This window comes from Garra rufa, chromosome 13 (assembly GCF_049309525.1).
Source record: "Garra rufa chromosome 13, GarRuf1.0, whole genome shotgun sequence".
NCBI lineage: Eukaryota > Metazoa > Chordata > Actinopteri > Cypriniformes > Cyprinidae > Garra > Garra rufa.
In genome coordinates this window covers 14,364,173-14,436,261 of record NC_133373.1, presented here as the reverse complement: position 1 = coordinate 14,436,261, position 72,089 = coordinate 14,364,173, and the positions used below count along the sequence as shown (strand labels likewise).

Below are 72,089 nucleotides of genomic sequence, written 5' to 3'. Positions count from 1 at the left end.
CAGTTTAGCAGCAAACTTTGTGAAAACTAATATTTGTGTCATTCTCTAAACTTTTGGCCACGACTGTACTTGGTTGTTTCTCACATCCGTAATAAACAGATCATATCACAAAACCTGCCTTGAGGGTAAACTGTGCAAACACATGCACAGACACAAAACCTAGCATTTACCGAGAGAAAGAGAGAGAGAGAGAGAGAGAGAGAGAGAGAGAGAGAGAGAGAGAGAGAGAGAGAAAGAAAGATGACAATCAGTAAACCAATGAACTAATACGTGGTTTAAACAACCAAAGACTTGCATTTGGAAGGACGATACAAAGCAAGAGCACATCTTTAAAATCAATTAAAAAGTTAAGGAAATATACCTGGAAAGCAAGCATGAAACTTTAGAGATGGATTCTGCCTGATATCATTTCAGAACTTGTCTCAACACATACTTTATAACTACAGTAGTGTTTCGCCCACACAGAATCACCTGCAGAAAGCTACAGATTTCCACAGAGTTTAAACCTGTCATTTACAAATCTCTTCACGTCATTGAACTTATTAATTATTAAAGGTGACATATGTGACCCTGAGCCACAAAACCAGTCTTAAGTAGCACAGGTATATTTGTAGCAATAGCCAAAAATACATTGTATTGGTCAAAATGATCGATTTTTCTTTTATGCCAAATATAATTAGGATATTAATTAAAGATCATCAGATTTTCAAACAGTTGTATCTTGGCCAAATCATACATCAATGGAAAGCTTATTTATTCAGCTTTCAGATTCAGATTCTACTGGACCCTTATGACTGGTTTTGTGGCTATAAGTGCTATAATCGGGTCCACGGTGCATCTACCAACCCAGAGAACATAAAAAAAGAACACAGTAATTTTTTTGGTAAGCCTTTTTCTGCAAGCTTGTGAAGAAAGAAGCCGCTCAGACTTTGCATTAACTTGTTTGTATTTGACAGTTTAAGTGCAAAAAGACATGAAAGAGAACTAGTTTAGCACTCACTTGCTGCGTGACAGCTGCTTTCTGTGCACATGCTTCGGATCAGAAGTTTAAATTAATTTGGTCTAAAACGCATGATTTCAACATGATCGACATGCTAATCAAAACCAAACACATGTTTTTGGCAGAGGATCTGAGTATGAGCTGTAAAGGTACAGCTTGATTCTAAAAAGGGGGCGGGGAACAGCAGCTCATTTGCATGGAAACAGCGTGTTTCTGCTTCCACTCAAAATAGGCATTTTCCAAATTATATAATAAATGATGTGTGAGGTATTTTCAGCTAAAACTTTACAGACAGATTCTGGAGACACCTGAGACTTCAATTTTCCCAGAGTGGACTCCTGTTCCTACGTCCAGTCTAGAGAGGGCTCCTGTTTCCAAATCCAGCCAGGAGAGGCTTAGCTGTTAAATACAGAGCCACCCTCTCCTGCCTCCTTCTCCGCTGTCGTCTCTCAGCTCCTATGCTCACCCTCAGCCCACCGTGCGGTAGGCTCACCGTGGGTCTGCCAGTCTCCTCTGGACTCTCCGTCCCTCCGGCTCCACCTGGGTCCTCTGTTGCTCTGACTCCACCATGCCCTGTTGAAGCCACGCCTCCGCATCTAAAAGCAGCCTCTATTTAGAATGAAAAAAACTAGATAAACCTGAAAGGATAGAAGTATTGGAGATGAATTTTATTTACCAATAAGGTAGGAAATGTGCATAGTTTTAAAGTGCCACCTGCCACAGTTTCCCTTGTTGAGTTTTTACATAAAGTCTAGGCCTGTTAGTATTTTATGAGTTCTTGGTTGTTATATGCCCTTAGCTAAAAGAAGGCCAAACTGAAATATCTTGGTTCCCACAGAGACCATGGGTTTGGCATGTCTAAGTGAAGCAGCTGTGTTTACTTACAAAAGTTTACTCTGGAACTATGCTGTCTTTTGAACAGACTTTAGCATCAACAATCTCTGCTGTCTCTACAGTGGCTGGACTGGACTTCCTTCTGAACACACGGATGCTAAAGTGAGCATTGCATAATGTTTACAGCCAAGCATTTCTAGTAATGTTAAAATTAATGTAAACAGTCTGCAACAAGATGTGAATTAAAATTTTTCTAGAACTTTGGGTCTTAATGACTTAATGACTTTGGGTCTTAATGACTTGTAATATGAATGTCACATTTAAACTGACTGAGACATGTATTTTGATTTAATTTTATTGTTTTACTCTTGTCCAAGATCCAGACTTTCAATCTTAAATATAAAATTTGACATTAAAATATGTTATATTCAACTATAATGATCTAAACAAAAACTGAAATAAACATTAAGCATTTAAGTATGTATAAATAGATTCCCCTTAGAGCTTAATGCTTTGATGTTCCAAACAACCTCAGTATTACTGGATGCACATTGTGGTCATAAACTTAATTTAAAACATGAATTCTTTGTTTCTTCTTTCTTTGAAACAGATGTTGTCATTTACATGTGAAGGAGATAAATTAAGACAGATGATTTGACTGCTGGGAAATTGTATCCCTTTGTTTAGTGAAAAGTGAGAAACAAATCTCAAAAGCTTCTTTCAAGGAGGATGCAAATTATGGTTTGTGTTAGCAGGCTCACCACTGTAAACATGCTCCTTTATTCACATTTAACCTAATATAAACAGTACACAGCATTTCCAGTGAACACTCCAGTCTCTCATTTCAAATAGGCAATTAAACACAAGGAAGCTGGTTATTAGCAAGATAACCCAAATAATAAACAAAACTTTATGCATCACATGGTTCACTGGAACGGAAGTGTGAAATCTGGAACACGTCAATGGACACCAGGCCAATGTGTGCTCAGAATACTGCCTAATGCATTTTCCTTTATGGCTTCATCAGCAAAGCCACAAAGTGTGATTTGCTGAGGCATTGCAGACTGTCAGACTGTCTAAACAAAACAGAGCCATGCATTCTTTGTGCCTTCCATTACTGGCACTTCAGGGCACGATAACATGCACAATATCACAATCACTTTACTGACAATAAATATTTAACATTAGAGACTTACAAATTTTGTTGTTGCACTAAGCTTAGCTGCTAGCAGTTTAAGTTTTCATCATTTATTCATGAAATACATTATTGCAAAATGGACCCTATTTACTTAAAGCACATTCCTAGTATCATTGAGTGTGATTTGTTTGTGTGCTCTATTCCAAATAAAAGAAGTGGTTTGTTCTCAACTCTCAACAATGCTGCTCTTCCTCTTAAAAAACAACTTTGCAGCTAATGTCAAATGTCATATCTTAAATATTTTTTCAACCCTTCACTCTATTCCCATCTGGCTCTGTTCCGGTATGGATTGGTTAAAATTAATACCCACTCTAAAAACTTTAACTTGGAATTACATTTGAATCAAGATGTAGATAAGTTGTGATTGGCATTTTGTGTTGAATTTAAACTAGGCTTTTTAGTAATTTGTGGCCTATTGCACAGCAACTGTTAACATTTTAACATATTAAAATGGAATCAGTAGTATGATCATCTGAATTTTACTAAATGTTGGCGAGAATCCTCAAGCTCATTGGTTACTGCACTGTAAATATGCTAGCGTAGTGTTGTTTGTAGATGTGAGAAGTGAGAACTAGACAATGGAACACAATACTTATTGTGCTTTTGCAATGGAGACAATAGGAGAATCATTACATGTGCAAAGAACCTGACAGAAAGACCAGCAAAGACAAAAAAATGAGTATAAACATTCATACAGCATACACCATAATGGAGAAAATCCTGAGTAGTTATGCTAAATTAGCTTATTATTTGGTTGGACAGGTAAGATAATTTTTATTGCGTAAACTCACTAGTATGAGTGTTTATGTCCATAGATGGCAGTGCAGCATCTAACACCATTGTGTTTTCAGTACTTCTGACGTATTCAAGTCAGCTTGGAAAGATATTTACTAATATGAACACCACCACAATGCTGTAATTACAAGTGAAAAACTATTTTCATCTGAAATTCCATATTTCTCAACTGTGTAGTCAAAAAAAAAAAAAAAAAAGCAAACACAAAAGGCTTTGTAAACAGAGTATCTCACAATACTCATAAAAGAATAGTCAAATAAACCCAAGAACACAATCATATGCCTAGTCCTAGTCCATATCCCCTCCTAGACTCTCATCTGGTCCACTGTTCCACAGCTGGGACAAAATCCACATTGTTCCCCTTCCAGCTAATTTTTAACGATAGGTCCGATCCTCCTTTCCAACACTCTGCCATACTGTAAGCTTTCCCAGGCAGACTGGAGAGTGTGATTCCTCTAAAATTGAAATGCCCTCCACTCTTTTCAAAAAAGGTAACCACCAGACCTGTCTGCCAATCACCAGGTGCTGTCCCAAAGTACCATGTGATGTTAAATTGGTGTGTCAACAAAGACAGCCTGGCATCCAGGGCCTTCAGAATCCCAAGGTAAATATCATCTTTAGATGGTGCCTTGCCATTTTAGAGCTTTTTAACTACCTTAGTACTTCTGCTAGAGAAATGGGCCATGATTCCTCTGAGTCCTCCAAACTTGGCTTCTGTTGGCCACATTCTCTGGGCCTGGGCTGCGGTTGTAGAAAACTAATGGCTCTTTTTCACTGCAAGGTACGGCTTGGCTCCCTTTGGCTCTGTTTGATTTTCCACTGCATTTTAGTAGCACTTCAAAATGGGTGGGATTATTGATTATCATTGTAGTTGTGCCACCGCCTCGTCTGCAGGCCACAATATACAGCCATGTCTATTCTTGTTCTTTCAGTCACTATCCAAAGCTCATGACCATAGGTGAGGGTTGAAAACATAGATTAAATAGTATAGAGAACTTTGCCCTCAGGCTCAGCTTTCTCTTCACCACAATGGTCCATTAGAATGACTGCTGCCACAACTATTTGATGATCCGTCGTGTGCTTAGACCTACCCACATTCATAAACAAAACCCTGAGATACTTGAACTCATCCACTTAGGGAAGCAGCTCACTCTCTGTTGAAGTAGGCAATCAACACATTCCTGACTGATTTGGAGGTGCATACCCTCATTGCCACCGCTTCACACTCAGCCGCACTGAAGGTCACAACCTGATTGAGACAATCAGTACAACATCATCTGCAAAGAGCAGAGATGCCACCCTAAGTGCCCCAAACTGGGCATCCTGTGGACCCCACCTGGACCAGGAGATCCCATCCATGAATATCCTAAACAGGATCTGTGACAAAGGAAGGCATCCCGAAGAGAACACTAAAATGCTTGTATCCCTAGTCTTCTTTCAGTCACTACCATTGCTCATGACCATAGGTAAGCGTTGGCTTCTGCCGCAATGATCTGCCTATCAATCCTGTGCTTAGACCAACATAGACTCACTGGAAATACATGCCTCTATATACATTTCTGCAAACCTGATAAACGTACCAATATGTACGAATCACTGCAGTTTCCAGTTGAAATTAACACTAGAGGCAGTAAAACCTTTATTCATTTTCACACAAAGTATAATTTACACAGTTTTGATCAATTTTGTTTTTGAGTTTTGATTAATAAAGCCTAATTGTCACACAGTTACTACTTCAGAATACTATGTTATGGCTTAAAACAATTTTAACATCCTGCATGTTTTTAAAAAATTTTAAACTTTTAAATGTTGTTACATATACGGCTTCATATGCATGAGTTTTCTAATGCAGTAAGTTTGCTCGGTAGCTCACGTGATATGGATTGCACTTGCACCCTTACTCATAAACAAAACCCTGAGATACTTGAACTCCTCCACTTAGGAAAGCAGCTCACTCCCTTTTGAAGCAGGCAATCAACCTTTTTCTGACTGAGAAGCATGGCTTTGAATTTGGAGGTGCTTACCCTCATTCCCACCATTTCACACTCGACCGCAGTGCAGGTCAAAGCCCATCAAGACAATATCATGTGTAAACAGCAGAAACGCTACCATAATCCCCCAAACTTGACACCCTCTGCCCCCCACCTGCACCTTGAGATCCTGTCCATAAATATCATAAACAGGATCGGAGACAAGGGATAACTCTGGCTGAGTCCAGAGCTTACTGGGAAAAAGGTCGACTTACTGCCGAAAATGTGAATGCAGCTTTCATCCTGGTTGCCCCCGACAAGACATCCCAGTAAACACAATCACATGCCTTTTCCAAGTCCACAAAACACGTGTAACCTGGATAAGCAAACTCCCGTGCCTCTTCCAAAACTCTCATCAGGGTAGAAAGCTGGTCCATGTTCCAAAAGATCCATCCAATCACTTTCATTTACAGTATCTGGGCCTGGGTTGTGGTTGCAGTTGACTAAGTAAGGCCACCTATACATCCTTTCTCCAGCTCCTCCTGAAGGATCCCAAGGCATTCCCAGGCCAGCTGAGATATATATTTCCCCAAAAGCATCCTGACATCTCTTCCCAGTTAAACATGTTCCGGGCATGTTTAACTGGGAATGTCCGGGCATGTTTAACTGGGCATCCTGATCCGATGCCTGAACCACCTCAACTGGCTCTCTCAGGGTGAATCTCATTCTTACCTGGTGGCTTGCCATTTCAGAGATTTTTAACTACTTCAGTGCCTTCTGCTAGGGAAATTGGCCATGGTTCCTCAGAGTCCTTTAACATTACTTCTGTTGTCAGGGCATATTGTCTGGGTTAGAAAGATCCTCAAAGTGCAGAAATCCCCTTTCTCGACTTACCATGGCTAGGACCTAGCCGTCTGAGGGAGCTTTTTAATTACCTTAGTGACTTCTGCTAGGGAAATGGGCCATGGTTCCTCAGAGTCCTCTGAAACTTGCTCCTGTTGTCAATACATATTCTCTGGCTTAAGAAGATCCTCAAAGTGCATCAATTCCCTGTCCCGACTTATCAGGAGCAAGTAATCTGATGGTAGATTTGCTACTACATTTTTACAAGTAAGTACTTATTCAAAAGAAGTACCTGCTCAGAAAGTATGGCATTTTGGACACAGCCATAAGGTGTATCCTAATTTGTGTACTTTCATGTTTTTTTTAAGAAAACTTCAACTTCAAATTCCCAGATGATGCACTTAAATGAAAATAAGTGGAAACTTTGGAAACTGTCGCAGCATTATTTATGTCCAATACAAAATATGTCAGTATTGTACAATTACGATAAAATATATAACAAATATATTTACAGTACTCTCACAAACTGAACAAAAAGACATTCTGATATAACTTCTTTATTCATCATTCTGTGGAGTAAAAAAAAAAAAAAAAATTATGCATGTTTACAAAAGGAATGCAATCATATGCGTCATGGTACTCTCGTGAATGTGAGTCAAAGACTGACACGGAATTTGTGTGCTGAAGATGAACAAAGGTTTGGAAGGACATGAGGCCGAGTAATTCATAACATAATTTATTTTTGGGTGAACTATTCCTTAAAATGCGTCTCACATAACTAAATACAGGTTTCAGGAAGACAAGAACACACCATTAATGTACATAAAGAGCAGCAATGCTACCTAAAGAACCACTGAATGCACTTTTAATCTGCTCACATATCCAATGAAGGTACAAATCAACAATGACAGCATTTCTAAACACTGTCTCCTTGCCCACAAACACCTATCGTCTTTCTTACTTTTGCCAAAAGAGAAAAATTAACATAAACCCTGTCATTTTCCCCACATGTGACTACTATTAATCTTCATCAAGAATTCCAGTAATAAATATTTTCATCTCAATGTGGATTCTTATGAAACAAAGTGCTGTCAGTGATTTAAAATAATAGAGCATATTTATAAACACTTGAATACCTGTGACAGATCTTAAACGTGGATTCCCAACACAGGTCATGTGTTTCTCACCCATTTATCGTCATCATCTCTGAGGCCTGTGTTTCACTTTTACGCACACTTTGTGCGTCATACCAACGACCTGTCATAACAAACAGCATCTTACTTTCTTGGTAAACCTTAACCTACCAAACGATTTCAGATCTGATAATGTTGTCTGGATGAAAAATCTGAGACAACATGTGATGTTTCTTTCACCATTCTATTTGAGACAACTCTTATCTATAAAAATGCCAGATGTCTTTTCTCTTTGTCAGTTGTATAATGTTCCCAGGCTCCTTTGCATGAGCAAGATAATTAATGATAATGAGGTCAGACATTTTTTAGCTTTTAGCCCTTATAAACTAACTAAATCCAAGTGTAGTTTATGAGCGCATGTGCATACTTACATTGCTTACATATGGAAAGTGGAGAGGATGTGAAACTGTGTTAGGATTGGCTGTAGTGACATTTTGTGGTGAACTGAACTCAAGTGCTTCCCACTGTCTTTGTTTCCAGGATCTGACGTCAAGACAAGATGCTGAGAGAGCAAAGATTTGAGTCCTGGAGATTTACTGATATTGTTTGTTCTAACAGACCATGGATTAAACGATAGAGAGTAAGTCTCCCTCTTGGCTGTGGTCTTATTCTTGCAAATAAAATAATGCCCCTTTAATTGTATTTTTCATTTATGGTAGTCCACCGAATTGACACTAAATCCGTTGTTCACCACAGAATGTGCTTTCAAACCTCTCTGGAAACACAGAGCTCTATTCATACTAAATCACAGATGGGGCTGTGATACGAAGAAACGACTTTCTGCTGCCTTTTAATGGAATAGTTTTACAGCTATGAAAATTCTGTCATTATTTATTGTTGTGCTATTATCTATCTGTCTGTCTGTCTATTTATCATCTATAATCTTCAAAAAAACACAAAGAATTGAAATAACATGAGGATGAGGAAATAAGATGATAATTTGGCTTTCTGTAAAGTGTTGTTCCTCCCTTCCTTGTGTGGGAAAGGTGTCTGGTCAAACGTTCACCAAGAGGAAGTGACAAAAATGCAGAATCTGGGTTTTAAGCTCACATTGTGAACAATTTTCAGTTACACTGTTTACCACATTTTTTCCATCATTTTTTTTTTGTTTTTTTAAATTTTCAATAAAACTTCTATGTTTAGGCAACTGTATCCATAAACTCTTAATTTACCCTGTGCCTGTTTAAAAGCTTACTTTCATTTATACTAAAAAGTTAAATATATCCACATTATCCAGATTATGAGTTCTTTCAAAGTAACTCAAATGTATTAATAAGAAATGAAAGCGAAAGAGAGAGAGAGAGAAAAAAAATATATATATATATTACTCTTTATTTCTTTATCTCTCTTTCACTTTCATTTGTTATTAAATGAATGGTTGTACTGCCACTATGTGGTTGAGCTTCCTTAGTTGTACAAGGCCTTTTTTAGTGTTTTATAGGGAGGACGGAGTCAGTTCAGCATGGAGGAGGTTCATTAGAGTGAAACCAGCTCTTCAAATTATTGTTTTGTTTTTTTTTGGTATGAATGCATGATTACACATTTGCAAAAATACACTAACATACACTAATACATCCTAAAATGTAACTTATAAAACACACACACACACACACACACACACACACACACACACACACACACACACACACACACACACACACACACACACACACACACATATATATATACCTGAGTAAAAATATATTTATTAGTTTAAATAAGTTTTTTTAACCATATTTACTATCACTTTACTATCACAAGTAATTTAACTCGAGTGCCAATCTGTGTATGTCATAAATCTTAAAAAAAAAATAAAAATAATTCAGAACAGTTTGTAAACAAACAAGATTAGATCTTTTCAATGAAATAATTTAAAGCAGTTGTTTTTACCCAACTCAAGGTGATTTTTAGTGGATTCATAAAGTCAAACTACTTCATTTTGTAAAGTGTTTTGAGATTTCTATAAAATAGATGTCACTTTTTGTTATGTAATGCAAACATCTGTAAATGTGATTGTGGCTTAAGTGTTCACTCTTTATAGCCACTGTTTGTAAATATGTATTTCAAAGCCGGTTTGTCATTTGTCATGACTACAAAGGAAAGAAAGCAATGTGATAAACAAGAGAACTGAAAGTAATGACTTGATGATTTAAAAAAAAAAAAAAAAAAAAAAAAACATGCTTAAATTTGCATCAAAGGCTCTGCTGGTGTTCATTAATGTTTCATCTTTGATGGGATTAATTAAAAGCTAGTTAATTTGAAAGATAATTTTAAAGCAGTAAAATAAAGTATAATAAATAGGTAACTAGATGTTGTTGACAGTGTTGTCGATAATGAAGTAATCAATTAAGTGCTTTAAAAATCAGATGCAGTTCAAAAGTTTACACCCCCTTTCAGAATCTGCTAAATGTTAATTATTTCAACAAAGTAAGAGGAATCATACATAATGTTATGTTATTGTTTATTTAGTACTGACCTGAATAAAATATATCACATAAGATATGTTTACATATAGTCCAAGATATGTTTGAACATATAGTTCAAAAGTTTACATCCCCTTGATTCTTAATACTGTGTTCTTACCTAAATGAGCTATGTTTTGTTGTTGTTTGTTTGTTTGTTTGTTTGTTTGTTTGTTTGTTTGTTTGTTTGTTTGTTTGTTTAGAGATAGCATCTGTTCATGAGTCCCTTGTTTGTCCTGAACAGTTGAACTGCCTGCTGTTCTTCAGAAAAATCCTTCTGGTCCCACAAATTCTTTGGTTTTCCAGCATTTTTTGTGTATTTGAAACCTTTACAACAATGACTATGATTTTGAGATCCTTCTTTTCAGACTATGGACAACTAAGGGACTCATATGCAACTATTACAAAATGTCCAAACGCTCACTGATGATCAAGAGGGAAAAAACATGCATTACAGTTTTTCGCTTTGGTACATATCTCAGATCAGAATTGAAATTCTCAAAACTACCAGTCCAGTCTTCTCATCATGTCACTTGTGCACATCGAAAAAGCAGTTTCTCATTTATTTGAACAAGTTGCAAATGCTTTGGTACATCCATGCAAATGATCATTGACCTCAATTGTATGCTTATTGTCATTATTACTGTTTGATGGCAGAAAACCCTAGGTATTTTCTTTTTAAATAATTATAGCACGCATAGATGTAATAAATAATAACACACATAGATGAGAATAAAATATCTGAGGGATTTCTCTCTCCACATATTCTACATATTGTAGTCAAAATTTGCACTTGATATCATACTTGGAACTTTTTTCTGTTACAAGAAAAAAGGAGGAGCCACATACTATTGTGCATTACCAGTGCCATTCTTTAACAAACTGCATTAGTGCAGAGAGCACTTCAGACACAACACACAAATTATTTTCTGCCACAGATATCATTTGAGAAAATATGACTGGGAAAGAAACTGCCTGTTTTTTAGGTGCTAATCAGTGTTCTTTAGGGGCATGGAGTCCAAGCTACAACTACACAAGGTAAGTTTAAAATCTAGCCTGTTTGTTTTGGTTTCACTTAGAGATTTCTGTAGTTTTCAAAGGTCCTGTTTACACCTGTAATATATAAATTACATTTAAATACTATAGACTGTTAACAACAGAACTTTCAAAGTATTCAAGTATTCTCTGTGGGCACTGTTTTGTTGAATGTGTGTGTTTCCAGTGAAAATGTGTTTTATTTAATGAATAGTACAGTATAATCTATGGTCACTATCTGATTAATGTCTTCACTGATGTATTTATTTAGCGTGTCGCCAAGCATTGCCAGTAATGTACAAGTAGCATGGAGTCCCAGGTACAATTCTTCATTTTTGTACTCATTTTAGTACATTCCTCCTTTGCAAAATGAAACTGATAAATTACTTTAATTTTTGCCTGATGTCTTCTGTCTTCATTCTTTTTTCACAATCCTCTCAGTCTCAACGCATACAGTCAAATCCCACTCAAAATGTTTCCTTAGTGAATATCCTAATTTATTTCACACATCAAGGATGTTTTACATATGTGTATCTTTTATTCTCATCTAATTCTTATTGTCTGTATGTTGGTGTTGTCTCTGTGTACTGGAAGTTATTGATACTAAAGCAAATTCCTTGTATGCACAAACATACTTTCTGATTCTGAGGATTAAAGGAAAGTTCTTGCAATTCTTGCAATTGAATTTCTTAAAAACAGGTTCATCAGTATTCAAGTATTCTCTGTGGGCGCTGTTTTGTTGTATGTGTGTGTTTTCAGTGAAAATGTGTTTTATTTAATGAATAGTACAGTACGGTCACTATCTGATTAAAAAAGTCTTCATTGATGTATTTATTTAGCGTGTCGCCAACCTTTGCCAGTAATGTACAAGTAGCATGGAGTCCCAGGTACAATTCTTCATTTTAGTACTCTTGTCTTCATTTGTAAATGATTGAATGCTTTTAAACTGCCAATGTGAAATCAAAATTGACCCTAAATGTATATATTGTGTTTTTTCCAAATAATAATAAATAAGTAAACACATACAGTATATACATACACTGTCAAAAGTTTTCACCATATTCAACTTAAAAATCTAAGTTCAGCAGCTGCCTTAAAATTTTAAGTTAAATCAACTTAAAACTACAAGTCATTTTTACTTATTACAATAAAAATTAGTTGATTCAACTTGTGAGTTGAAATGACTTAAGTTGATTTAACTTAAAATTTTAAGGCAGCTACTAAACTTAAGTTTTTAAGTTGAAACTGGTGAAAACTTTTTACAGTGTACATTCCTCCTTTGCAAAATGAAACTGTATGTGTTTGTCTGTATATGTCTGTATGTTGCCGTTGTCTCTGTGTACTGGAAGTTATTGATACTAAAACAAATTCCTTGTATGCACAAGCATACTTTCTGTTTCTGATTCTGAGGATTAAAGGAAAGTTCTTGCAATTCTTGTAATTGCAATTCTTAAAAACAGGTTCATGTGTTTATGTTTCAGGCAAGCGGAGTTATACACAAGCACAATGCTCAACCAAAGAAAACCGATGGTAAACAACCCCACGTCACCTTGGTTAGCCAGTAAATCACTAGTGTCAAGAAAAAGGTATCATTTCTTAATTCTGCAATATTGCTTTGTTGTTATGTTATTTATTTATGTATTTTTTATTACTGCAAGTCCCTGGTGTTACTATGCAAAGTTAATGTGCTCCTTTCAAATTGAAATTTGTTTATTATTAATATTTGTAGTAGTATAGTAGCTTTTAATTTCATTTTAATATTTTTTCAGTTCCTTATCTACAACTGGCCCAAAATCGGATGACAATGATGATGATTCTGACTGTGCTGATGGTAACAATGCAGATTATGATGAGGAGGATGGTGACGATGAATCCAAACCACAGATCAGCAGATCTAAGGACGAAGAATGGTAATACATCTGACATAGATAGATAGATAGATAGATAGATAGATAGATAGATAGATAGATAGATAGATAGATAGATAGATAGATAGATAGATAGATAGATAGATAGATAGATAGATAGATAGATAGATAGATAGATAGATATTCAGGTAATATTAAGTAAAACTGTCCTTTTGTTTTGTTGTTAACAGGAACAAAATATTGGTGATCGGCTCTGCACTAATGATTGGTTATTTACTGTGTTCATTCCTGCTTGCCCTGCAAAGGATATAAATATGTTCTGAGGTAGAGACATGAATCACGTCAGGATCTGCCCATCATTTATTTTATGTAAATGCACCAGTTGATATGTTTTTTTTTTTTTTTTGAGTGATTGGTTCTCATTTGCAATCAGTTTCACTTTTACCTTGCCAACTATTATATGTACTGTACTATATCCAACTCCCTGTATACATATTCTCACAAAATATACAATATTAGCAATATGGTTGATTTTTATATTGTCACCAAATGTAATAAACTATTTCAAAACTCTTATTTGTTAAATGTGGAGCATGATTTTATAAACATTAATAGTATACATTTCTGTGAAGCTGTTTTGAATCAGTGTGCATTGTGAAAAATACTACACAAATAAAACTACAAATACATTTTTTTTCAGTCATTTGTTACAAAATAAAAGAATATTCATAAAGCAATACATATAAAATTCTTATAATAGACTATAATATATTCAGTTGAAGTCAAAAGTTTACATACACCTTGCAGAATCTGCAAAATGTTAATTATAAGATATTTCACATAAAAGATGTTTACAGTCCACAAGAGAAAATAATAGTTGAGTTTATAAAACTGTGTTGTTACCTCAATGGTGTGTGTGTGTGTGTGTGTGTGTGTGTGTGTGTGTGTGTGTGTGTGTCCTGAAATTATGTTTTTTGAGGAAAACATTTCAAGATTTCTCTCCATATAATGGACTTCTACGGTGCCCCCAAGTGTGAACTTCCAAAATGCAGTTTAAATGCAGCTTCAAAGGGCTCTAAATGATTCCAGCCGAGGAAGAAGGTTCCTATCTAGCGAAATGATTGGTTATTTTCTACAAACATTTGCAATTTATATACTTTTTAATCTCTACACAGAGTACTCACAGAGCTAGACAAGACGAGCATTTGAGGTTAAAAAGTATATAAATTGTATTTATTTATTTATTTTTTTTTTTTTAGAAAATAACCGATTGTTTTGCTAGATAAGACCCTTCTTTCCTCGGCTGTGATTGGTTTAGAGTCATTTGAAGTTGCATTTTGGAAGTTCAAATTTGGGGGGCACCATAGAAGTCCATTATATGGAGAGAAATCCTGAAATGTTTTCCTTAAAAAACATAATTTCTTTACGACTGAAAAAAGAAAGACATGAACATCTTGGATGACAAGGAGGTGATTATCTGTAAATTAGAGAACTACTCCTTTAAGAGCTGGGGGTTGAAAACTTTTCGAATTTAAAGATCAGAGTAAATTTTACTTAAACGTAAATATATATATATATATATATATATATATATATATATATATATATATATATATATATATATATAGGCTAAATAAGAAAATTGTACACATCATTCTGTTCAAAAGTTTAAACCCTCTGGCTCCTACACTATAAAAAATAAAGGTGCCTTCACAGCAAAGGTTCTTCACAGCAATGCCATTGAGCCATTTTTGGTTCCACAAAGAACCATTGAGTCAAAGGTTCTTTAAAGAACCATCTCTTTCTTACCTTTTCATAATCTGAAGAACCTTCTTTCGCCACAAAAACATTTTGGGAAACAGAAAGGTTCTTCAGATGTTAAAGGTTCTTTATGGCACTCTTTAGACAAAAATGGTTCTTCTATGGCATCGTGAAGCATCTTTATTTTTAAGAGTGTAATACAGTGAGCGTTTGGACCTTCTGAAATAGTTGCATTTCTGAGTCCCTCAGTTGTCCTCAGTGTGAAAAGAATCATACAGTCACTGTTGGAAAGAATTGAAATACACAAGAATGCTGAAAAACCAAAGAATTTGTGGGACCTAAAGGATTTTTCTGAAGAACAAGGGACTGATGAACAACTATCATCACTAAACAAAAAACACATCTGTGGATCATTCAGGTCATTCAGAATAACAAGTGATAAATGGCGCAGCAATTCACAGTTAAAAAAACTTATTTAAAAAATGGGCATTTGTGCCGTCGATTGCTTCAAATAAATAAAAAGCCATTTGTATATATACTCGCTCGTCCAGTAGTGGGCGGTAATGCGCAGTCAGATGGTTTTGCCAGCCTTCATTAAACATCAAGAAGAAGCGAGAGAGTTGAATCGGCCGTGAACATGGCGGACAACAGGGAGAAAGGCTTACAAGATTACAGAAAAAAATTACTGGAGCATAAAGAGATTGACGGACGCTTAAAAGAGTGTAAGTGTGATGAATTTTTACGCACGTCAGGATGACATTGATTAGTTTGACAGCTTCTCCGGCTGTTGTTTGCTTTATGTCGGCTGTCTGTGCTGTAAGTCGCTTTGTCATGCAGTGCTGAAATCAATTAGCCGCTAATGGTAACAGTAAAGATAACCAACATATACGAATTAAATTACTGAATAAAGCTAAACCCAGCATTCTATTAAGAGTTCTAGGTATATTTAATAACATGTATAGTTAAAAACAGGCATTTCTCAGTTATTCTCCATGAGGAAACACTCACAATTAACCTTTAGCATCTCTGAGTCATGAAGCAGATGAAACTTTTATCACTTTTGTTCATGTAAATAAACACTCTATAACGCTTCATATTGTTCTAAAAAATGTTATTGCAGTGAGAGAGCAGCTGAAGGAGCTCACTAAACAGTATGAGAAGTCTGAGAATGATCTGAAAGCATTACAGAGTGTGGGACAGGTAAGATCTCAGCAAAATCTGCTCCAGTGTGTTATTATTTGAACATTAAAAGAGCTATGTATTTGCGTTTCTTATGGTCTGATCGCTTCATTGTGTTTTTAGATCGTTGGCGAGGTGCTGAAACAACTGACAGAGGAGAAATGTAAGTCTAGATCACCTCTATTCTGCTGTTGTTAATAGTCTAGTCTAAAGTCGCTCGGTTTCTAAAGTTCAGTTTTCTTTTATAGTTATTGTCAAAGCAACTAATGGCCCACGATATGTGGTTGGATGTCGTAGACAGGTGAGAATATTGGTTGTATTTTGTAATTAATAGCTACTTCTGTGTGATTGCCAAGTTATTTGTTATATCTGGCTTTGTTACAGCTGGACAAATCCAAGCTTAAACCAGGCACCAGAGTGGCTCTGGACATGACGACTCTCACTATCATGAGGTAAGAACTAAGTTCAATCTCATCAAACTCTTGTGCTCTTAGTTGACAGTCTAGGTATGTTTATTATTTAGCTGGAACATTTGACCAGAAACTATTTTTAAATGCTTTTTTAAAAGGTATTTGCCTCGTGAAGTGGATCCTCTAGTGTACAACATGTCCCATGAAGATCCAGGCAGCGTTTCTTACTCGGAGATCGGGGGATTGTCTGAGCAGATCCGTGAGCTGAGAGAGGTTAGAAAAACACTAACGTAATGTCATTATCAGCTCATGAAATACATGCCCAAAAGTTGGAAATGAATTAAGATACGCTCACTTTAAAAATGTTAATATTTAATGTTATATTTAAAATAACTGTTTTCTATTTTAATTCATTTTAAAATGTAATTTTACACACACTCACACACACACACATGTTTGTTCCACTATCCTTGTGGGGACATCCATAGGTGCAATGTATTTTATACTGTCCACACTGTATTTTCTATCCCTTTAACACCTACCCCTGTTCTATTTATGACGTGCTTACACAAAGTTCAAATGATTTGCAACGGTCGCTTTGTCGCATCCACCGTAGACGCGGTGTGATTCGCAAGCAGGACAGGAGAATACTTCAACTAGTTAGAACAGACTACCATGGAAAGTGCTCACAATTTGCAAGCGAACCGGGCACACCTCTATGTTGTGAACTTCAACATTATAAAAGGCATTACACTGTGCAAAGTCATGCGCCATCCTTTATCATTACTTCAACTAAAAAGACAGTCAAGCTGCATAAATCGATACATTTTTAGACTACAGTGGGCCCACAGCTGAGCAACATAACTATAGAAGTGTGAGTTAGCTGGTTAGCAAGACACCTATAGGGTTTACACAACTCAACATAAACAAATACGTATTTTGAATGATCGCTAGAAAATACAATCATCAATTATTCATCATACTTGCAGATAGAGGATGAGAGGAGCAAGCCTCTGATAAACTGGCCACTGATCTACTTTTAAGAGCAAGTGTTTGGTGAATCCCACGTTGTACTCCCTGAGTTTGTAAAAGCAGTCGTCAGTAAAATAACGTGAACAAAAGATTGGAATTGGACTACTGAGGTGTTGTTGTTAAAAAAAGAATGAATGTTAACCACTGATTCTTTGTAGAGTCATCTTTTGGAAGTAATTATAAAACAAATTTACTGTCACAGCGTAGAATACAGTGTCTTCTCGACATGTTGTTAACCACATGGTAATGTTACTGTGTTTGTGGGTGGGCAAGTTGTTCGCAACGTAGAATGTGGGCAGACATTATGCAAATGTGTTACTTTGTGACGTGTAGCCGTAACAGAATAAGATTCGAATTCCTGACGACTCGGTTAAGCTATACTGTCCTCCAAAGGCAAAGCACAGTAACTACACATTTGGTCAAAATTGAGTTAAGGCTTAAAATTGACTTTGTGACAACCGTTTAGTCTTGTGGCAAAGTCTCCTGGTTAAATTGTGTCCCGTTTCAGAGATTGGAGATGAGTTTCAACATGTTTGACTAGCTAGTGTAAAAACTTTAAAGGCATTTTCTCAGTTTCAGTGTTGGCGTAGTTACTGCACTTTGCCTTTGGAGGGCAGTATAGTGAGCCGACAGCTTTGTAGCACAGAAACAAATTATATTTTAAGCACTTGCTCTTAAAAGTAGATCAGTGGCCAGTTTATCAGAGGCTTGCTCCTCTAATCTTCTATCTGTAAGTATGATGAATAATTGATGATTGTATTTTCTAGCGATTGTTCAAAATATGTATTTGTTTATGTTGTGTTGTGTAAACCCTTTAGGTGTCTTGCTAACCGGCTAACTCACACTTCTATAGTTATGTTGTTCAGCTGTGGGCCCACTGTAAAAAAAAGAAAAACCTTGCTGATTCCAAACATTTGAAGTCTTTATATTGTCCTTTTTTGGTCAATATTGTGCTCATGTCATATAAGTTTTTCTTTCAGTTTGGATCACTTTCATATGTTTTTTCAAATCCCAGTCACCTGATATGTCTAACACTCATATCTGATTTTCCTCTTCTTTTTCAATTTCATGTCAATAATATTTACTCCAACTACATAGGCTTATGTCTGTGCATGTAAATAATGTAAAGCATGTACAAATGTTTGGTGGCATTCAAGAGGACTAATACAGAAGTTCGAACTCTGCTAGTCTTTATAGAGCTGATTGTGTCAATATTTTAAGCAGTTATGCATGTCTGAATGTAAACAGACAGAATGTGTGTTCAAAGAATGGATCCGTGTGTTACACCTTGTAGTGTAAATGCAGCTTGAACTTAACTGCACTCATTGAACTGTGTTAATGGTTATGAGTGAATAATGAATGACAAATTGTCTTTTGTAGGTAATTGAGCTGCCTCTGACCAATCCTGAGTTGTTCCAGAGGGTGGGCATTATTCCTCCCAAGGGCTGTCTGCTGTATGGACCGCCAGGTCAGTCACTCTATTATGCTTTGTTGGGCAATCACTTCAGCTAATTACTGAGATGTAGATGAAATGGTATGTTTACACACAAAGTATTTTATTTTTAAAGGCACTGGAAAGACTCTTCTTGCCAGAGCTGTGGCCAGTCAATTGGACTGCAATTTCCTGAAGGTATGTTGATTTTAGATGATGTAGATAAACGGTTTAGCTCGGGTCGTACTGGTTAACGTTGATACATTTGACACAAGACAACTGTTATGTTGTAGGGTCATAGTGTTGAATAAAACATGTTGTTTATCAGGTTGTGTCCAGCTCCATTGTTGACAAGTACATTGGTGAGAGTGCCAGACTCATCAGAGAGATGTTCAACTACGCCAGAGACCATCAGCCCTGCATTATCTTCATGGATGAGATCGATGCTATTGGTAATGCACTTCTGCACACCGCAGTCCAAGCCATTCTTATAAGGCATAATGGAAATTCAGTTGTTCTTAATTGATTTAACACATACTTCGCCTTTGAAGGTGGACGTCGGTTTTCTGAGGGAACCTCTGCAGATAGAGAGATCCAGAGGACACTGATGGAGGTATGGAGGAAGGAAACCTTGTGAAGGAAACTTGAATCTTTTTCTTCCTATATATCAGTGTACAATTAAAAAAAAGCTAATTCGAACAAATATTTCTGTTTGTCTGTCAGCTGTTGAATCAGATGGATGGATTTGACACTCTGCATAGAGTCAAGATGATCATGGCCACCAACCGGCCAGACACTTTAGATCCTGCCCTGCTTCGTCCTGGCCGACTGGACAGAAAGATCCGTAAGTTTGTGTTCCTCTATCCCCCATCTTCACACATTCAGTGATTGTGGTAAGAAAATTAATTTTGCTTTCTACTAATGTACAGACATTGAGTTGCCCAATGAACAGGCTCGACTGGACATCCTGAAGATCCACTCTGGGCCCATCACCAAGCATGGAGATATAGGTGTGCCTATGACTTTCTAGTTTGTTTTTTTTTACAGCTGTGACCATTTTATTATATATTTTGGAAATACTTTTTCCTCTGTAATCACATTTCCTTTCATCTCAAGATTATGAAGCCATCGTCAAGCTTTCAGACGGTTTCAATGGAGCTGATTTGAGGAATGTGTGCACTGAAGCTGGTAAGAAATGTCATATGCATTGCAAATCAAGAAGCCCTAAAGAAGCATTAAAGGTAACCTCAGGTATTAAGATTTGTGTGGCTTAATATAATGTAAATGATGTCGCTTACTAAAATAAGAAGTAGAAAACCCATGAAAGATTTCCTTTTTTTTTTTTTTTTTTTTAAATCCATGCGACTGAACCGATCAGCATATTTGTGTTTGCACTCAGGGGAGTTTCAAAGGTTTCTATGTGTTTTTGCAATGTTTAGTAATGTATCACAGACATGTCTCATGAATCCTTTCATAAACAAAGTGTAGAGAGAGTATAAATAAGAGATTGATTGTGCAGTATAGAGAGCTTTGTTGATTATAAAGGCCGGGACACACCAAGCTGACTATCTGCCGTCTGGCCTTGTCGGATAGTTTGTGGGCGTCTGTGAAGCGCGTCGGTTCGGTGTGTTCCACACATCGGCTTTCGTCGGGCTTGCGTCGGCCAAAGTTTGCCCGATTCAACATGTTGAATCGAATCAGAGCATGTGGAGGACTTGAATGTGAAGTGACATAACAAGCAAAGGAAGGAGTCAAGAGGGAACCAGCTCGCTGTCATCATTTCGCAATTCGCACAATTCCAAATACAATACTGCCATCTGCAGGTACACAACGGTATATCTCCTCACGCATGCGCCTTCTAGTTTGTAGTCGGGTGTTGTCAGTTTGGTGTGTTCGAGCTCAGTTTAATTGCCCAGACGCCCGCAGACGCAGCCGACAAGAGGCGACAAGACGGTCGGCTTTCGTCGGCGCTAGTTGGTTGGCGTCGGGTTGGTGTGTCCCGGGCTTAATAGAGCTTTGTGAGATCACGAACTAAGATGATTGACAGCTTTTAATAATTAAGGGAGTATATCGATTTAATACAACAGTTAAATAAGATGCGCAACTCATTCTCCACTCAAACAAAGCGGTTTTTGTTTATGAATGAACATGCATTTTTAAACATATCTAAAGAAATTATTCAATTTCCCATTCATAAAGACAGTCACTAGCTTTATTACTAAATGAACCAGCCGTATAATATGATTCCGTAATTAAATCATCTTGCCGCCACCTGCTGGCAGATCTTTTCAGTTATTTAAGTAATTTAATATTTCTGTATTCAAAATTTTAGATTTAAAACATAATCTCAACATTAATTTATGAATTTGATTGCACTCATGCAACCTCTGAGCCTCAATAAACAAATGAAAAGGTAAAAACAAAGATAAAAACAAAATCCCCTTGTAAATCACTTTAGGTAGTTAAATATCACCTCGTAATGGGAAGGCCAATTTTGTTTTATCAGTTTTTTTGATTATTGTTTAGAATGCTGCCAAAAAGAAAAGTAAGCGTAGAGCCCTGAATGGTCCATAGTCCAAAATATGCATAAAATGCATATGCATAGATTTTTTTTTTTTTTTTTTTTTAATAACGTAAATAGTGCTGTCAATCGATTAATCGCATCCACAATAAAAGTTTTACATACTATATGTGTGTATATTTATGTGTATATATAAATACACACACACACACACACACACACAGTATATATTTTGAAAATATTTAAGTATATATTTATATTCTTTTATATTATATGTAAGTATTTTTAATAAACAACATTTTTCCTAAATATATTCATACATGTGTGTATTTATATGTATTAGGGGTGTAACGATATTACAAACCGAACCGAAATATCGCGATACACCAACCACAATACGTATCGCGAAACTCTCGTGGCGTACCGCGGTACTCTCACGCCCCCTGCTGCCCATTGTTAGGGTTGACGTCACTTAATTGTCTCTAACTAATTTAACCAATTTAAACATCTTTATTTTATCACATTTGATTAAATTGTATTAGTAATGATGAGCTTTTGTTCTAAATTTTGTTCTAAATATTATATTCTAAAGTTAGTATTTTCCAAGTGCATGTCGTCATGTGACTTGAGTGAGCGATCACACTCGGTTACTACTCAGGGCTCGACATTAAACGCTTGTCCGGGACAAGTGGATTTTGTGAAAGGGCAAGTGAAAGAGGATTTTACTTGCCCAACCGGACAAGTAACCTGATTAAAACATCAATTACAAACAATAACTAGCGCAGCAACGAAACTTTGGTGAGCATAATTCTGATTTTATTACTTAAGATAACTGAAAACGGACGGTATCAAGCTCGTGCAGGCTATCTGACTCACAGAAAATCAACACTAATAGGCTCAACAGCAGACACAAAGAAACAAGCATGAACAAACATACTGCGGTAGGAAAGCACCATTACGATTGTAAACGTGAGTGACATTGATTTTATACAACAGTAGTTCAATAAACTAGTAGTTAATATTAACTGACTTACATTTTAGACACATCATTAACCATTTTTGCAAACGAAAATAGTTCTAAGCAACAGCAGAACCTCTCCGTGAATCTCCGAGCAACACAGCGGTATTTCAGCACTGAATGATTTAGCGCTTTTTTTAATGAATCGAGTCAGTGAACGAACTGGTTGAATCCATCTATGGTTGAATCCGTGACTCGCTCATTAAGACGGTGACTACTGCCACCTATTGGTGGTTCGATTTTATATTTAAAGGTATTGCATTTTTCCAATATTTTTATATAACATTAATCTTACTACATTATTTATGTATTTGCAATTTTACTGTGTAAATGCATTTTTTGGAACCTCTTATCTTCATTAAACAGTCTAATGTCAATTTCATTGCAGGCCCGGTTTTTCCTGTGCAATGGAAAGATAGAGTTTGTTGATACTGATTTAATTTGTGCAACCATACAGAGTCTAATTATTCTAATTTGATGTGAATGATGACACATACAGTTAGTAAGGTTAGGAAAAGTGTCCTAGAAATCAATTTAAGGCAAATATCACAAATATTCAGATTAAAGTAAGACCTTATAGAGTAGTGATGAGACTATTGCTTCAGAATGGATTAATTTACAGCAAAAAAGGAATTTGTACTAAAATGGGTTGGCAAAGTTAATAAAGAAAAAGTTTAGTTGTTCTTGTTATTAAGTGAATCTATTGTTCCTTAGCATTGCTGTTAAGATGACATCAACCCTAACCCCACAGCAAACAGAAACCGAACCGAACCGAATCGTGCCTTTGGTGTATCGTTACACCCCTAATATGTATACATAATAGATACAGTACACACACATGTAAAAATAAACTTATTTTTGGTGCGATTAATCATTTTTTTCGTTTTCTACTACATATTTCAGTAAACGATTATATATGCTATATTAAGCCACACAAGTCTTAATTAATACCCTGGGTTCCCTTTAAAGTAATATTTCATAATTGTTGATTTAAACACTATAAATTGTACACCATGCTAATACAGTTAGAGTTGCAACTTTTGATCAATTAATCTGTGGAATGATTCTGATAAAATTTTCATTGATTTATCTACTTTATCGTTTACTTGTTGCATTCCTAAATATAATAAAACATCTTTTGAAACTTTTTTAAAAATGGATGTTAGTGGAATTGTACTTTTGGCTCTAATACCATGACGCTAACCAGCCAAACCTTGAACATTTGAGCCTCTAAAATTCCCACTGAATGACCTCTCCTCCTTTTTATCCAACAGGTATGTTTGCCATTCGTGCCGACCATGAGTATGTGACTCAGGAGGATTTCATGAAAGCTGTGAGGAAGGTGGCTGACTCCAAGAAGCTGGAGTCCAAACTGGACTACAAGCCTGTATAAAACCTTTTTTTTGTGCAAAGTATAAATGTGAGGGGTTTTCGGTCAGTAATCAAAATACTGTCCATGGACACAACACTTCTTCTTTTTTTTTTCGTTTTAAGTTACTGCAATCTTTCCTTGTCAACATTTGAAATCATTCTGATGTCCCATTTCCATTATTACCATCAAGTGAGTTCAGCTGTTCAGTTAATGCATTGTTTAGCCCCAATTTGATAAAAAAAAAAATTACCTGTTGGCAAAGTATTTAGACTTGTAAGATGATACGGCTCTTAGAAATCTGTTTGGTCAGTTATATAAGCTGTGTGTGCCTGGCCTGCTTTTCCACATCATTAAAGCCAATGATTAAAGAAAGAAAGAAATAAACTCCCATGTTGTTTCCACAGTATTGTTGTATCTCTCAAAATCCACAATGATTCATTCTAAAATGTGCATTTGTTAGTTAAACCAATATACTGAAAAAAATAAATATTCTATTCAACTTAAAATCTCTATATTAAACACATCTTACAAGCACACTCAACTTCAAAAGCCTAAAACTGAAAGAAAGTGTCCATACTTGGAGTTAAAGGTCAGCTGCCTGCATCTCTTTACCTTGAAGATGCTACGTTTCCTTTTTCGAGTTTAGCCTTTCCAGCAAAGGCTTGCTTTTAATACTGAGTTTACACAAGTTCAGTCTTCTGTTAAGTCCTCCTCTTCCTCATCACAAGCCGGGTGGTTATCCAGAGCAAAAGATTCAAGGACAAACGCCCGGCAGATCGGACAGTGCTGGAAGTGGCACACGCAGCCGTCGCATACACATGCGTGTCTGCATGGCAACAGCACTCTGTTTATCGGTGCGTTTTGACACACCACACAGTCCCTGCCTTGGGCATCAGGCCACTCCCCTTCAGAATCTGACTCCTCCCCCTTCTCACCTGGACTTTCAGACTGTGGCTCCACCCCTTGCGTGCTAGTTGAAGGCTCGGTGGTTCCAGACAAGTTGCTGTTGTCTGCTGACATGAAGAGCGGCTGTGGAAAAAGAACAGTTTTAAGCACACAATCCCGCTCTAGACAAGGAACTTAATTAATGGTGTATAATTATACACTGTCCCATTTTGCTTTGGAGACACTAGGTGAAGAAGGTTAAGTGTGATCGAAATGAGCATACAAAAACTGATCCCAGAACAGTAGAAAATGACAATGTTCTGAACACGTTTTCATACCTTCAGATCGTACAAATTCCCTTGTGCCGTGAGTAGATATTGAAACAAGATTCTTGCAGAGAGTCTGTATTTGTCATCAGGAATGTGGAGCACTGTCACACTGGCAACCTAAAAATAAAACAGAATGATAGACTTCATCTATTCCCATCAAGCAAATCTGAAAAAGAAAGAGCCTACTGCTTACAATATTGTAGTTGTCCCTGGTTTCCGGATTGGCTAGTGTCAGCACAGCCACCAAAGGGTATCGATCCCGTGGGAGCAACCCAAAATCTGTTACTCCGAGATCTGGAGGCATCTGGGTAAAGCATTCTTCCTTTTCTTCTTTCTGTATACTATATTATTATGTCAAGGACAAAGCATGAAATTGTGCTCCTTCATATTATTTTAAAGACGGTTTATTTGTCACAAGGTAGAGTGGGAGAGAATTAAGATGTGTTTTATTATGATATTTTTAGGAAATCATATACAGATGCATTATTTAAACGAATTTGAATACAAATATTAAGAACTGTTTTGGTACATTTGCATTGTCTGCATATTACGACTGCAAAATGACAATGGCATCTGAATATTACACTCTTCCCTGGCTGGTTTATAAAAATGTGAGCAATATGAATGTGCTTGTATAACAATACATACACTACCAGTCAAATGTTTTTGGACAGTAAGATTTTTAATTAGATTAGATTTTTTTAAATTAGTCTCTTCTGCTCACGCTTATTACTCCCATGCGTGATCCTTCAGAAATCATTCTAATATTCTGATTTGCTGCTCAAAAAACATTTATTATTATCATGTTGAAAACAGCTGAGTATGATTTTTTCAGGGTTCTCTGATGAATAAAGTTATAATAGAAAGAACAGCATTTATCTGAAATAGAAACCTTTTGTAACATTATAAATATCTTTAGCGTCAATTTAAACCATCCTTGCGAAATAGAAGTATTAATTTCTATAATTTCTTTCCGAAAATAAATAAATACAATTTGACTGATTTCAAGGTTTTGATTGGTATAAGTGTATAATGTTACAAGCCTTTTATTCCAGATAAATGCTTTTTCTATTCATCAATAATCCTGAATAACTGTTTTAAATATTGATAATAATAATAATAATAATAAAAACTGTTTCTTAAACAGCATATTACCATGATTTCTAAAGTATCATGTGACACTGAAGACTGGAGAAATGATGCAAATAGAAAGCAATTATTTTAAATAGTACAAATATTTCACAATATTACTGTTTTTTTATTTTTGTATTTTGGATCCAATAAGTGCAGGCTTGGTGAGCAGAAGAGACTTTTTTCAAAAACATTATATGTGTGTATATATAAATTGTTTAAGTGTGACAGTAAAGAAATTTACAATGTTACAAAAATTTTCTATGTTTAAGAAATAGAGACGAACTTGCTGAACATTTTATTCATCAATCAAATTGTTCTATTACAGGAATAAATTACATATTAAAATAGAAAAGTCTCCCTTTTTTGTAATAATATTGCAAAATATTGTTTTTTTGCTGTATTGCAGCCTTGGTGAGACACTGAAAAAGCTAACTGACCCCAAACTTATGAAAAATGTTTGAAAGATAAACCATCATATTTTGAATATTTATTTAATTTATGTATAGTGTATACATTTATGTACACTGTTATTTGAAATGCAATTGCCATTTTGCTGAGTTATTTGTATTTTATACATTTATGTACAGTACAATCATCATGATGACATGATATAGTTTACCTCTAATGTAGAGCAAGTTGTGTCTCTAAATCACTTTTTTGAGAAAAAGTCCTATCAGATTTCATTTGATGGCACACATCCTGAAATATATATTTGACAGTGGTAGCCAAAAGTATTAGAACACTAGTATTTTCACCAGCTAAAAAACGGTGTTAAGTCAGTTATTTCTTTTTTCTTTTATCTTTTGCTGTAGTGTGTCAGTTGAAAATATAAGTTTACATTTCCAAACATTCATTTTGCCCTTAACTGTAATAATCCAGTCAGATTTTTGTTTGCAGAAGGAGTCTGACAACAGCCAGTGCTCAACACAAAGATCTGATCTCATCCTCATGCAGTCTGTCTGGAATGACATGAAGAAACAGAAGAAACTAAGACTGAAGCCAAAAGATCTGTGGCAACATCTCCAAGATGTTTCAAGAAACCTACCCGCAAAGCTACAGTACTGTTAAAAGTTTTAGGCACTTGTGTAAAAATGCTGTAAAATGAGGATGCTGTAAAAAATATTGTCATAAATAGAGCAGCTTTTCACTGTATTATTACAATTAATGGCAAAATCAATGTTTGGAAATTTAAACTGATATTTTCTTCTGACACACTACAGCAAACGATAGAAATAACTGACTTAAAACGATTTTTAGCTGGTGAAAATACTAGTGTTCTAATCATTTTGGCCACCACTGTAGTTTTACATTTTTTGTATGTTACATTATTTTTACCCCTTTTTACCCAGAGGAAAGCCTATGTAAAAAGTGGCACAGCTTACCTCACTCTCCTTTGTGGACCTTTTGCAAAGATAATGAGGAATGTCATTAAAGAACTATTTCTAAGAGAAATGAAAAGGATACTTGAAGCTTTGGTGGTGATGGTATCTTAATTCCAGAGCCTCTTGAAACAGCTCTGGTGTGCTGAGCCGGACCCCATGCTGGTGATTCTGAAGGGCCGCCTGGAGAGCCTGGACCCCACAGCCCCAAAAACAGCTCAGGATGCAGTCTTCAAGACAATAGGGCCGCAAACTCACACCCTCTAACAAAAACAACCAAAAAACATACACTTAATTACATTTTACTCATTTTAAATGGATTCAACAATGTTATTGTTAGTTTCTCACCAGTTACTGTACCAGCCGTAGAGTCCATCTCTAAAGCGAAGGGGTTGGTCACCTGGACCATCTTTCTCTCTGGGACAGGTGTTGAAGATTCAGCCTCATCTGAACTGCGTAAAATGACCGGGACATCAAATCCAAACCTTGAAAGAAGATACCAAAGATATTTAGACAAAGAGTAAGGATGTTACCATCAACTTCTGCTTTTAAGAGTGACCTAAAAAACATAAACGTGACAGCTTAAAATGCCCATGCTTAAAACAAACTAACACTGGACAAAAAAGCTAGTTTATCCAAATAAATATGAACTTACCAGCCTAACACAACTGCCACAGTGATAATGAAACATACTGATATAACAGTAATGTAAAAAAGAGGAGAATACTCATACAACATCACTAAAAACTCCGCTGCCATGTTTAAAATGTTACATGAATACAGTGCGCATAAATGCTGGTACGTCTAATTAAAAAAAATACTATTTTTTTTAAACTGCGATAATCTTGTATCCTTTGCAGTCTAGCTTTGGGCTGTCATCCTACAACACTCACAAACGTAAACTTCCGGTTGTGACAGCCGCTACGGTAGCTCAGAGGAACAAATCCGCACATGACTCCAATACCCTCACGCATAGGGAGGAGCGTTACAGCAAGATAGTGGAAGGAAGTTCGATTCATTTCGCGAATCGGCTCTTTCAAGCAAACCGCTTCACTGAACCGATTCAAAAAATGATTCAGTTTTGTTTACGTCATCACGTAATTGCAGCGTCATTTTTTAAATTAAAAAATGCACCATCGTTTAAACGCAGACACTGGACATACTAAAGTAGAGTAAAATGTTATTAGCCTATATTATTATATATAATGGTATAAAAAATTAAATACAGTTGGGTACAAAAAATATTGAATAAGTACTTTGTAAAAGTGACAAACATTTAAAGTCTTTATATGTACAGCCCTATTTAAGTTATAAGTCAACAACGCCATAAAGATGTTTAATTAGTTTTTAATTATCTTGCATTTGTAAACGTAAAATTGGTAGCAAATCAATTAAATAAATGCACCTTTTATTCTCCCATTAAAAGTAAACAGTGAATATTTTTATTATTTCAGTATCTCTGAATGCCAAAATAAATGCAAAGTGGCTTCATAATAAAGTCATAAAAGCATATTACTTTATAAATGACACAACGTAGTATATGATTATGTTTACTGCAAGTTTTCATCAAAGCTTATAAAAACATTAATAAAAGTTATTTAGAATACAATTTCTATACAATATCCTAATACTAATATTATATTATATTACTATAAATACATATTATTTTAGCCACACAAAGATATAATATGCTATAAGGCATATTCTAGTCAGTTATGACAGGAACTTCTCGGACTGATTCAGTCGTGGTCGACTCGTTCAGACTGATTGTGAACGAGTTGAACCAATTCATTGAAATGATCCGACTCAACAGAAAGATTCGTTCACGAGTCGGACACCGCTACAGAGCAAGAGGGGCTCCACAGGGAGAAATACAGTCGGCATATTAATGGAAAGTGAACAGGTTGGCGTGTCCGCCCTATAAGTTGAAGACTGTGCGAGTGAATTCGACTTTATTTAATGGAGTTTCAAGTCCAGCGTGTGTGATTGCCGCGTCCGTACAGATGCTGGCCGCTCTGGTCGCGCTGGGGGAAGGAGAGGTTTTGACATCGTTAGATTTGTTGTTATTGTAATCAGCTGACCGGTGCTGAAATCGCTCCGTTTGCTGTTTTCTAGAAAGCGGTGACAGTGATGAGCGCTTGTCAGGACAAAACGTCTTTGAGTTGTTCGCAAAGCAGGGAAAATGTGAGCGACAGTGAATGGGGAAGGATGGATGATGCGTGTACGTCCTGCTTTGACGAACCCATAGGCGAAGCGATACGCGCCGAGATGAATGCGGTGCAATCGGGCATAGACGGACATCTGCCGCTGCCCCGAGGCCAACGCGAACTGATGTTAGGCCTGGTGGAAGAGGGTTTCGCCGGCTATCATGGCCGTCTCGGTTCTGATCCGGACTCAGATTATCTCGACATCCCCGGCGACCCGAACTACAGCGAAAGTGACGGGAACGTCACCACGAAAAAGCGCAACCGCTCTAACAGCTCGCGGCACCGCGGGGAAGTTGTCACGGAACTCGGACCCGAGGAGGTGCGCTGGTTCTACAAAGAGGACAAGAGGACCTGGAAACCTTTTGTTGGACACGATTCTTTGAAAATCGAGATGGCGTATCGCAAATACTGCGAACTTAATCCAAACGAGGTCAAACGGAGGGATGCGGATGAAGAAGCAGAGGATTTGTTCGAGTCACCATCGGGATGCGAAGCACCAACGGTCCGGAGACAATCGGCGGTGTTGGCAGCGCAACCGGTACCCGAGAGCACTGATGATGGATGCTCAACAGACGAGACTGAGCTGGATTCAGAAAGCATCAACGTGGACGCAGTGTGCGTCCGTGGAGGACTCTACGAGGTGGACATCAAAAAGAAAGACTGTTATCCTGTATACTGGAACCGTGAGTATTTTAACAAGCTTGCGTTAAAGAAAACAATGTTATGTAGTGTTTGGAAAACAAAGAAATGTTCACACAGCTCTTATATATGCAACGAGCTTTTGGCAAGCTCCAAAAGCTTCAAAAAGTGTCTTAAAACTAGTCTACATAATTCATGTGCTGTAATCCAAAAAGATAATTTGCCAAAAAATCACTGCCAGCTTTCAAATCATATACAAACTTGACCCTGAAAGTCATTGCTCCATAATTGATGTCTCCTTGGTTTGAATGTGGCTTTCAGTAAATAACAACAAACATTTTGGTCTGTTCCTCAAATGGATTGTGATAGTGCTTTTGGCTATTTACTAATGGAGCATTAGAGTGTAAAGTCTCCTTTTGTATTTGTAATGACGAATGTAAGTAAATTATAACTGAATTACATTTTTGTTTTCAAAGGTGCAGATAAATTTGCAGCTGTTCAGCAAATTTCCATGGGTGAAATCCTGTCATTTCAATAGGAATCCACACAGATCAGATATTTCACATCACAACAAAAGGCAAAGGGCAAAGAGCAAAGGGTGCTCAAGTTGGTCACACTTATTTACACTGTTGGCCAACAGAAAGCTGCTGGATTTTTATTGACTTACAGTATGTGTGAGCTGTACACTTGTGGGCTATTGACAATAGACAATTGGCCATTTTTGCCCACAAAATTTCACTAATGTGAACACACAGTAAAGGAATAGTTCACCCAAAAATGTTGATTCTGTCATTGTTTACTCACCCTCAAGTTTTGTTAAACCTGTGAGTTTCTTTCTTCTGTTACACACAAAAGAAGATACTTTGAAGAATGTTGGTGACCAAACAATTGCTGGCAGCCATTGACTTCTATAGTAAAAAATGGCTGTCAGCAACTGTTTGGTTACCAGCATTTTTATGAATATTTTGTGTTGAGCAGAAGAAAGTAATTCATTAACGGTTTGGAACAACGTGAGGGTGAGAAATTATACTAAACTATCCCTTTAAGACTGCTATACACTACAATAAATTGTAGCCAAGACATCTAGACAAGATTCGGTGCTGAAATTGGTTGCATATCAGTCATGTCATTCTGTGCTCATGTTCTCAAGTTCATACTTAGTGTTCACTGTCCAAAGCAGTGAATCTTGTTACAATACAGGCTGAAGTTCACTTCAAGAATGAACAAAGCTGCATTAATTAATGTGAATTTAGGTGTTTGAAAAAAAGCAAACTGAAAGAAAAAGTGAGATGCTTCTCTCTACAGTATATGACACATAGTCTTCATTCATGCCACAAAGAAGTGTTGCATTATGCACCTTAAAAACAAATAAAATGTAATTTAGTTCATTGCAAAAACAATACATTTGTCCCACTAGGTGATTAAAGAACCTACAATAACTTGAAATCCTTTGGGGTCTCAGAAATTGGTCTCTGATGGCAAATGCCAAAATTACACAGTGTACGCTGAGCTTAAAGGGGACATTGGTTGCTCATTTTCCACAAGTGCATTCTGCAGGGTTTTCATGAAATGCCTGCAAAATGCTTTGGTTAAAATGTAAAACAACACCCTTTTTACCTTGTAAAAAACAGCTCTGTTCACAGCGTTCTGTTTCGGTGCATGTCTCTTTAAATGTTAATGAGCTACTGCTCACCACACCCATCTCTTCTGTGGGTTTTTTTGTGTATTCGTTGGCACATTACTATCAAAAACAAAACTAATGCACTTTGTCCTTTGCTCTGATGTCGGTAGAAAATGAAGACTCATGTTCACTTTTAAATCCAACTACAAAGCACCTGCATCTGCTTATGAAACATTGTTGTCGCTACAACTGCTTGAGCACACAGAAAATGGCAGACAGCATATTACTGACTGAGAGTGGAAATATTCTAATACGGGACAGCCTGTCAGTGCAACATGATGTCATATTGATCAGAAAATTTTAATTAAAAGGTTTGATAATTAAATCTGTTAAGGTTTTCTATGTATTAAAAAAAAGAGTGAAGGGATTTTTATTTTTGTAGATTGGTTGTGTCCACACACTGCTAAGACACATTTGCATGCAAACACCATGTAAAAGTGAATTTTGCATCTGATGTCTCCTTTAAATCAGATGAAATGTTGCTTTAGGAACAGATAATAATTCATACTGCTTGTGTTTACAGAACAGGACCACATCCCAGTCATGAGAGGCCAGTGGTTCACGGACGGGACCTGGTTGCCACTGGAGGAAGAAGACAGTGACCTCATTGAACTGGAGCATCTGGCCCGTTTCCGAGGCCAGCAGATGAAAGACACGTTTGACACAGAAGCGGTGGCCACTACAGTGGACAGCAAAGATGGTAATAACCCATGCTACGAATAGGACTCAGGGTTTGGAAGTTTTGTTGTAGGGGTCAAGCACACAAAAAGGCCGACTTAACATTGACACTTAGTTCAGCTGACTCAGAGGCATGGTCTTGAATGAACCACAAACCAACCCAGACATCCTGTTTGTCTCATATGACACACATTTAAACTGAGATAAACACTGGTGACATGTATACTACAGAGGGCTATTGATCGTCACTTGTGTTTGCAAATAGTCAAAAGACCCTTAACGGAAATAATCTGAGCTGGTTAGACATTACTTAACAGTCGGGTAATTTGAAACAGACCTGTTTAACTTCTGCCCTTAATTCACTCAGCCATTCACAGTCTGAAATTGAGCCGGAGCCACGTGGACTGGCACAGCGTAGATGAAGTGTACCTTTACAGCGATGCTACCACTTCAAAGATCGCACGGACTGTTACTCAGAAACTGGGATTCTCCAAAGGTTTGTAACAACCTTGATTAGTAAGTACATTCTGAGTGGTTTTGCGAGTCTAAAGACCACATAAAATGATGAGTGTTCTGTCTTAAAGGTCCACTTAAGTGCTTTAAAACACGCAGCGTTATTCTGGGTGTTGACGTAATTTCAACTGAAACAGGAAGACAGGGTGGGACATATCAAGCAGCCCCACCCCCTTTTTAAAATAGCAAGTAGCATTTTGTTTATATCACAGCTTGGGCTAGAGCCGTTAAGCTCTGTAAAGCCGCATTTGACAGCAACAATCTCATCCATATCATTATAAAATATACCATTCAATTCAAATGGGTCCAATATGTTTTGTTGTCTGTGCAGACTCACGCATATGATCCGCTCCGTGCCATTGTGTCTTTGGACCGGAGCAGACTGTGTGTGTGTGCGCGCTGCAGAGGTTCGTGTGACACAAAGCGAAACCAGACTTCATTCGCCCCAACAGAATTCATATTTACACTGTTTGAATCATATCCCCTATGTAGTATTCACCGTGCAGAAAATACAAATTCTATGAACAAGTGACCGATTTCAGCTGAAACTTCAGCATCTATTTATAGTGTAGGGGGCAGGACGTTTCAGATTCTATTTGATTTGATTGGACAGAAAGTTTGATGAGAAGCTGAAGTGCGGGGTGATGTCATAAAATTGTTGATCCATATTGGCGGAAGTTAGACGACTAAGTTTTGAATGCATATTTGCTGTTGGTTAATGCAAATTTTGTCAGTGCTTTTAAAACACACTTATAGATAACCTTAAAGCTAACATAGTTATACTAAAAGCAAAAAAAAATCTATTTTGATTTCATGGGGACTTTCTGTTGAAAGTGGACGTTTGGGCAAACATATTCACCCATTTTTTTTAAAATGTCCAATCGATGATTGAACTCGAAATAACATAATAGTGTACTACTATTACTATTATTGCAATGCGAAATGTCATTCCGATTTCAGTGCATGATTTGCTAGTTGAATTCGGTGTTGAATGCTTTGATGGGACAAAATTTTTGGTCTGGTTTACTAAAAAATAATTTTTCAATTCATTTATCTGCTTGAAGTACATCATTAGAGAACACTAGCATACAAATGATTTCAAAGTAAATAGACAAGAACTAAAAAAAAAAAAAATGCTTTTGTACCATCGAATCAAGAGAGTACCTTGTATATTTACTTGATTTGAAATACCGTAGATAACCCTTGTGAAAAAAGTTTAATAAAGAGTAATTATTACTGAAATAATATACTTTGAAAGGATATACTTATGTACCAACTAAATGTTGCTGAGTACATTTTTGACCTAAGAACTAAGTACATCTTTATATGTCATTTTTTAAAACATATTTTAATGCGTAACTGGAATTTAAATTATGAAGTGTACTTCTATAAACCATAAAACCTTTGTTCATCTTCGGAACACAAATTAAGATATTTTTGATGAAATCCGAGAGATTTCTGACCCAGCATAGACAGCAACGTAACTGACATGTTCAAGGCCCAGAAAAGTAGTAGACATTGTTAAAATAGTCCATGTGACATCAGTGGTTTCACCTTAATTTTATGAAGCTATGAGAATACTTTTTGTGCACAAAGAAAGCTAGCAGAGAAATGCACATGTATGCGTCATGGCACTGTTGTGAATGTCCATTGAAGAGTGACATGGAAGAGAAGAATTTATTGAATAAAGTAATTAATTACGTTTTCTTTGTGGACCAAAAGTAATCTCGTATCTTATGACATTATGGTTGAACGACTTATGTCACATGGACTATTTTAACAATGTCCTTACGTGCTTGGACATGGTAGTTGTGTCGCTTTTTATGCAGGGTCAGAAAGCTCTCAGATTTCAGCAAAAGATGAACAAAGGTCTTACAGGTCTGGAATGACATGAGGGTGATTAATTAATGACAGAATTTTCATTTTTGGGTGAACTATCCCTTTAAGTGGCTTATTATTTATAAGTACAGTTTTTAAAATATATTTTTTTTAAGATTTAAAGTCGTTATTGTTGTGAATGTGATTATTAGTGTATAGATACATTTCTTTCTTCATGTCTGGTTAGCGTCCAGCAGCGGGACCCGTCTCCATCGAGGTTACGTGGAGGAGGCGGCTCTAGAGGACACTCCCCCTGAAACAACGCACATAGTCTTTGTGGTACACGGGATTGGCCAGAAGATGGATCAGGGGCGTATTATTAGAAATACAAGCATGTGAGTCCACCAGTCACACACCTGAATTTGTACAAAACCAATCCTCTAGACCTGAAACTAACTGAAGTGTTTCATTGATGGTTAGGATGCGTGATGCGGCCCGCAAGATGGAGGAGAAGCACTTTTCAGATCGAACAAATGAACACGTCGAGTTCCTTCCTGTGGAATGGCGATCTAAACTTGCCCTTGATGGAGGTATTGACTATGAGCAATAATAAAAAAAGACAAAGTACATTATGTTTGAAAACTATTAGCTTTGATAGATACAGCTTATTTATGATCAAGTGTACTTTTTCAGACACCGTGGACTCCATTACGCCAGACAAAGTGCGAGGTCTGAGAGACATGCTGAACAGCAGTGCCATGGACATTATGTACTACACAAGCCCTTTGTACAGAGATGAGGTGATATACAGCTACAATCCTTCATTCTTTCATTCATTTTCTCAATTTTATTAGCTCTCTAAGCCATTATAAACTAGATATGTTCTAATTATAAACTTTTATAAACAAAACTACATAAACAGTTTTAAGGCATTATAGTCATGCTCCTTATGCAAAGGCTGTACTAAAGTTATACATAATTATGCTGCTTTCTAAAATACCTTATTTTGACCAAAAGACAGCATCACATGTGTTCTTTTTTAAATAAGGTATTCCCATGTGAAAAGAAATTGCACATTAGCATACTTTAACATTTTAAAAATGTTATTAGGAAAATAATACACTATAAAGAAATATACTTAAATGCGAAATTAATGTCATGCTAAATGTAAAAGATGTTTACATATAGTCGACAAGAGAAAAAAAAAAAAAAAAAAGTTTACATTCACTTGATTCTTAATAAAGAGTTCTTACCTGAATGATCCACAGTTTTTTAGTGATTCTTTGGATTTTCAGCATTTTGTGTATTTGAACCCTTTCCAACAATGACTGTATGATTTTGACATCCATCTTTTCACACTGAGGACAACTGAGGGACTCATATGCAACTATTACAGAAGGTTTAAACACTCACTGGTGCTCCAGACGGAAAAACCATGCATTAAGAGCCAGGGGATGAAAACTTTTGAACAGAATGGAGATACGTATAGATTTCTCATTTTGCCTAAATATCTTTTTTTTTTTTTTCATTTAGTACTGCCCTTCAGAGGCTACAGAAGATAGTTTCATGTTTCCCAGAAGACAAAATAAGTTGTCCTTATTGTGAATAGGTGGATCTCAAAATCATACGGACATTGTTGGAAAGCATTCAAATACACAAAAATGCTGAAAAACCAAAGAATTTGTGGAACCTAAAGAACAGCAGGCAGTTTAACTGTTCAGGAACAACAACATGAACATCTATCACTAAACAAAAAAAAAAAAAAACTGATGTGGATCATTCAGGTAAGAACACAGTATTAAGAATCAAGGGGATGCAAACTTTTGAACGGTGTCATTTTTATAAATTCAATTACTATTTGCTCTTGTGGATTATATGTAAACTTCTTTTATGTGAAATATCTTATTCAGATCAGTACTAAATAAGTAAAATAATTAACATTTTGCCTCTGAAAGAGGGATGTAAACTTTTGACCTCAACTGTATTTAAATGTATTTGTAATATTACATTTAAAAAAATAAAGTTGCAATTTAGTCAACACATCAATATAGTTGTACTTATTTAAAGGACAATTTTTTAAACATACTTTAAAACCTTTTGACATTATTACAAAGTGCACTTTTTAATTGTGTTCTTTAATGTGTAAAGAAACATAATCCTGAAACTATACTCTCTTCAAGTACATTTAAGTTACCTTTTATTTCATTAATGTTATATTATATTGGTTTTGTAATTGTGGACAGGAGATGTATAAAGTTCAGAGAAGTGTAAATAAAAATAGCTTAACCAATACTCCTGTGTGCTATGTATTTTAGCTTATTAAAGTATTTTAGCTTAGCAACATTCAGTTGAAATCAGTTCCTGAATTTCCTATGCACTTTTTATAGAGAGCAGATTTTGGAGCAGAGCTACTCTTAGTCTCTCTCATGTAAAGTTTGACTAAATGTCCCACTCATACACTGAAGCACACACTGTCCTACTCTTTTCTAACGCTCAAATAAATTGTCACACTTGTTCATTTCATGCTCACTGCCCTTGCATCCTCAGATCACCCGGGGTCTGACCAAAGAGTTGAACCGACTCTACACGCTCTTTTGTGAACGCAATCCAGAATTTGCAGAGAAAGGAAAGGTGTCCATCGTCTCCCACTCACTTGGCTGTGTCATCACATTTGACATCATGACAGGGTGGGATCCTGTGCGCTTTGTTCATGAAGATGTGCCAGATGCCATGGAGGGTGATGTTAGCAGACAAGAGCGTCAGCTGTTGGAGGATCTTCGTAACACATGCTTAAGGTTCACGACTAATTATAGTTACACTCTCATCATATTATATTACAAATAAATGTAATAATAAGCAGCTACACTGAACATCCTAGAAATGCTAAATTTCCTATAACACATCCTATAACACTAAAAAAGGAGGATACTTTGCAGGATTCATGAAGCCAGGATAAAAACTAAAAAAATATTCCTAAACCAGTGAGAAATAAATCTATATGTTTATATCCAGGGACATTTTTACCCTTTATAAGGGCAAATGTGTCATCAAGTCAGTGACTTTTTAATGAGTGAGTTACTGATTCACTCATTCAACTGATTCCTTCAAAACAGCTGATTCATTCAGAAATGACTTGCTGATTTCAGTTCCGCGTACTAGTATTGCAATTGTGCCATAGAAAGATTGTTAAAATGGTAAAACTAGTATACTAGCATGCAGTTTTGAACTTAACAACTGTCTTTATGAATGGCTTATTGAGTTCAGAAATGCTGAATCACTCATGAATAAAGCATCAACGTGTTGATCAGAGATAAAGTGATTGGCGAAATAGAGCAATACTGTCTAAAATGTGTGTCAATTAATGTTAACTTGAACGTAACATTACAATTTTATTTATTTATTATATACCATTAAATATAGTATATAATATTATCTTAAAAGGAGGAAAGATAAGCATCTGGCTCAAGCCGGTATCAATAAACAGACATGGCATTTCAAAAACAGACTTTTAAACCTAAAATCAGATGGATGGTCACCCTAATTATAGCAACTGCTTAGCAACATGCTAAGAGCATTCATATAGTAATCACATAGTAATACGCTAACATCCATAAGACACAACCTTTCAGAACAGTCCAGCAATCACAGAGCAACACGCTAATAACCACTAAAAACACTAGCAACAGGTTACAACCATCTAGAACACAATGGTAAGACACTAACAATCACTCAGGACACTGTAGCAGCAGAGCAACAAGCTAAAATCCACTCAGCAACATGCTAACATCTACACACTAGCAAGACACTAACAACCTGTCAGAACACTCTAGCAAACATTAAAACTGCCCAGGGTAGGGTTGCACAAGCCATTCGTAAGTTCTTCCTTAAATTGGAAGGTTAAAGGTTGTATTAGCGATTTCAAGCCTGAACCATAAAGTGTCACATTCAGCTGACCTTTCTTCACGATCCGCTCACACCTGCCCCATAAATTAGCTGTAAAAAAAAAACGCGTCTCTGTGGTCAGTTTAGGGTCTGAGACATGCCAAAAAAACAATCGGTGCTACCAACCATTCCACAGAAAAACAAACAGTGTTCCAACCTATCACGGTCAGGGGGTTGGTGTTTTGGACTTCGTACTGGTGCGGGGATGTGAGGGAGGCAGAGCGAAAGTCCACAACACCAACCCCCTGAGGGTGATTGGTTGGAACAATGTTTGTTTTTCTGTGGAATGGTTGGTAGCACCGATTGTTTTTTTGGCATATCTCGGACCCTAGACTGACCACAGAGACGCGTTTTTTTATACAGCCAATTAACAACCTTTAACTCCACACTAGAGGCTTAGTAACTACTAGCTAGTTTGTAACTAAATCTATACATTATTTGGTTGGGCCAGTTGTTCGTAAGGCAGAACTTGGCTAGTAGTTCGTAAGCTCTCCGTAAAGTAATGCGTAGTCGCCTAATATGACGTTTACACTAAATCATCCAATAGAAATCTTAAAAATACGTGAGCAGAACTTGTTTAAATGCTATGAATTGTAATTTATCCTTCATTCTAACTTCTTTTGCCTCACATATACTAACGGTAAAAACAAGTTAACATTAAAAACGAGACAATAATAACATTAGTTTATATGTAAGCTGTTTTTTTTTTTTTTTTTTTTTTGTCCAGGGTCACGTGCAAATAACATTCAGAGACTAACTGAAATAAATAAGGATCAATAAAAAATGAAAAAAATAAATGCCATTTATTTATTTCATCTGACATGCGCAACACGAAGTGCACAGAGTCGCGCTGTAGATGGGGTGTTAAAGACGCGCTAAAAAAGAAACAAGTAGTTTATTCACATATTGTTCTCTCTTAATATGTATGTGAGTGTAAATGTCAACAGCATCATATATGCCTAAATGATTGAAGGTTGTCAGTTCAAAAATAGAGCATATTGATGCAGTTCACTCAGTCTGCTGTTTTATTCCAACCGTTACTCCTGACCAGACGCTTCCGTAAATATTTAGTTTATACGTAGAGCTACGTTGAAACTAAGTTAAATGGTGCAACGCAAAAATATTTAGTAGTGCGTAAGTTGTAACTTAGTGTCCATTTACGTCGCAACTAGGCTAAGTTGTAACTTACGCACAGCTGGTGCAACCGGCCCCTGAACACTAAATGAACAACACACAACCTAGAACATTTTAGCAACATATACTAACAACCACTTACAACACTCCACCTAGAGCACACTAGCAAGACACGTAACAACCACTCAGAACAGCCCATCAAACGTAAAGCAACACGCTAACAATAACCACTCAGAACACTCTAGCAACATGCTAACAACCACTCAAAACACGATAGCAACATGTAACAACCACCTAGAACGCAAAACCAAGACACTAACAACCACCCAGGACACTGTAGCAGCATAGCAGCAAGCTAACAATCACTCAGATCTCTATAGCAACATGCTAACATCCAACTTGAACACATCAATAAGACACTAACAACCTCTCAGAACACTCCAGCAATCACATAGCAAACAACACGCTAACAGTAACCACAACAACAACATGCTAACAATCATTTAGAACACTGTAGCTGCATAACAAAATGCTTACAACATTAACCACTGTAGCATCATGCTAAGAACTACCTAAAACAGTCTAGCAACACACTAACAACCATTCAGAACAGTAGAAACTGCAAAGCATCATGCTTACCCACTGTAAGAACATGCTAACAGCCACCAAGAACACTTTAGCTACATGCTAACAATCACTCAAAACACACTACATGTTAGCAGCCACCTAGAACACAATAGCAAGACACTAACAACACTCAGGACTCTATAGAAACATGCTAACATCCACCTAGAACACAAACAAAACACTAACAACCTCTCAGAACACTTAAGCCATTACATTAAACAACACACTAACAATAACCACGTAAAACACTCTAGCTACACGCTAACAACCATTCAGAACACTATAAACTGCATAGCAACATGCTAACAACCTTAACCACTGTAGCAACATGTTAACAACCACCCAGAACACTACACACTAACAATAATTCAGAAAAGTAGAAACTACAAAGCAACATACTCACCACCTTAACCATTTTAGCAACTCGCTAACAACCACTCAAAAAACACGCGCTGCCCTATCAGGCAATGACTTCGAAGGCTGCGAAGGCAACAATATATATATTTTTTTACACTATTCATAAAGTATATCATGGTCAAGATCCCATCTATTATATAAAGTAACAAGTTTAATTTCACCAGAATATCTTTATTTATTTAACCTATATGACGCACACGCACAGGATTGTGGGAAATCGAAGGCAGCGAAGGATACATCTATGCTGCCTTCAAGATTCGATCAGATGAAGGTACCTCCTGAGACAGGAAGTGAAGCAGAATTTGTATTTGGATGTGCCTTGATGCCTTTCAGCCTTGAATTGCTGCCTCCGAAGCAGCCTTTTAGAGCTTTCGGACGCAGCCTACATGTTAACAGCCAGCTAGGTCACAATAGCAAGACTCTAACAACCTCTCAGAACACTCCGGCAAACAACACACTAACAATAACCACTTAGAACACTCTAGCAACACGATAACAACCATTCAAAACACTGGAAACTGCATGCTAACAAAATTAAGCGCTATAGCATCATATAACAACCTTAACCTCTGTTGCAAAATGTCAACAACCAGAACACTCTAGCATCACATTGACAAACATTAAGAATAGTAGAAACTACAAAGCAACATACTAACCACGTTAACCACTTTAGCAACATGCTAACAACCACCCAGAACACTCTTGCAACACGCTAACAACCATTTAGAATACTGGAAACTGCATAACAACATGCTAACCACTGTAACATGCTAACACTAGCACTGTAGCAACCAAACAGAAACTTGCTAATAACCATTCAAAACATCTTAGCAGCTAAATAATGCACTGGCAAGCATCCACAGCAATCTAGAATTGTGGCAATCAGTTTTACATGGCTAGCACCACTTTCGTTTTCATAAGAAAATGTAAAAATGTAGTTGTTATTTTTGTTGTCTGATACACTAAAATTGAGAAATATCAATTTTTACAACCCTTATCTATTAGTTCTTAATATATTATCCCTTCGTCTGTTTGTCAGCTGCATTGATTGTAGTGCTCTCTCGTTGTTTCTGATGCATTTTAAAGGGTCATGTATTATTTAAAGGTTTTTAGTTTTGTCTGCACTCTACTCTACAATGACAATCCCTCTGTTAATCTGGTTTGTGTGATGTTCCTCTACAAAAATTGAATTGAATATTTCATTCGCAGAATGAGGGATTTAGAAGATAAGCTTCGGCATTTCCAAACCTCATCCTCAAGACCCTCTCCAGCCCTGAAATTCAAGGTACATCAGTATAACCATACCCTTTCTTTCTCCTTCTCACACTGTTTGTGTTTGTCTTAATCAATAAACCATGTGATTTGGAGTTGTAGGTGGAGAACTTCTTCTGCATGGGATCTCCTCTGGCTGTGTTTTTGGCTTTAAGAGGTGTACGTCCAGGAACCAAAGGAACGCAGGATCACATCCTACCCAAATCCATCTGCCAGAGGCTTTTCAACATCTTCCATCCCACGGATCCTGTAGTGAGTATGATTAGATTGCAGTATAAATATAGCTCAGGATCAGATTTCTCTTGTTACTGGTCCATGTATTATGAGCCAACTGGAAAACAAAACCTAGTCTGGCAATAACATTTTTTATTTTAAATTAATTCTAGCATTAAAATACACTAAAATTTACTAGTAAGTAAAAATTGTTTTTTTTTTTTTAGTATAGTTCCTGTTATTGTAATCAAAGATATACAATATCTGAATATCAGTCAGGAAATAACAATCTAAATAAAGACAAATTGTTTCCTTTTAGGCGTACAGGTTGGAACCTCTCATCATGAAGCATTATAGTAATATATCACCTGTCCAGATTCACTGGTGAGTAAATTAATGCCTTCGCTAAATAAATGTAAAAAATATATATATTGTAAGCAAATAAAATTCTGTTTTCTACAATGTACAATGCACCATTGTTTTTTTATTTTTTTAGGTACAACACCAACAGCCCCACACCGTATGACCAGATCCGTCCCACTCTGCTGAATCCGACAAAGGAAAGTGCTTCTGTGTCCGATACAGAGAGCCTCCCAAGCCCCTGCACTTCCCCTCCACAGCCCCGCAGACACTACGGCGAGTCTATCACTAACCTGGGCAAGGCCAGCATCATGGGTGAGACAGAAAGAGAGGTCATTAAAGACGTCTGGAAGAGTAAAACACTTGCAGGGCGAGCAGGATGTATAGTGTGCAGTGTAGGAGTAGGATTTCGCTTCCCAAATACTGAGATAATGGCAGTCTGCCTTCAATTACTGTGTATCTGCAGTTTATAGCTCTTGATTTTAGTGCGGAAAGCGATAAATAGAAATAGCTCAGCAAAGCATTGGATCAATAGAAAGCAATTAGGAAGTGTCACAAGAAACAACTGGAGATTTGGGAAAGCCCTTAGCAATAATATATATTATCAGCCAAAACAAAAATGTGACCCTTGACCACAAAACCAGTCATAAGGGTCAATTTCTTGAAAATGAGATTTATACATCAATGAATATTTCTGAATAAATAAGCTTTCCATTGATGTATGGTTTGTTAGGATATGACAATCTTTGTCCAAGATACAACTATTTGAAAGTCTGAAATCTGAAGGTGAAAAAATTCTAATTATTGAGAAAATCGTCTTTAAAGTTGTCTAATGTGCTTAGCAAATGCATATTACAAATCAAAAATTAAGTTTTGATATATTTACAGTAGGAAAATGACTAAATATCTTCATGGACATGATCTTTAATATGCTAATGTGAGAGACAGAATAACAACCGCATTTAAAAATAAATTATATTATAATAATAAATTGATTTGCATTTTAATGAGTGAAATACATATTTGACCCCTTCGCAAAACATGACTTAGTACTTGGTGGCAAACCCTTCTTGGCAATCAAAGAGGTCAGATGTTTCTTGTAGTTGGCAACCAGCTTTGCACACATCTCAGGAGGGATTTTGTCCCACTCCCCTTTGCAGCTCCTCTCCAAGTCATTAAGGTTTCAAGGCTGATGTTTGGCAACTTGAACCTTCAGCTTCCTTCAGACTACAGAGATTTGGAGTCTGGAGACTGGCTAGGCCACTCCAGGACCATGATGTCCTTCTTCTTGAACCACTCCTTTGTTGCCTTGGCTGTGTGTTTTGGGTCATTGTCATGCTGGAATACCCATCTACGACCCATTTTCAGTGCCCTGGCTGAGGGAAGAAGGTTCTCACCCAAGATTTGAAAGTACATGGCCCTGTCCATCGTCCCTTTGATGCGGTGCAGTTGTCCTGTCCCCTTAGCAGAAAAACACCCCCAAAGCATAATGTTTCCACCTCCTGGGGATGGTGTTCTTGGGGTTATAGGCAGTATTCCTCCTCCTCCGAACACGGCGAGTTGAGTTAATGCCAAATAGCTCGATTTCTCTGACAACACTTTCACCCAGTTCTGCTCTGAATCATTCAGATGTTCTTTGGCAAACCTCAGACGGGCCTGTACATGTGCTTTCTTGAGCAGGGGGACTTTGTGGGCGCTGCAGGATTTCAGTCCTTCACAGCGTAGTGTGTTACCAATTGTTTTCTTGGTGACTATGGTCCCAACTGCCTTGAGATCATTGACAAGATCCTCCTGTGTAGTTCTGGGCGGATTTCTCACCATTCTCATGATTATTGAAACTCCATGAGGTGAGATCTTGCATGGAGCCCCAGACCGAGGGAGACTGACAGTGATTATTGACAGTAGTACCAACTGTTGTCACCTTCTCACCAAACTGCTTGGCGATGGTCTTGTAGCCCATTCCAGCCTTGTGTAGGTCTACAATCTTGTCCCTGACATCCTTGGACAGCTCTTCGGTCTTGGCCATGGTGTCTTTCTTGCACAGGTGTCTTTTATACAGGTAACAAACTGAGATTAAGAGCACTCCTTTTAAGAGAATGCTAAAAAATCTTGCTGATTGATTGGGGGTCAAATACTTATTCCACTCATTAAGATGCAAATCAATTTATACTTTTTTGAAATGCGTTTTTCTGGATTTTTTGTTGTTGTTGTTGTTGTTGTTATTCTGTATCTCACTGTTAAAATAAACTTACCATTAAAATTATAGACTTGTTCAAAATCAGTAGGGGATCAAATAATTTTTCCCTCACTGTACCTGTGCTACTTAAGACTGGTTTTGTGGTCCAGGTTCACAAATATCAGAAATAAACCTGATTATTAACACAGTTTAGATTTAAATACATTGAGATATTGAGTGTGTGTGATTTCTTTTTATTTTTTTTAACAAATGCTGCATGTGCCAAAGCAATCCTGGTTTCTGAAATTAGAAGGTTTATTGACTTTTAAAATGTAACAGTAACTGACTTTTAAAATGTAACAGTAACTGTACATACTTGCTTTTCCACAGGAGCGGCAAGTATAGGTAAAGGCATTGGCGGTATCCTGTTCTCCAGATTTTCTCGCTCTAGTGGACAGGTGGGTGGTATTGAGGAGGAGCCATTGGACTCTGAAGGCGGGTCTTGTGAGAAAGGGGAAGATGGCCGGCCTGTGGAGTTAGATGATAAAGTGGAGGAGAAGACAGAGGAAAAAATTGAGGAGAAGACAGACACCAGCATGTCACAATCAGCCTCTGCCATTATGGATAACTCATCCTGTAAGCACCATCTGCACAAAGAAGTCATTGTGCACTCTGTTAATAAATTTAAATCATTCGTAAATAGGGAGCTCGTGCATGCTCATTCTCAATTAGCACAATTCCCGCCTATGAATTACAACTACGTAAATTACATGTCCAGGAACGCAGTGACTCCCTTCTCAGGTTTGGTTCCAGTATATTACATAAATGCAAAAAAGTAGGTCATACTACTACGTCATACGCCTAGTATCAAAAGCAAATTCCGTAGTCGCAATTAAAGTATGAAGAAATAAAGAAGACACAGTATGTTGAAAAGAATTGGGGGCCAAAAAATGAAGATTTGCTAGATAAACCTGGTATTGCTTGACTCCTAGTTGAGGGTTCCAAGTCATCTTTTATTTCCCAAAGCAAATGCTTCTAACACACGCTTACTGTTCTTTATGGTGCCTCCTCCTAGCAACAATTACAGCCATTTCAAGCACAAAATGTTTTTTTGGACGTTAAATAATTGTGCAAATACCAGTAATTTGACAAGCGCAAACGTTAGTAAAACGCATTGAAAGGGAAACTCCTATAAATTAATATTATGAATATCACAATTTGAATTTATTTGAGTTTGAATAATGAACAGAAACAAAGTTGCACTTGAGAGATAATTTCCATTAGTACAAATCTTAATGTTTAAGCATATAACGATATTCTAGGGAATTGTGTGCTTCTAATTTTATAGCAACAGTTTGGACTGGACCCTTTTCTATTCTAACAAGGCAGTGCATCTGTGTATAAGGCAAGGTTTAAAAAGAAATAATTGGTTCAGTCAGTGTGAATGAACTTGACTGGTCTGCAGAAAGAAGTCCCAAAGTCCATGAACATAATTCATGTATTTAAAAATTGTTTCTCCAACTCTGTTGCAACAGGTTTGGAAGTGTCTAAAATGACTGTACCCATAGTTTCAACTCATTGGTATTTAGTGATGAGTTTTTGGCTCAAGGTCTGCATTTAAAGTATGCAGACCAGTCAAGTTTTTTCCACACTGACTGAATCAATCATTTCATGTTGAACCTTGTCTTATACACAGATGCATTGTCATGTTAGAATAGAAAGGGCTCATGTCCAAACTGTTGCTATAAAATTAAAAGCACACAATTCCCTAGAATATCATTATATGCTTAAACATTAGGATTTGTACTCATAGAAATTACTAAAGTAGTCAAACCTGTTCATTAGAAGGGGCTGTCCCAATAATTTTGGCAATTGACCAAATACTTTTAGCTTAGCTCTATTTTTATACATACATATATAGTGTATACATACACTATATTGCCAAAATTATTGGGACAGCCCCTTCTATAGTTCTATAGAACTAATGTGTATTATGTATTATATCAAATGCCAGCAGAGGGCACCAACGGCCTGATTGTTTTTACACTTTACTGCGCAATCTCTTCCTTATTTTTAATATTGACTAAACAACATTTAATTCACTACACTTAATCTTTAATATTGGGCCATTTCTTTATGACAGAAATTGCAAAATCACGATGAACAATTAGCATAATAATGTACTGTATTATGCCATGTTTGGATAAGCTTATAAATGATTTACCTTAGAAATCAGATAAAATGGCAAACAGTACGTTCCCAGATGAACATTATAATATGCAGAAATTGAGTCTGAGATGTTCCACACATGTAACAGTTTGTGTGGAGCAGAATTTACCATTAATGGAGTCACTCTGAGATGCACGTATATAACCTACACACATGTAAGTGATTAAAGTGCATATATTAAACCTGCATTGCTTATATTTAATTGAATCGTAGCATTGTGAATTAACAATAACATTATGATTTATTACAATTTTTAAATTTCACTCAATGATTTCTTAAAAATTGAGTACTCGAGTTAAATCGAGGAATCGTGACAGCCCTAAAAATGTTAGTGCACACATTGCACTTATAAGAAAAAAAGTTGCAATTGTGAGAAATAAAGTCACAGTTTAGAGATTCTTTTTTTACTCTGAGGTTGAAATGGATTCCATATAGATGATACAATATCTCACAAAAGTGAGTACACCTCTCACATTTTAGCAACCATTTTAGTATATCTTCTCAAGGGACAATACTATAGAAATGAAACTTGAATATATTTTAGAGTAGTCAATGTGCAGCTTGTATAGCAGTATAGATTTACTGTCCTCTGAAAATAACTCAATACAGCCATTATTGTCAAAATAGCTGGCAACAAAAGTGAGTACACCCTAGTGATAACAGCAGTGTGTTGTTTAACCATGCAAAGCCACATCATGTTAATGTTTTTGTCTGCTTGACAGGACCATACAAAGTTGTGTATCTTGTATTAGAGCAGTTAACATTTTGGTGCTTTAAGTACAATTCTCTCATTCACAGTAAATCTATACTGCTATACAAGCTGCACATTGACTACTCTAAAATATATCCAAGTTTAATTTCTATAGTATTGTCCCTTGAGAAGATATACTAAAATTGTTGCTGAAATGTGTGGGGTGTACTCACTTTTGTGAGATACGGTATATTAAATTTGCTTTTGCCTCAAACCTGATATTAACATTCTTCTTTTGACGGTTTTGCAGTGGAGCTCGAGAAACGCGTCGACTTTGAGCTGAGGGAGGGCCTAGTGGAGAGCCGCTATTGGTCAGCGGTGACGTCGCACACAGCCTATTGGTGCTCCCATGACGTGGCTCTGTTTCTGCTGACGTTCATGTACAGGCCAAATGAAGCGAATGACATGCCAGAGGACAACCCTGAATCATAACAAACACACCTACGAACTCTCACACAGCACCACCCTTGATCACTCCCTTAATATAGTTTAGCAGACCTTGTTCACTGTGCATCAGAGATCCTGTCCTTGCCTTGCTTTCCCTACATTTAGAAGCACACCCATGGAAGAGACTTAGTCTCTCCACTACATTCTCCAACTAGGATTGTTCTTAACCTCGATGAGATGGTGGTAATGATCCTACTTGTTGCAGCTTGGAAATTCTAACCAGTCACACCTTGATTCCCAAAGCAGCAGACTCTTCATATTGACTGATGAATGGTTGTATAATATGGCTGACAAAATTCAGCTGAATTGGTGGTTCACAATCAGAAGGGTTTTTTGAGAAGTACATACAATGTGTTTTCTTGCCTAAAAAGAATAGTTTTGAAACATTTTATAAATTAAGCATAAATATTATATGTTTACATTATTTAGATGATAAAACACAATCTGCATTACTCCTAAAAGTGGCCAAATATTGAGTTGATAGTTGATGGGAGCAGTGCACATAGACCTGATGGATTAATTTAGAAAAGAATTATCATTGGTAAACATATGGTTCACCTAAAAAGATCAATTCTGTCTTTGATTATATATTCACCCTCATGTTGTGCCAAATTCGTGTGATTTTCTTACGTAAGTGGTACAAAAGGAGATATTTTGAAGAACTGTACTAGTTGCTTTTTACATTTATATATTTTTTGTTCTCATTCCAATTTTAAAGTGATTTAGTTTCGTTTTAATATTTTATTTATTTTAATATAAACTTTATTTATTATTATTATTTTTAATATGTCTATAGTTTTATTTATAAGAAAATGAAAATGTTTGTCACTACACTGTAAAAAGTTTTAACCAGTTTCAACTTAAAAACTTAAGTTCAGCAGCTGCCTTAAAATTTTAAGTTAAGTCAACTTGTAACTACGAGTCATTTCAACTCACAACAATAAAATTAGTTAAAATGACTTGTACTTTTAAGTTGATTTAACTTATGAGTTGAAACTACTTGTATTAAGTTGATTTAACTTAAAATGTTAAGGCAGCTACTGGACTTAAGTTTTTAAGTTGAAACTGGTTAAACTTTTTACAGTGTAGCTGTTGTTTAAATATTTCATATTTTATTTTATTTCAGTTATTACTTTTGATAATTATAAAACAATAATAACCCAGATGGAAACTGAAGCTTTTAAGCTTAAAAACAACTGTTAAACACCATAAAGTTTCATTAAAGTGAATTTTTTCCAAGTCCTCTGAATATATGGGAAGAACAGACTGAAATTTGAATTGTTATTGTCTAAAAATGTTAACATCTAACCTAACTCTCCTTTCCACAGTCATGAAAGGAGTAGCAATGTATGATTCATGAATGAATCTTTATTTGATTCAAATCTTTTCAACTGATGCAGTTCGTTTTCACATTAGACTGAGCTCAACTCGTGTTTTAACCACTGACCTTTCGGTCTGTTCCTGGAATTATTTTCTAGCTTCAGAAGACTTGGAACATGGTTGTATGGACCACTTTCATAATCGCTTTTGCATATTGACAGCCTCAGTTCCCATTTATTGTAATGGGAAAGATCGACTAGAACATTCTTCAAAATTTCTCCTTTTGTCTTCCATTGAAAGTCATACTGGTTTGGAACGTCCTGATGGAGGATCAGAGAATTTTCATTTTTAGGTGAACTATTCCAGACAGTCCCAGTCCTTTTCCCTCTTCTCTTTCTGATACATTTGAGGCATTAGTTTCTCCTCTGCACTCGCATGATAGACACTGAAATCTACTGCATATTTGAATGCACTCTTTGCTATGATCACCACAAAATTAGAGTTTATGCTTTACCATGCATGAAAGACAAAGTCTGGATATTTTCCACTGAGGCTGTTAGAAAAACTCCCTACAACTGGATCTCCTCTTAGTTCTGTCCAAGTTGAAACACGATTTTTCACATGTGGCATTCTCAAACTTGTTACTTGTCATGTTGTTTTCTAATGTATTATAGCACTAATGAACCATATAGTCACAAAGACATTGCCATTTTGAAATAACCATCGTTTTTGTGTTACATCCATGTTTTCTGTATTAATTTTGTATGATTTGTTTACAGTAATCCTGAAAAATGACACCCCCATGCCTTTACGATGACAAGAGAAAAGCACTTAACATTTCTCCTTACCTCACCCTTGAATGTGCCAATAAACTGAAGAGTGAGATCTTCATCAGGCGTGTGGTCGGAGAGGAACATCTGCATTACGTGCATATATATCAGAACTGGACTCCAGCGTGTCTGTTCATGTTTAGCTTCAGTGAACACAGAGCTGTTCCTCTTTTATGAACTTCGTGTTTTTCATTAAAATTGATATCGCTCTGTCTCATTCTGTTAATTGCTTTTAAATCCTGACTTTATAGGTGATATAGGGATCAGCTATAAACACAGTTTGCTGTGGGCCTTGATCTGAATAAAGGGAAAATGGTAGAATACAACCTTATTAATCCCTGGGGGGTGATTCAGTTTTAGCTGTAAAAAATTGAGACACTAGAGCTGTTGTTCTCAACTGAGGGGTTGTGACCCTTTTAACAGGTCAGCAATACTATAACATAAAACGGAAGGGTAAAAGTTTCTCATATGTTATGTTGTTAATGTCAAAGGCTGTGCATCCTATCAAAATAAACAATATTTTGGTATAAATCCACCTGTCTATTGATAATATGCCCAATACTGATAAAATATGTATCTATATTTTAATATTATATGCGTTAAGCTGGTAAGCTACTCCTGCTTATGCAGTTTCCAGAATAAATAAATAAATGTTTGGGAAATTTAATTAAGTGATACTGGTTTTAATAATGCATTTTATTATTTATAATGGACATTTATAGACATTTGTAATGTTACGAAATATGTCTATTCCAAATAAATACTATTCTTTTGAACATTCGATTATCCTAAAAGAATGGAAAGAATGAAGAAAGGTTTCCACACAAATATTAAGAAGCACTGTAATCACACAAACTGTTTTCAATTATGAAAATAATACATGACACTGAAGCAGTGATATTTGGTATCACTGAGATTATTACACTTTTTATTATTATTTTTAATTGGGTTTATATATTTAGGGCTGAGCACTGAGCACCTTCGTGGAACTGCTTTGTTTATTATTTTATTTCGCATTTTATTTCATTTCAATGTTAGTTTCAGTTATATTATAACCTCACAATGAATAGTAATAATGCCTGGTGAAAATTTCAGCTTTGTCATCACATTACTTTTTAAAAACATACAGTTGAGGTCAAAAGTTTACATGCCCCTTTCAGAATCTGCAAAATGTTAAATATTTTACAAAAAAAGAGGGATCATACAAAATGCATGGTATTGTTTATTTATACTGACCTGAATAAGATATTGCACATAATCTACTGCATTTACATATAGTCCACAAGAGAAAATAATTAAACTTATAAAGATGACCCCGTTCAAAAGTTTACATCCCTTTGATTCTTAATACTGTGTTCATACCTGATTGATCCACAGCTGTTTTATTTTTTTATTTTTATTTTTTTTGTTTTTCTTGAGTCCCTTGTTTGTCCTAAACAGTTAAACTGCCTGTTGTTCTTCAGAGAAATCCTTCAGGTCCCAGACAAACTGGTTTTTCAGCATTTTTGTGTATTTGACAAAAGTTAAATTTACCCTGATCTTCAAATTTAAAACGTTTTTGGCTCTTAATGCATGGTTTTTCCCTCTGGAGCACCAGTGAGCATTTGAACCCTCTGTAATAGCTGCGTATATGTCCCTCAGTGTGAAAAGATGGATCTCAAAATCATTGTTAGAAAGGTTTGTGTATTTGAAGGTTTAGGTTCAAATACACAAAAATGCTGGAAAACCAAAGAATTTGGGGGACCTGAAGGATTTTTCTTTCTTATTATTAAATATATGCAGCCTTGGTTTGCTTTAATGTAACAACCATCAACCATCTGTTATGCAAAAAAATTTACTTTGACAAGCCAAAAACATTTTTAAAGTAAATGGGTGCCTTCCATTCCCCCCATGTGTTTCTCCTTTTCACAGTCTGGCAGAAATGATCGGTGGTTCCAAAATACATTCAAATCACAGTAAAAGTGTGCATTTGCCAAGATATAGAGGGTGGGTCAGTTTACCCACTGGCTTTATTTACCCCACTCTCCCCTACTTCCATTGAAGGTGAGGCAGAAGCAGGATCAGAGAGTTAGGGAGAGCACACACTCATCAAAACATCTATAAAGTCTTTATATTAAGTACAGTGTACGAGCGAAAACGAATTTTCTATGCAGATTGTAAATATATGGCTGATTCTTCCTTTAAATGTATTCATTTACGTTAAAAACGTTTATTGGATATATTTACCTACTTTTTCTTAATTTAATATCTTTTGCACGCGAAATGGAGGTTTAACGACTTCAGATTCCACCAGACTGTAATCCAAATCTGAACATTACACACTGAATAGACGCCCTCTACTGGAGAAACTAACAACATGACAAATACTGCAGCTAAATAAACAAATAAAGACATATTGATCAGAGATTTTGTGTTGTCATATAGCCCAAAAAGTATTTGGATATAAACCACAGAAGTATCATCGCATTAGAAGTTACCAAACTAAAAATTATATGCATTCATTAGTCTTTTACACCAAATATATTAAAAATTGCTATAATGAAATATATTTACATATATATTGATATATAATATATATAAATAATGAAATAATCTTTTTGCTTTAAATCCTATGTCTACACATACATTATCAATATATTTAAAACATTTTGAATGGATTTGTTTTCTATCCTGTTTTTATTTTTTATTTTTATTTTTTTATTAGGACTGTACGGGAATCATCAAAGTTTTGCGACGCTCAAAACCCCATAGAGCATATATAAAAGGGTATCTATGGGTATATAAAAGCCTCGTTCAGACTGTCAGCCCAAATCCGATTTTGTGGGTTTGTTGTAGAGGACAGTGAGTTTTCACGGCGATGGGACAGCGAGTTACTAAAGTAAGTCCAGTTGAGTAAAGTAAAGACAGTTGGCGAGGTGTACGAACAACATCTTAGTACACCCCCAAAACCCAGCACCAACATGGCAGTTCAACATCCTCATCCCCTCGATGAGACCCCTGTTGGTGCTGGAGGTGGAGGAGAGGAGGCAGGAGGAGTAGGAGAGGTGGGAGGAGGAGAAGGAGAGGAGGAAGGGGTAGGAGAAGAGGGAGGAGGAGAAGGAGAAGAAGGAGTAGGAAAGGAAGGAGGTGAGGAGAAGGAGAGGAAAGAGGCAGGGAGAGTTGAGGAGAAAAGAAAGAGTAAGAAGTGGTGGCAGAAGCTTTCGAGCTGCCAAAAAACAGCCTCCAGAAAGCAGCTCAGGTGGAGCAGCAGCAGAATGAGAGAAGAGAAAGGTGGCATGGGCTGTAAGAAGTAGTGATGGTAAATCACACAACCATGTTATGAGAATGTGTTTCGTTTCAACACTTCCAGGTCATGATTAGATCTTTATTCCGTGACTTGTTAAAAACATTACTGTTTTATGTCTATACGTACTAATGTGTTCAAACTCTCATCCAGTCATTAAAATATATAATTACATGAAAATTAGTTTTTAATACGTTTTATTGTGAATACTGCTTGACACATTGTCACAGTTTGGCTGAGATGAGGAGTGGAGATGGAGGAGGAGAACCGGATTAAATGAAAATAAACAGTTTATTTAAACAAAACACTGAAACTAAATACAAACAAACAAACAAAAACCGGGAGCAAGCAATGAACGCATGTAACAATACATCGACGGACACTGGGGAGTGAGCAGACACAGACTTTATACACAGAAACATGGGCGTGGTCACAAACAAGATAACGAGATGACGAGGGGGAAATACAAATATGGGCAAGACTAAACCAAAAGGACTAAACCAAAAGGGGGAGAACAAGGACTAAACCAAATGAACTAAAAACATGGGGGGAAAAACACTTGGAAAACATGACAGAACAGGACAAAACACAGACATATTCCTGACATTAACCCCCCCCCCCTCCCCCGAAGGCGCGTCTCGCGCCTAATAACATCCAAAGGGGAGGGATGGTGGGCGCCCTGGAGACCGCTAGGTAGGGACACAGGGGACACAGGATACAGAGGTGGTCTCCAGGGCGGATCAGGTAGCTCAGGTGGCCATGGCGGGTCAGGAAGCTCAAGGGGCCATGGCCGGATGAACAGTCCAGGAGGCCATGGTGGATCTGGGGGCTCAGGAAGCCATGGCCGAGTAAACAGTCCAGGAGGCCATGGCGGATCTGGGGGCTCAGGAAGCCATGGCCGAGTAAACAGTTCAGGAGGCCATGGCCGGGTTAACAGTCCAGGTGGCCATGGCGGATCTGGGGGCTCAGGAAGCCATGGCCGAGTAAACAGTCCAGGTGGCCATGGCTGATCAGGGGAGTAGCCCCCCCCCCCAAAAAAAATTTCTTGGGGGAACCTAGGGTATAGTTCACCCAGGAGAGCACGGAGGGGCGCGCAGGAGAGAGCTCCGGCTCTGGAGGGCCCGCAGGAGAGAGCTCCGGCTCTGGAGGGCGCGCAGGAGAGAGCTCCGGCTCTGGAGGGCGCGCTGGCTCTTGAGGAGCGGGCTCTGGACGGCGCTCTTGAGGAGCGGGCTCTGGACGGCGCGGGCTCTGGATGGCGCTCTTGAGGAGCGGGCTCTGGACGGCTGGACGACCCCAGCGGAGATTCAGGAGGAGCAAGCTCTGTGCGAGCGGTCACTGGAGGGCGCTCTGGCGGCGCGGTCACTGGAGGGCGCTCTGGCGGCGCGGTCACTGGAGGGCTGGGCGGAACCAGCGGAGACTCTGGAAGGCTGGACGGAACCAGCGGAGACTCTGGAAGGCTGGACGGAACCAGCGGAGACTCTGGAAGGCTGGGTGGAACCAGCGGAGACTTTGACTTGGCGGTAGCCATCTTGGGTGCAGACTCAGGCTTGGCGGCCATCTTGGCCGGGGACTCAGGCTTGGCGGCCATCTTGGCCAGGGACTCAGGAACAACGGCCATCTTGGCCAGGGATTCAGGCTTGGTGGCCATCTTGGCCAGGGACTCAGGAACAACGGCCATCTTGGCCAGGTATTCAGACTCGGCGGCCATCTTGGCCGGGAACTCAGGAACGGCAGCCATCTTGGCCAGGGATTCAGGCTTGGCGGCCATCTTGGCCAGGGACTCAGGAACAACGGCCATCTTGGCCAGGGATTCAGGCTTGGTGGCCATCTTGGCAAGGGATTCAGGCTTGGCGGCCATCTTGGCCAGGAACTCAGGCTTGGCGGCCATCTTGGCCGGGAACTCAGGAACGGAGGCCATCTTGCGTGTAGACTCCTGCGTGGCAGCCATTTTGCGTGCAGACTCTGGCGTGGCAGCCATCTTGCTGGCTGGCGTGGCGGCCATTTTGTGAGCTGACGCGGCGGCCATCTTGTGAGCTAACGCTGGCTTAGCGGCTGACGGGCTTGAGCGCAGAGAGGAAGCCTGAGGTACTGGTCCGTCGATCTGTCACAATCTGGCTGAGTGGAGGAGTGAAGATGGAGGAGGAGAACCGGATTAAATGAAAATAAACAGTTTATTTAAACAAAACACTGAAACTACAAACAAACAAACAAACAAACAAACAAACAAACAAACAAAAACCAGGAGCAAGCAATGAACGCATGTAACAATACATCGACGGACACTGGGGAGTGAGCAGACACAGGCTGTATCCGAAATCGCCCCCTATACCCTCAAATAGGGCACTATTTGAGGGGACAGCCATTTTAAGTGGTGTTCGAAACCATAGTGAACGTTCCCGAGTGCACTCATTCAATCCCACAATGCACCGCGAAAACGAGTGTACAACCGATGTACGCTCAACAGCTAGAGATAACCCATAATGCACTGTGAGAGTCGCGCGCTGACTGAATTCCCGCGTCTCTCCAGACGATGGCGCCCGCAGTCCATCCGTTCATTTTACAACGCGCTCCTCCACTGCGTAATACAGCGTACAACACGGGTACAAATTCGTTGTAAATTGATTATTAAATTGTTTAACCAGGGTTTATACGTAAACTCCTTGACATAGTTCAAGATAAATCCTTTAACCTTACTACTCGAACTATCCGTTTTAAATTATTGTTAAACAGTATAGCAATACTATGCAAAAGCGGCAATCCTTCCGGTGCACTTAGTGTCCGAATTCACTCTCTCATTTTCATTCACTCCTTCAAGTGGACTGTATGAGTGGACTAATGTAGGGAATAGTGAATAGGGTATAGGGGGCGATTTCGGATACAGCCACAGACTTTATACACAGAAACATGGGCGTGGTCACAAACAAGATAACGAGATGACGAGGGGGAAATACAAATATGGGCAAGACTAAACCAAAAGGAATAAACCGAAAGGGGGAGAACAAGGACTAAACCAAATGAACTAAATAACATGGGGGGGAAAACACTTGGAAAACATGACAGAACAGGACAAAACACAGACATATTCCTGACACACATCACAATTCAATGTTATTTTATTTTTTTTAATAGACTACATCTACAGCCGCTACACAATTGGAGATCAGCTGGGGAAAGGTGGATTCGGCGTGGTGTACGAAGGGAGGCGTTTGTATGATGATCGTAAATATAAATAACGCATTAACAAGCCAGCAAATGTTTGTTCTGTCTTATTTTCATCCTATACTCTTAGCCCTCTTTGCATTTCTTAAATTAAGTTTTTTGTTTTGTTCATCGGGTGGCTTTGAAATATGTCACGAAGACAAAGAACACAGAATGTATTTTCATTGTAAGTACATTGCACTGTATAAACAATATACAACATCTTATATTAACATTAACACAAGTCCCTATTTGGGAAACCACCCTCATGTAACCATCATAAAAACTCAATTCCTCTAGCCCGATCATCCAAACCCCCTTCCAAAAGAAATCGCCCTCACCATCCTGGCTAATAAAGGTCCCAGCGTGCCAGAAATCATCAGGCTGCTGGACTGGACGGACCACCCGGTCAACTTCGTCATGATCCTCGAATGTCCCTCTCCCTGTGAGAATCTGGTGGAGTTCATCAGGTGTCACGGTGGAAGCCTCAGTGAAGGAACAACAAGGCAGATCATGTGGCAGGTGGCTCACGCTGCAAACAAGTGCTGCCTCCGCGGAGTGCTCCACCGTGACATCAAACTGGAGAACCTCGTGATCAACAGGGAGACATACAAAGTCAAGCTGATTGACTTCGGATGCGGGGACATTCTGAGGAGGTCACCGTACAGGTATGTATGATATAATTCATTTCTCCTATTCTAATTGATACAGATCACTCCTCCTGTGTTAAAGCAAACTTACACATTATACAATCTCCGCTCTCCTCCAGGCACAGCAGTGTACTCCTCCAGAGTACCACAGCAGGGGGAAGTACTATGGCAGGCCAGCGACGGTCTGGTCGCTATAGGGGTTGTGATGTTCACATTGCTGTGTGGACGTTTCCCCTGTGACTACGACCTGTTCCTGCTGAAGTACAAGCACTGGTCCAAACCCGGCCTGTCGAAAGGTGAGATCTAAAAAAGAACTAATTCAGAAAAAAACAAAACATCTCACAGCTTAGAGTAACAGTCAAATAGAGCAGATGCGAAGTGTAAGGTTATCCAATATCCTTCCCGTCTTCCTGCACAGAATGCTGTCACCTCCTCAGGGCTCTCCTCCATGAGAAGCCAAGCAGGCGACTTGGCCTGGGGCAAAGCATGTCCCACAGCTGGTTTAAGGTAGTGAACCTGAGATCAGCTAAAAAAAAAATCTCATAGGAAGAAACCAAAAGGTCAAAACCTGTTGTTTTTCCCTCCTCTCGCTTTTGCGTCTTGCGGGGTGAGCAAGCCTCGTGTAGCGTCTTGCGCCTTGGCTTGAGGAAGCAGTATTAGCGTCTGGCGGTACTGCTTCCAGAGGGATGTGTACATATTTTATTTATGTACATAGTTGCCCCTTTTTGTTTGTCCCATCATGGCCACTGCATTCTTGAGGTTTCTGCCACAGCTGTCCAAATGCCAGAGCTCTCTGCCTACACCCCACAATGACAGAGCTCCCTAGAGCCAGGGCACAGAGCCACTGCCCCTCTGCCCTCATTGGCTGAGGGGCCCCTCTTACCAATCCCCCCCATTACCCCAGCTCAAAGTGTTCTGTTACTGTTAAGCTAAAGATCCGGTGATTCCGTTAATCCACGCCGTGTTTTCCCGCCCGCTCCGCAGCATCACTCACAATATGTGCTCAAGAAGCTCTTTGCCTTAACAGGTAGATGCAGTACATCCACATTACAGTGAGTGGTTCATCTGCTGAATTAGTAATTTGGTAGTTTGTTTTTGTATTTCTGTTGGTAATGATTTGCTCTCGGCCTTCTAAAAGATCTAACAACAAAATATCCACGTTAGAATTAGAATGTCTAATCACAAAGTTATTATACCTGATTAGATTTAATATAAATAACACAAAAATGTGCTGTTGTAGACAAAACAATGCCTTCACAAAAAAAGAGACAGAGACTAAGAGAGAAAGATCAAGGGAGGCTGCTATAAGGCAGTTCGAAATTGCAAACATGAATTCCAAGCTCCAAGTCATCAAGTAAATCATCGAATATTTAGCAGTTTTTCACATTTTATTTATTGCAGTTAGGTGCATTTCCCATTATAATAACTTGTCATGATACTAGTAATCTATAAAAAAATCATATTTATAATATTTTATTAAAAACTATTAATAGTAGGCCTATAAATAGTTAAAAAAATAAATGTTTTAAATGACTTTGAAGATTTATGCTGTAAAATATTAAATTAAATGTCTAACAACCCAGCATTTTTAGAGTGTAAGATGAAAAAATGGCCATCTGACTGAATCTGCTTCAAACCGTGAAATACATAAATATTTAAAAAACTAATTGAATAATTTACTTTTACAAACAGTCATATTTATCTTCATAAAGTTAACATTAACAACATAAAACCAACCAAATTACAATTTTAATGTTTAATTGTTTGCGTTTCTGAAACAATATGTTGTAACCAAAAAACAGACTAAACAGAGAGTTTGTTGGCCATTAGCGACTATAGGTAGAAAGATATATCTGATTATAATGTGATGAAAAGCATTTTCTGGTTCTTATCAGAAAAGGATATGGTGCACTTGTACACTGTCCCTATCAAATAAACTACAAATAATATGTAGGCCTATATGATAAACTAAACCAGTAATATAACAGTTCAGAATTCAGAAATTTAACTACTCACTTTGCCCCATAGCTGCCATTTTGGAAAAAAATAAGTACTAGCTAGCTTACCAATTCAGGCTAATATTTAGCTAAATTATTTGCATGGTTTTATATGTTGCTAAATCACCTTAAACATAAAGATGGTTCAAAAGGTTCTTCAAGCGATGCCATAGAAGAACCATTTCTGCTTCCACAAAGAACCATTCAGTCAAAGGTTCTTTAAGGAACCATTTCTTGCTTACCTTTTTATAATCTGAAGATCCTTATTTGCCACAAAGAACCTTTTGTGAAACCGAAAGGTTCTTCAGATGTTAAAGGTTCTTCATGGGACCATTTAGACAAAAACGTTCTTCTATGGCATCGTGAAGCACCTTTATTTTTAAGAGTGTATATGTATCATAAGTATGTTTAGACTTGGATAAATTTGCTTTAATGTAACAACCATCAACTCTCTCCTAATTCCATTGAAGATGAGGCAGAAGCAGGATCAGAGAGTGAGGGAGAGCCCACACTCATCAAAACATCTAACTAATAAAGTCTGAAATTTTTACAGTTTGCTGTCTTCTCTTTTATTTGTATTTTTGTAACAACTGGATAATTTGTATCAACAAGCACCTACCCCTTGCTGCCCCTTTTTGTGGTATGGGCCACTGCCCCTCAAAATGCAAATGCATGGCCCTGGCATTACTCCATGAAAAAGTAACTAATTGCATCAGTTACTTTTGATGGAAAGTAATGCATTAAATTATTTTGGTGGGCTTGCTCATTTGTTTTTTTAAAAACAACAATAACAACAAAAAGTTATATTTTTTGGCAACTGTAAGGGTGAAATTAATTACACAATTTCTCTCAACATGGGGACAGGAGAAATGTCCTGAATAAATGGGAAAACAAAGTAACTTGTATTACTTATTTGAAAAAGTAAGGCGGTAGGTTATTGGTTACTTGGGAAAAATAAACTGATTACTACTTAACGTTACTTGTAATGTGTTACCCCCAACATTGACTGTAGGCTATGTAAAAGAAAATGAGATCCAAAAAAAAAGCAAACAAACAAAAAAGGTCAGTATCACGTCTTCATGTCATCCTATCAAACCGACTGGGCTGCACGTGATCCATAGCGTACAAAGTTTCGTTTGTGTCTGACTGTGTGTGTTTGAGTGTGTGAAAAACAAGCCGCTACACTAGACAGCATGTTTGACCTCAGCTGACTCAGACGCGTTTGTGATCTCTAAAGTGCTCTCTCAATAGGCAGCTCAGTAGGATATAGAACACAGCCTGCGGGTTTTCTCCGGGACTTGCCACACGCCCAACAGTCTCTCATTAGATGCGGGATAAAGATGGCTTGAGGCGCAGACACAGACCGGACTGCTGGAAACTTCTCACCGCTCTTCAGGGCTCGAGGGAGGAAGAAAGCTACAGGAAGACAAAGCAGAAGGTGTGTCCATGTATCAATTTATTCAAAGATTTGTGTGGGTTTAGGTATTCATAAAGTTGCTCTGTATATGAAAACATTTTAGAGCAACAGGTGAGCAGTTAAATAAACGTTTTAATAACATTCAGACGTTAATTGGTTCAAATGCCGATTCAAATATAAAAATAAAAACTTTTTTTACCTTTTCCAATTACCCTGCTGGTCATAGTGGTCCTAGTTAAGACACTTTAAAAGTCGAGTGAATGTTTCAAAATTTTTGTATAGATATCTGTACAATTTGTTCACTATTACGTTTTTGCTTTATTTTAACGTGTAATTTATTTCTTTGATGCAAAGCTGAATTTTCGTTAGCCATTACTTAACCATTGAAGTCCTTTATATGGAGAGATATCGTGAAATGTTCTCCTTAAAAAACATAATTTCTTTACGACTGAAGAAAGAAAAAGACATGAACATCTTGGATGACAAGACAGTGAGTAAATTTCATTCTATTCATCAAAGAATCATGAAAAATAAAAAGGTTTCACGGTTTCCACAAAAATATGAAGCAGAAAAACTTTCAACATTGATAATAATAAGAAGTGCTTCTTGTGACATTTTAAAGAAGTTCTCTTCCAGAACAAAAATTAACAGATAATTTACTCACCCTGTTGTCATCCAAGATGTTCATATCTTTCTTTCTTCAGTCGTAAAGAACTTATGTTTTTTGAGGAAAACATTTCAGGAGTTCTCTCCATATAGTGGACTTCTATGGTGCCCGCGAGTTTGAAATTCCAAAATGCAGTTTAAATGGAGCTTTAAAGTGCTCTAAATGATCCCAGCCGAAGAAGAAGGGTCTTATCTAGTGAAACGATCTGTTATTTTCTAAAAAAAAATTGACAATTTATATTTAGCCTTAAATGCTCATCTTATCTAGCTCTGTGTGAACTCTATGTATTCTGGTTCAAGACAGTTAGGGTAGGTTGAAAAACTCCTATCTTATTTTCTCCCCCAACTTCAAAATCGTCTTACATCGCTGCTGAAGTACTACCAACCCAGTGTTTACAAAGTGAACATGCCAAGAAGATCATTCGCTTTTTACAAAAAAGGTAAAACAGCGATGTAGGACGATTTTGAAGTTGGAGAAGAAAATGAGATGGGATTTTTTTGACATAGCCTACCCTAAAGGCCGTTGCACACTGTCTGAAATTTTCGACTGGATTTTTCGCACGTTAAAAAATAAATACGACCTCACGTTATGTCAATCACGTTTACACACTGCACGCATACGAACATTTCGGACTCTGTGTGCAATGACCTTAACTGTCTGGAAGCGGAATACACAGAGTTCACGCAGAGCTAGACAAGATGAGCATTTGAGCTTAAAAAGTATATACATTCTAATTTTTTTGGAAAATGACCGATCATTTAGCTAGATAAGAACCATCTTCCTTGGCTGGGGTTGTTTAGAGCCCTTTGAAGCTGCATTGAAACTGCAATTTGGAAGTTCAAACTCGCGGACATGTTCTCCTTAAAAAACATAATAAAAACTGAAGAAAGAAAGACAAGAACATCTTGGATGACAAAGAGGTTTTGTTCTGGAAGTGAACTTCTTTAAGAAGCATTTCTTATTATTACCAATGTTGAAAACAGTTGGGCACAGAAATAATGGTTTGTTCATGTTTTGTGAAAACTTACAAGGCATCGTGAAGATGAACATTCAGTCAGCCATCAGCCGTGAGATCTTTGTCCCAAAAGATGAAAAGTTACTGGTAGCCATTGAGGTGAGGAGAAGGATGAAGAGGAAAGGACTATCCTTTGGTCGTAAGAGGGACTACTTAACTTACCTCTGCTTGTCAGGTAATGTGTGTCTTCATAAACTAAGTATCTAAACTAGTAACTAGCAGTGAGATGTTCTTGAAATTTGATGTAGACATTATTGTTTCCATGTAGTTACTAACAGCAGACCAGCTCAAGTCCTGATCACTAAAGTTAAGAGGTATCGAGGCACAAGACAGCTTACTAAAAGGTCTCAGTGGTCTGTGGAGCAGCTTCGCCAGGTCAATGGCATCAACCCAGAGAAGGTGATCATCCTTCTAAACACAGCTTTTATTTTCTAGGATATCCCATTATACTGATTGAATGCATTTTTTTTTTTAGGACACTCCTGAGTTCGACCTAGTGTTCGATCGCACCACTGATCAATGGGTGGCCAGCTCAGCTGCAGAGAAATGCATGTTCGTGCAGGTTCTCTACCATGCTTGTCAAAACTACTGGGAGGCCAAGCTTGCTCAAGCCAACCCAGCATCCCCTGGAGACCAGAAGATACCAGGAGCTCCGGAGAACAAGAAGAGCTCTGGTGCTCCAAGCCAAACTAACTTTGTTAACTGTCAGCAAAAGCTAATGGGAGGTGAGTGGGATAAGAAAGACAGATTTCCATGTTAACCTCTTGGCAAAATTAATATGTTTGGAGAACCTGAGATCTGTAAGAAAACACAGAAACTTTCTTCATTTTCAGATGCTTGCTCTGTTAATATGGTCATCTACCGCTGCAAGATTTTTTTGAACAGAATGAAGAACAGTATGACTCCAAACCAGAGTCGGCCTCAGCGTGAAGGTAGGATTTTGTGTGTGTTTTCCAAATTCATTGGTGCCATGTGGTTTTGGAAAAAAAAAAAAATAATAATAATTTTAAACAAAAGTAAAAAGATTATTTGTGTTTATATATGTGTACACATTTTATTCAATACTTAATTGATTTTATTTTTTAAATAAAACTATAAAAAATACAAATAAAAATTACAAATACATTTTATAAAATTGTATATTTTTGATTTTTTAACATAAACTGTGCAATTTTATTTTAAACATATTTACCATTTTATATCTACTTGGTAGACAAACATTCTTGATTTATTATTATTATTATTATTATTATTTAATGGTTTCTTTTTAAGAATAATTTTAATAATGCATTTTTAATACTTGGTATTTTTAACATTTTATTTTCAACAATGCTTATTTTTTTCTAATAATAATATTAATTATAATAATTAAAATTAATAATTAAATTAAATTAAATATTTGCATGCTCAAAAAATATAAAAAAAATAATAAATTCAGAAACAATCATAACAATAATAATCATAGAATTAAAATATAAGTAAATTTTTTATTTTATACTCCAGAAATATAAAAAAATGAATTCATTCTATAATAATAATAATAATAATTTTCATACCCAAAAAAATAAAACAATAAATGAATTCAGAAATAATAATATAATAACAACAACAACAATAATAATAATAATAATAATAATAGTAAAAAATAAAATTAAAGTCAATTTTTGATTTTATACTCCAAAAATATAAATAAATTCTAAAATAATAATAATAATACAATTATAATTCAAAATAAGTTAAATTAAATTAAAAAGTTGGATTGTATACTCCCCAAAAAAGTATGAATTCTGAAATAATAATACAATTTGATTTCAAATTAAATTAAATAAACTAAATTAAATTAAAGTGTATATTTCTTGTTTTATACTCCAAAAATATATAAAAATAAATTAATTCTGAAATAAAAATAATAATAATTAATAATAAAATAAAAATTATTTTGATTTTATACTAAAAGTGTATATATATAATTAATTAATTCAGAAATAATTAAATTACATTTCTGATTTTATACTCCAAAAATATAAAAAAAAACATGCTCCTCATTAAAGAGGTGTACAGTATTTAAACTATATGAATTGCAGTTTCAATTTATTTTTTAATAAAGTATTACCAAAAAAAAAATTAACATCATGTCATTGACCCCTAGACAGTGTATTAGAAATGCATATTTTAGGCAGTTACACTCATTTCCATCCTGTCCTGTCTGTGTATACGTGTGGGTCAGATCAGTCAGTGTCCAGGCAGGAAGAGAGGGCGCTTTGTCAGCCCTGTCGCGGGTGGTTGTTTGTAGTGCACTGATAGATCTCTCTGCAGCGGCAGAGAATGGTTCCATTGCAAAGAGCACCCGATTATTTCAGAGGCCACTTTGTTCTGATGAAGGCATGTGCAGGGACACAAAGACAGGCGTTGAGGAGGGGGGAGAGGAGAGGAGCGGAGATGAGTGAAGTGGCACCAGCCTTCACAGCGGATCATGGATGAATGGTGTGTAATGAATGGGAGAGGTGCCAAGCTGCCCTGGAGCCGCAAAATGCAGTGTACCAGTCCACACAGCTCAGCCCTAGTCATAGACTACCAAGTCTGATTTTTGAAATTAATGAGATTAGTTAATGGGAATGCAGGATTTTCAAGTGTATAAATCCATAAACGAAAGCTGCTGTTTATTTCACAATATGAGATCAAAAGATCAGAAACATACAACCCCAACTCTGCCATGGGGTTCACTGGGCCAGAGCTTATCTCAGATAGTCAAAAAGATGATGGAAATGTGTGCTGTGCATTCTCAATTCCCAAATAATTCAACATTGTAATTAAAGGAAAAGTTGATGTGGCACAGTGTGTCTGTGTGTTTCAGCCATGGAAATCAAAAATTGGTTATATTTTCAAATTAAATTAAAAGTTGGCCACTGGAATTTTTTTTCTTTGTACTTTAGTCAATTAAAAAAAGGTTAAAAAGAATTAACATATTCTTAATTTTATGGCATTTCACGAAACGTCCCAACTTTTCTGGAATTGGGGTTGTGAATGTTCCTCTCAGAGAAATCAGGTAAGGGGTCAAAAGTGGACCATGATACAATATTTATTGTGATATTTTAAAAAAGACAAATAAATGGAAAATTGTGTACATTTTAAACTTTAGTTGTTTTATAAAAAAGTCAGTGAATTGACTTGTACCTGAACTTTAAAGAGGACTCAACCCTCTTTTTATTTGTGATATACTGTCTCAGTCTAAAATACATTTCACACTGGTGTTTTAGGAAGCCAAACAAATTAGAATATAATAATAATAATAATAACAACAATGATAGTAATAACCATATATTGTAAAACAATTGCACTGCTAAATAAATGAAAATGAGTATTTCATAGGTATATTATTCTTTCTTTACACTACAGTAGGGAAACTACAATACTTATTTCCTAATGAAAAATATATTTTGAAATTGGACCATAATAACGGTACCCATTTAAACCGCTAGCTGTCACTTTTAAGCTTGTATTTTGACGGAATGGCAGTAGAGATTTTATTTTGATGGACAACTCCAACTTCAGTGGAAACAGGCTTAAGAAAAAGCATGTTTTACTACAAATCTGTAATGCTGTAATCATCTGCTACGACAAAACCTAGACCAGCAGCTGTATATTCCAGAGCAGCAGTCAGAAGCAGCAGACAGTGGATAAAGAAACTTCCACTGATACTAAACTGTTCTGCATTAAAGGGATAGTTCACCCAAAAATGAAAATTCTGTCATGAATTACTCCCCCTCACCAGGGTCAGAAAGCTCTCGGATTTCATTAAAAATAATTAATGACAAAAATCTCATTTTTAGGTGAACTATCCTTTTAAATATAAGATTATTTGTCTATAATGTGTTTCTGAATATTTCCACAGCAGCAGCTGTTAAAGCATCCAGGAGTAGGAGCAAGAGCAGCCCGTCTCCTCCAGCGGTGAGGAAGATGGGGAACATGATGCGGAGGGCCAGTCAGGTTCTGAGTGAACGCGGGGAGCGTCTGATGAGGGCCGATGATAAAACCAGCCACTTGCTGCATGGAGCCAAGCAGTTTGCAGAGGCTGCTCAGAAGGTGAGCTACTCTGATTTACTCAACTAACTACTTAAAGGGATAGTTCACCCAAAAATGAACATTGTTCATCTTTGGAACACAAAAGAAGATATTTTTTATGAAATCTGGGAGCTTTCTGACCCTGTATAGACAGCATTGCGACTGACACGTTCAAGGCACAAAAAGGTACTAAGGACATTGTTAAAATAGTCCATGTGACATCAGTTGTTCAGTCTTAATTTTGTGAAGCTACAAGCATAATTATTTTTGTACACAAAGGAAACAAAAACAAAAATTATATTCAACAATTTATTCTCTTCTGTGTCAATCGACACGTCCACAACGCATGACACAGGAGTACCTGGATGTCCTTGTTTGCAAGCAGAGGATTGCACATGAAATTGAATAAAGTCCTTATTTTTGTTTTCTTTGCGCACAAAAAGTATTTCCGCAGCTTCATAACATTACTGTTGAACCACTGATTTCACATGGACTATTTTAACAATGTCCTTACTACCTTTAAGGGTCTTGAACATGTCAGTTGCGTTGCTGTCTATGCAAGGTCAGAAAGCTCTTGGATTTCATTAAAAATATCTTAATTTGTGTTCCAAAGACGAACGAAGGTCTTACAGGTTTGGAACGACATGAGGGTGAAGAATTATTGACTGAATATTTTATTTGTGGGTGAACTATCCCTTTAAGGTTCATGAAACTGCACACTGTCATGAACAACCAACTTGTGAATAAGATTTAAAGATACACATTTGTAGAACAGTTACAATATAATATAATACAGTTAAGGTCAAAAGTTTACATACACCTTGCTGAATCTGCAAAACTGTAATTATTTTACCAAAATTAGAGCGATCATACAAAATTCATGTTATTTTTTTTTTTTACTTAGTACTGAGCTGAATTTGATATTTGTCATAAAAGACGTTTACATATAGTCCACAAGAGAAAATAATAGTTGAATTTATAAAAAATGACCCCGTTAAAAAGTTTACATACACTTGATTCGTAATACTGTGTTACCTGAATGATCCACAACCATTTTTTTTAGTGATAGTGGTTCATGAGTCCCTTGATTGTCGTGAACATTTTAAACTGCCTGCTGTTCTTCAGAAAAATCCTTTAGGTTCCACAAATTCTTTGGTTTTCCAGCATTTGTGTATTTGAACCTTTTCCAACAATGACTGTATGATTTTGAGATCCATCTTTTCACACTGAGGACAACAGGGATTTGTATGCAACTATTACACAAGGTTTAAATGTTCACTGATGCTCAAGACAGAAACGCAATTCATTAAGAGCCTTTATTTAAAATTTGAAGATCAGGGTATATTTTTTAACTTATTTTGTCTTCTGGGAAACATTAAGTATTTTCTGTAGCTTCTGAAATGCATTACAACAATTAAAGAATATGATGTTTAGGCAAAATAAGAAAAATTTACACATTCTTCATTCTGTTCAAAAGTTTACACCCCTGCCTCTTAATGTATAGTGTTTCCTTCTGAAGCATCGGTGAGTGTTTGAATCTTCTCAGGGTTTCCGCGGGGTCTTAAAAAGTCTTAAAAAGTCTAAAATTTAAAAATCAAAATTTTAGGCCTTAAAAAGTCTTAAATTCGCTGTTCTAGGTCTTAAATAATTTTACACAGGTCTTATTTTTCCGATGTCCATGTAACGCTACCTCTAATGCTCATTTAAATTCTCTTTTAAGTTAGTTGTTTCCGTGGTGTTGTAGTTCTTTATTTCACAATTCCAAATATAATATGCTGTATTTAAACTACAAATGAGACCAGCATGCAATAGCCAATCAGCTTTCTGCTTTTGGCGCGAGTCTCTCTCGGATTGTACCGCAGAAGTACAATGGATTTAACTTTTTAGCTATGGGTAAGTGCAAGTTTAGCGATTCTTAGCTCGAAAAAACTGAATATAGGGCTTGGCTAAGGCCAGTTGCTAACAACTAGATTTTTTTCTCCCTCTGTGGAAGTTACTGCGTCTTCAGAGTCGCAGTAGCAGAATACTTTTAAAATGTTTATTTTTTTTACTTGCCCGACCGAACAAACCGCCTGATTAAAACTGAAGTGACAAAAACAACTAGTGAAGCATCTAAAGGCAAGATTCATATTTTAATACATTCAACGTAAACAGAAATTGATAATGGATAGTGTATTTCTGGTCTATTTGTGACATACTTTAAAACAAATGAGCGTAACAGCACTCTAAAGAAACACACTGAGGTAAAAATTTCAAATGTATAGTTTATTTATAACATGATATAGTTCAGTAATATACCAAGTGAGCTTTTTGCTGAAAATTCTCACAATTACAAATGTTACATTTAGTTTTAGCTCAACAAAAAAGTAGCTAGTCAAGTAGTTACTTACATATTAGACAATATGCAACATTAACAGAAGCATTCTCCTAGCAACGTTTTGCTATGATTCAGCGTTTTGATCGAATCAGTTGAAATAACTCGCTCATGAAGTGTCTTACCGCCACCTGCTGGTAGTTTAGTGTGTTTAAAAGTTTGCCTCCACACCCAACATTTCTAATGTATATATTTATAAATCAATAAATGTATTTAAAACATTAATATCACTTTAAATTTTGCAGTGTAAATTATGTAATCTCACTGCTAACAGCCATTTAGAATTTATTGATAAATTCGTAAAATAAATTTCAAAGGTAATGCATACATTTCAAAAGTAAAAAAAAAAGGCATTTATAAAGGTAAATCAAATTTCTTTTACATCAGCTATTTCTAGTGTTACTTTTATGGGGATATTTTGTGTGGAATAGTATCTGCTGATATGAAAGGTTCACTGTATATCGTAGTAATAAATTTAATTTATGACAGCCATGAAATTGTGTCTACTTTTTACATTAAACACATTAAATATTACATGTATGCATGTAATATAATTTCTATTCCCATTACAGGTTCGGTCTTAAATTTCATATAAGGTGGTATTAAAAAGGTCTTAAAAAGTCTTAAATTTCACTTGTTCATATCTGCAGAAACCCTGCTGCAAATGAGTCCCCTAGTTGTCCTCAGAGTGAAACGATGGATCTCAAAATCATACAGTCATTGTTGGAAAGGGTTCAAATACACAAAAATGCTGAAAAAACAAATAATTTTTGGGACCTAAAGGCATTTTTTGAAGAATAGCAGGTGGTTTAACTGTTCAGGACAAACAAGGGACTCATAAACAACTATCACTAAGCAAAAAAACACAGCTGAGGATCATTCAGGTAACAACACAGTATTAAGAATCAAGCATATGTAAACTTTTAAATGGGGGTAATTTTTTTTATAAATTCAACTATTATTTTCTCTTGTAGAATTATATGTAAACTTATTTTATGTGAAATATCTTATTCCGGTCAGTTCTAAAAAAAACAAAAAACAAAAAAAAAAAACATGCATTTTGTATGATCCCTCTTATTTTGGTAAAATAACTAACATTTTGCAAATGTGCAAGGTGTATGTAAACTTTTGACCTCAACTGTATAATATAATAATATACACTTTTGTTTATGAAAAAAGTTGTTGAAGCATTTATTTAATCAAAATACTGTAAAAACAGTAATTTTGCTAAAATGTTACAATAAAGAAAGTGTTTTCCGTTTTAATATATTTTCAAATTCAATTCATTCCTATGATGGCAAAGCAGAATTTTTAAAAGCCATTACTCCAGTATAATCATTCTAAGTATAAATTTTTATTATCAGTGTTGAAAACAATTGTGCTGCTTCACATTTTTGTGGGAACCCTAATACTTTTTTGCAGGGTTCTTTAGAATAGAACTTTTTTTCTAACAATGCAAAAGTTGTACTGTCACTTTTAATACATCCTTGCTAAATAAAAGCGTGCCAACTTTTGAATAGTAGTATAAATAATTTACTATTTAAAATATGTAGTAAGGAGCAGTTAAGGCTCAAGTGAACCATTTGGGGCGAGAAACAGCTTTTGGTATATAACTACCATTTCATCTTTATTATATTTAAATAAAATTAAGCATCACATTTTTCTTTATTCCCACAGCTGGCTCTGAAGCAGATTTAGAGATGCTCCTGATGGCCTGCCAATAAACATTTTAAAAAGTAGCTGTTAATGGTCGATAGATATTTTATAAAATAACTTCTCATCTAATTTAGACGCTGTTTTGCTCAGCTTTCTCTTCACCTGCAGACTGGATATTTATGTATTTATTTTTTTCTTGATGTATTTTTGCAAGCCACTGAGCATTTCAAGCAATTGTGATGTGGTGTGTCCTGCTGTTCTGTCATTTTTTGCCTTTTCTACAGTAAGCACAGGATAATATAACCAGCAGGTGGCTGATCCTCTTCTGCTGAGATGTGTAATACTACTGAAATTGTTTTTGTTTTGCAGTGGCATGGCTTTATTTATTTTTTCCTGCAAAACGACAAATTGCCTCCTTGAAATGCAAGCTATACCCTAATATAAAGGGCATTTTTAAGGGTTAGGGTTACTTTAGATTGATATTTATTAATCTTATGCAGGTTTAGCACTTCAGGTAGCTTATTGGAACCGCTGTTTCTATTTATTTATAAGTATTTATTTTTAACCCTTAAAATAATATGGTTAAAACGGTTATATATTGTTCAAATATAGACATTTTAATACAAATGAAAATTTAATGGCATTACTTATTAAACATTTTACATATTTAATGGAGGTTCAGATTCTGATTGCCCACATGATAATGGTTAATTTAACAGTGGTAAGTTACTTCAATTGATATAACACAGAGAGATGGTTCTCTTGAATGGCTGTACATTCCTCTGATGTTCAGGTCTGATCACATGAGGAGGCTGCTCTTATCTGCTTTTTAGATTAAGTTCCTTAAAGATGCTACAAGCTGTTTC

At 36.7% G+C, this 72,089-nt stretch overlaps 4 protein-coding genes across 5 annotated transcripts in view; 3 read left to right on the top strand and 1 right to left on the bottom strand.

Moving 5' to 3' along the window:
* Window positions 1-15,543: 15,543 nt before the first annotated feature.
* Window positions 15,544-24,327, top strand: psmc6 (proteasome 26S subunit, ATPase 6). Its single transcript, XM_073852988.1, has 14 exons — window positions 15,544-15,681; window positions 16,080-16,159; window positions 16,262-16,301; window positions 16,387-16,439; window positions 16,523-16,590; window positions 16,707-16,821; window positions 18,961-19,048; window positions 19,149-19,210; window positions 19,341-19,464; window positions 19,564-19,625; window positions 19,736-19,856; window positions 19,942-20,022; window positions 20,129-20,200; window positions 23,826-24,327. Exons 1-14 carry the CDS (start codon window positions 15,597-15,599, stop codon window positions 23,942-23,944), a joined length of 1,170 nt encoding a protein of 389 aa, XP_073709089.1. The 5' UTR covers window positions 15,544-15,596; the 3' UTR covers window positions 23,945-24,327.
* cgrrf1 (cell growth regulator with ring finger domain 1) lies at window positions 24,316-28,545 on the bottom strand. Its single transcript, XM_073852989.1, has 6 exons — window positions 28,306-28,545; window positions 27,999-28,135; window positions 27,736-27,913; window positions 25,331-25,478; window positions 25,147-25,254; window positions 24,316-24,952 (listed from the first exon to the last, which is right to left on the bottom strand). Exons 1-6 carry the CDS (start codon window positions 28,407-28,409, stop codon window positions 24,614-24,616), a joined length of 1,014 nt encoding a protein of 337 aa, XP_073709090.1. The 5' UTR covers window positions 28,410-28,545; the 3' UTR covers window positions 24,316-24,613.
* A 942-nt stretch (window positions 28,546-29,487) lies between these two features.
* Window positions 29,488-51,397, top strand: ddhd1b (DDHD domain containing 1b). Its single transcript, XM_073853174.1, has 13 exons — window positions 29,488-30,540; window positions 32,701-32,877; window positions 33,223-33,351; window positions 35,434-35,581; window positions 35,667-35,776; window positions 35,880-35,986; window positions 37,734-37,981; window positions 42,516-42,591; window positions 42,681-42,830; window positions 43,111-43,175; window positions 43,288-43,466; window positions 45,718-45,963; window positions 48,558-51,397. The coding sequence occupies exons 1-13, from the start codon at window positions 29,781-29,783 to the stop codon at window positions 48,737-48,739; spliced, it is 2,577 nt and encodes an 858-aa protein (XP_073709275.1). The 5' UTR covers window positions 29,488-29,780; the 3' UTR covers window positions 48,740-51,397.
* Window positions 51,398-61,269: 9,872 nt separating this feature from the next.
* Window positions 61,270-72,089, top strand: part of stxbp6l (syntaxin binding protein 6 (amisyn), like) — an 11,241-nt gene continuing 421 nt past the window's right edge. Inside the window, exons 1-7 of one of the 2 annotated variants that reach the window (XM_073817095.1) lie at window positions 61,270-61,470; window positions 63,148-63,306; window positions 63,400-63,530; window positions 63,607-63,856; window positions 63,965-64,063; window positions 67,027-67,214; window positions 71,245-72,089. The exon at window positions 71,245-72,089 is cut by the window's right edge and continues 421 nt beyond it. In XM_073817095.1, coding sequence (XP_073673196.1) covers window positions 63,159-63,306; window positions 63,400-63,530; window positions 63,607-63,856; window positions 63,965-64,063; window positions 67,027-67,214; window positions 71,245-71,265 — 837 coding nt within the window. In that variant the 5' untranslated portion in view covers window positions 61,270-61,470; window positions 63,148-63,158 and the 3' untranslated portion in view covers window positions 71,266-72,089. Of the gene's footprint in view, window positions 61,471-63,147; window positions 63,307-63,399; window positions 63,531-63,606; window positions 63,857-63,964; window positions 64,064-67,023; window positions 67,215-71,244 lie in introns of both variants that reach the window. The other variant, XM_073817094.1, reaches the window with a different exon arrangement.

Excerpts from the sequence above, each read along its gene's own strand:
- ddhd1b (XM_073853174.1), top strand. The coding sequence starts at position 29,781 with ATGAGCGCTTGTCAGGACAAAACGTCTTTGAGTTGTTCGCAAAGCAGG. Across the intron at positions 35,987-37,733 it reads GCCCTTTGTACAGAGATGAG|ATCACCCGGGGTCTGACCAA; the intron begins GTGATATACAGC and ends TTGCATCCTCAG. Across the intron at positions 37,982-42,515 it reads CTTCGTAACACATGCTTAAG|AATGAGGGATTTAGAAGATA; the intron begins GTTCACGACTAA and ends TTTCATTCGCAG.
- psmc6 (XM_073852988.1), top strand. The coding sequence starts at position 15,597 with ATGGCGGACAACAGGGAGAAAGGCTTACAAGATTACAGAAAAAAATTA. Across the intron at positions 16,440-16,522 it reads TGGTTGGATGTCGTAGACAG|CTGGACAAATCCAAGCTTAA; the intron begins GTGAGAATATTG and ends GCTTTGTTACAG. Across the intron at positions 20,023-20,128 it reads CACCAAGCATGGAGATATAG|ATTATGAAGCCATCGTCAAG; the intron begins GTGTGCCTATGA and ends TTTCATCTCAAG.
- cgrrf1 (XM_073852989.1), bottom strand. The coding sequence starts at position 28,409 with ATGGCAGCGGAGTTTTTAGTGATGTTGTATGAGTATTCTCCTCTTTTT. Across the intron at positions 28,136-28,305 it reads GTGGCAGTTGTGTTAGGCTG|GTTTGGATTTGATGTCCCGG; the intron begins GTAAGTTCATAT and ends TCTTCTTTCAAG. Across the intron at positions 25,479-27,735 it reads CATCACCACCAAAGCTTCAA|TATACAGAAAGAAGAAAAGG; the intron begins GTATCCTTTTCA and ends ATAATAATATAG.